The 72,089-nt window shown below is 37.2% G+C and overlaps 1 protein-coding gene across 2 annotated transcripts; it reads right to left on the reverse strand.

The window, feature by feature from the left end:
* Positions 1–330: 330 nt before the first annotated feature.
* On the reverse strand, positions 331–41,540 carry dag1 (dystroglycan 1). Of its 2 annotated transcripts, none has more exons than XM_088636644.1 (3): positions 40,700–41,540; positions 19,610–20,085; positions 331–6,534 (listed from the first exon to the last, which is right to left on the reverse strand). In XM_088636644.1, exons 2-3 carry the CDS (start codon positions 19,919–19,921, stop codon positions 4,222–4,224), a joined length of 2,625 nt encoding a protein of 874 aa, XP_088492770.1. In that variant the 5' UTR covers positions 19,922–20,085; positions 40,700–41,540; the 3' UTR covers positions 331–4,221. The 2 variants fall into 2 exon arrangements, with proteins under 2 accessions (XP_088492770.1, XP_088492769.1); XM_088636643.1 differs by having other exon boundaries at positions 40,427–41,540.
* Positions 41,541–72,089: the final 30,549 nt, after the last annotated feature.

Here is a 72,089-nt window from a genome sequence, read left to right on the forward strand (position 1 = left end):
AAAAAAACATAAAAACAAGATCCTGCAGGTCTTTTGTTTTATTCTGCTAAAGGTGGAAAAAAAACTAAACATACAGTAAGAGGTGGAAACACTGGCAAAATAACACTGGTATTAAGTTCAAACACATAAGTCCGACTTTTTTATTCAGGTCACTTAAGAGTGATGAATTGTTTCAAGGTTTTCATTGATTTTTCAGAAGAAGTGCTCCAGTGTTACACCACCCTCCCCTCCACCCAAACCCACACAAAAGAGGTGGTTGGGAATCAAGAAGAATCCATAACAAAACAGAGAGCTGCATACATAAAACAATAAAGAAGCTTGTAGTCAGAGTTGGTGAAAACACTTTTTAATACAAGAGTTCAACATACAGTGTCTAGTGGCATAAATAAAACAATGCTATTAAAAACAGTAAAAAGAAAAAAATGCTGTTTGCATTTTGTAAAGATTCATTTTTGTATTCTTTACCAAAGCAGTCATTTTACCCCGTTTTAGTTAAGTTGCCATGGTGATGGACAGTAGTCAGGCTTTCTAGACTCACGCAAACGTTTCTTGTGCTACCTGTTTATCATCAGGCTTGGCTATCGTGTCCGCTGACCACATTGTGGAACCAACATGAAGATGGACCACATCAATGCAGCTCAGCCAAGTCTCTCATTGTAGAACAGTGAACCCATCTTTGTGACTGGCCTAGCTTCAATAACATGCACTTACAAAAAGGTGTGTCCGGGGGGGGATAATCATGAAACTACAAACTTAAAGGAGAAAAAAAGTGTGGTCTAATATAACTTTCTGAAGACATACAAAACATTTACATTTAAAAAATACTTTTCTTTCTTCATACATATATAATATCCTCCTATTCCAGTTATAAGGATTTTTTTGTCATTATTAATAACACCATTACTGTAAAAAGTAAATATCTCATAAGCTTTCTATTGCCAACAAAATGTCTGCCCCTTCGAACACTTCAACACTTCAAAGCACAGCGGGAGCTATGTATGTAAGGCCGATGTGATGATTTCATGAATCCACACATTTATATTGGCAAATAAAAACCCAAAACAACAAAAGAATGTCAGAAGGACAAGGATATAGCTGCTGTCTTAAGGTAATAAGCACCATGACGAATTTCCCTCAGATATACACCAGGTGCCAGGTTTCAACTTAACATTTTAGCGGTACAATCTTAGCAGTGCTGCTCGGTGCACAATTATTGCAGATAAGGGGGGATACTGTTCCTGACTCTAACCTGCTACAGATACTCCTGAACTTCAAAACAGCAATTCAGTCTGAACCTTTCAACCCACACAAAACTATTTTCACCACCTGGTGTTTTGAATTGTCCTGTGTTCTCTGCGTTGCTTTCTGTATCAAAATATATGATTGACAAGTCAAGATTGTTTTTTGATAAAGATAAATACACTGTTGAGTTCCTGTTCCCATTTCTTAACTCAAAAATGCAAGTACATGCCATTATCTTGTTAGATGTAATGCACTCTGGTTCTACAGAGGGTGGATAGGACAAATGAGAGTTCTAAGAAACCAGGAGGAATCTGTTGGAATTTGTGGTTATCCTTTAGGATTAAGCACTGAATTTAGTTAGGCACACAGCTGTTGCACACTGTTCAGAGGCATAAAAGGTCACTTCCAAAAATAAAAACTTCCATTGCTTAGAAATTAACCCCGTTCCTCATGTGAATAACTGACACGCAAGGAAAACAGTGTATAGGAGAAACATAAAAAAAGAACACTGGATACAGTATAGGAACACTAACAAATAATCCTAGTTTTAATTTTTTGTTGTTTGTGTATAAAAAAAAAATCAGTATTTTGTGAAGAAACGCAATTAAAACCCTGGCTTTTGCAGTGAATGTCATTTGATGGGTAAGTCTGAGTAGTCCACCTGTGCAAGGGTAACTGCAAAGTTGATATGCAACAAATATTTTTGGTGGGGTATTTAATAAAACTTTTTCTTGTTCTGCTGCACATATTTCACATTCCTGTGCACACAAAAACAATTTATATTGCAGATTGATCTTCAGGATCCACTACAAGCACCAGGACTAAAACACTAACATGCAACCCTCTCCATTATCATCCATAAATGTTTCTGAAAGCCAGAACTCACCATGAGCTTTCAAGTAGCTTTTCTACTAAATTCTTTTTTACAGAAGGTGAGAAAAACAACCAAAAAACAAAGGAACATGACAGTTCAGAGCTTATTCATCAGTAGACAATCTCAGAGTTGGGACTTCATGCAGAAACCCACTATGAAGTGACTGGTTTTGATCAGCCACTGGAAAATAAAGTCAGCATTGCAGCGAACCTTAAATATTACATAGGTTTGGGGACACTGCAAAATATCACAGCCCTGGTGAATATTAACACAAATATCAATGTCAATGGAAGCATTTCACTATAATTTAAAAAATAAAAATAGACACTCTATAATGAGATTTAAACTATTATTGTATAAAATTAGTACACACCTTTTCTATTAGATAAAGAGCTATGATAAGTAATTTTTGGACCTTTAACAGGCATTATGAAGGGTTGCCACATCCAGCCATTCACTTCTTAAATTTATGCACAACAGTGCACATTACCAGACACTTAGCACCACTCAGTATGGCTTTGTACATTGCCAACCTGACTTTCGCCAACTCAAGACTGCGCCAAACATTATTGCAAAGGGTAACTTTCAAAAGAAAGAAAAAAATGGAATCTGCTGACAATATCAGACATTCCAGAAGACATTCAAATTAAAATGTGGGAGAAAGCCACTGTTCAAAAGGTGAGAACATAAACACTATATAACCCAAGGATAACAAATTGTAAAGGCCATTAAGAACTAAAATTCACCTTAGGAAAAAAAAAAAGTGACCAATGAGACGAAAGAAGAGATATACAGTGAATCAATTTTACCTATGAAGCTAAGCTTTTACAAATTGCTGTATGCTATTTTTCCTCTTATAATAAAACAATTTGAGGCTGTATCAAAAATTTAGTAAAAAAATTAGATTGAGAATTTTTAATCATTTTCTTTTTTTTGATGATTTCACTTATGAAACACCCATTTCATTCCCCCCCTTCTCGCCTTCAGTGATTCATGTGCCTGGAACCGTGATTTCAAAGCTATGGATCAATCGCATAGGCTTATTATAGTACTACTGCACTGTTTTTTTTTTTTTTAATGTGAGAACAAGAGCATCACTCTACATAAAAAAAAATAATAACCCACTTTCCAAAATAACCTGCAGGAAGCTTTTTTATTGGACAACTGCTCAGCTTATTTTTCAATATTGATGCAGGTATTTACACAGGCATACAACTGGGTACAAAGACACTTTTTGTGTAACACTTTATATCAGGAATAAAAATGGCACCAATATACAATATGAAACCAATGGCCATGTGCATTCTAACAGATGATTTCAAAATTAGCTTTTTTTCCAGGGTTGGCAGGTGGGCAGACACTATGAGCGTGCCATTTAAAAAAAAAATATTTAAATGACAAACCCTGTTCATAGTTTTTTTTATAAAAGGTTTCCTGCAGGTTATTTCAATCTGGTACTTACCAACAAAATAAAATCTAGCAGAACATTTTTTTCAGATATACAGTGGATTAAATGAAAAAAAAAAATCTTTAAGTCTCATTTTTAGGCTACCTCTTGTTATGCTTCTTTTTGCTAGACACATGTGAATAAGGATAAAAACAGTACAATTAGTGTTAAAGGCAAACCTTATTGAATTGAACGCCAACCCCAGTGCTGCCTGCTGGTCAGTACATGTCCCCCAAGGTTATGTTTTTTTTGTAACAAAACATTTAAGTCTGCAGTCTGTTTGGTTTTTATTGTCTTGTATTATTTAAAAATAAAGAGTTCATACAATAAAAAGAGTGCTGTTAGGCAAGAAGGGTTTTGATTTGAAGTCCATAAAACAAACAAAAAGAAACTGGGGGGAAAAAAACGCTGGGGTGGGTGTACCTCTTGGTATGCCGTTTCAGTTGTAGCCATCATTGGAAGGGACTAAGTTCTTGACGAAAGCACTTGCAGGCTACCATCTAGAGTTTTTCCTTCCTTAACCCCTTTGCAGCCATACCTAGCCCTCCCTCCCTTGTTATACCTCCCCCACCCTTCCCTCCCAACTTTCCAAACAGACAACACTGGTGTGGAACTGCAAAGTTCCCTTCTCCTCCTCTCCTGGAGGTTCCCCCAGATGTTATGGTGGCACGTAGGGAGGTGGCGATCTGTAGGGTGTCATGTTCTTTGGACGAGAGCCTTTCCCTTCCATAGGGGCAGTGAAGGGCGGGGGAGGCTGATAAGGGGGTGCGTTAGGATCCTCGTCCCGCAGAGCAGTGTACTCTCCCAGAAGGTCCTGGTTAAGAGGGGTGGTTTCTGGGCTGACCATATTGGGGTACTCTGGGGGTGGTAGAGGAGGCTTCTCCTCCTGTAGGATGAGGGGCATACTGGATGAAGGTGGGGGTTTTGAATCATCCAGCTCGTCGGCAAAAATGATTGGCACACCCTTCTTAATAAAGGTGGCCTGGTCTTCAATTGTGAGTTTTCCCTTCCGCTTCTTTCGATAGCAAATCATGGCAATTATGCCAGCAATTAGAAGAATGGCAGCTACCACCACTGCTGGGATGACTGTGTGCAAGTACACATCATCGGTGCTCTGGCGTCCTGTACCTCCTGCAGGCGTAGCAGGAGGGGGAACAGGCATTTGTATTATTCCAGGTGGTACAAACATGTAATTTCTGCAACTTCCTGTCCCCTTGATAGTGATGTTAATGGGCTTAAAGTCTGGCTCCATGACATTGTTGAAGGAGAGGGTGGGTTTGCCTTGGGTGTCTGAAATCTTCTTGCTCATGGCCTGAATCTGTTCTTTTGGACAAGGGTCCTGCTGCAAACTATTGTTGGTCCACTCGACCACAATGGAACCCTTTGAAATGTTCTTCAGAGTTACAGTGCTGCTGTTACGATCCCCAAATGCGTAGGCAAGTTTCTTAATGAGGAGAATCTTCTTGTGCACATCATTAGTCACCATATGGGGCTCCCCACGGAACCGAGCTGCAAAAAGGACAGGTGGCTTGTCATTGTGAGGCCAACGGTGCACATGAACCTCAAAAGCATCCACCGAAGTCAGGCCACCCTTGTCAGTTGCATGCATGAAATATTCATGTTTTCCCACATGGGGTGTATCTGGCAAGCCATACATGAGCTGACTGGTGCTATTGAACTGTATCCAAGAACTATCCTCAACTGTTTCCTTCTGGTTCTTCCTTAGGGTCAAACGCAACTTATCTGTTGTGCCATCCTGGTGATCATAAAATGTATCTGAAGGAATCTTCACTTCAAAGTAAGTGCCAACCCAGGCATCCACCTTATCAATGTGATTTCGTAGCTGTGGTGGTGTGTTACTAGTATCTGGTAGGCTAACAGATGGGGGACCTTTGGGAGTCTTGGGTGTGGTGGTGCTTCTTTCTCTGGGGACTGGAGTGGATGTCTTTTGCTTTCTGGGTTTCTTTGTGGAAGAAGGTGTTTTTGGCCTCCTGGTAGTAATGGTTGATGATGTTGGAGTGGCAGTGGCCTCCACAAAAACAGGTCTCGTCATAGTGGGTTGTATAGGTATTGTACTTGTGGTTTCCAAGACTCTTGTAGGCTGAATAGGCCCTAAGGTAGGAGTATGAGCAATAGGATCTCTTGTTCTGATCGTAGGCTTTACAGGTAGAGGGACAGGGCCTCTCACTGGAGGGGCAGTAGTGTCAGTGGTAGGAGCAATGGATGGAGAGGTAGGGGTTGGCACTATGTGAATGGGTGGTTGAGGAGGAGGTGTTGTTGGAGGCAGTGCTGAGGGGATAGGTGTGGGGGTGGCATAAAGCTGTCGTCTGATCCTTTTGGGAACATGGGGTTTTTTGTTGGCAATATGCCAACCTACAACTGGGTAACCCAGCTGTGCTGACATAGTTCCTTCTTTTGCTGGCACTTGCACGCTGCTGATGTCAGGAACGCTACTCTGATCAAGGGCACAGCCCAGTTTCCAGGACAGCAATGCTCCATTTTCCACCACCTTTTTTGCATTCCCAGGCCCAGCCATGAACGCAGACATGTCAAAGAGTCTGTTATTGACAACAGGCAGGAGCTTCATATGTTGAAGACTAACTTCGGAGAATTTCTTCATCTTACTCAAGAGCTCCACTCTTTGCAATGATGTCATTTTTGTTAAATCCGCATCCAGTATAACTGTCAGAACAGTCACGGGATCCTCATTACCGCAGATGAAAGGTTGAACCTCATTGGCAGATTGGATTGCCAGTTGGATAGGATCATCAGCATGTTCTTCTGGATGGACCTCAATGGAGAAAACATCAGGAGTTTGAGTAACATGGCTCCCATTAGCCATCAACTCCACAACCGAGACAGAGATGTAATGGACACCCTTATCTGCCTCCACAGGAAGTCCTTGTAACATATGGCTTTTGGGATCCCAGTGTAGCCAAGAAGGCAAGCTGTCCTTGCCAGCCTCGGTTACCTAGAAAACAAAGAGAGATATTTGTCAAAAAGAGTTAAGCAACTACAAATGAAACAAAAAAACATCAATGATAAAGCATTTAGATTCAGAAACATAAAAAAGTGTTTGGACTTGTGGTTAAAATACATGACTTAGAATCAACCTAAAATCATCTGCATGTGATATCTGTGCAGTGAACAATAGGAACACCCTTATAAACACTGTTTGCAAGCAAAACATTCATTCTGTTTTTTGCTCCTTCTGTAACCACTTAAAGCTTAAGAACCCCTGAGATCCAAGATGCCTTTAAAAAAAGGTAGCACCTAGGATTTTTTTTTAATCAAATCACCATTTTTCCCTAATTTTGTACCCACCCAGTCTGGAATAACCAATAATATAGGATTTAGATCTGTGGCTGTCTCTGAGTGGTACAGGAGTTACAGACCTGTCCCTCCCACATGTCCACCTTTAAAGAAATTCACCATTTGATATTTTGTAAACACAGCAGCGTATTAAGAGTTAGCACTGATTAAAGGAGTGATGTGCCTTTCACTAATGTCGCTAGAAGCCTGTAGTCAGCAAGTTCACAGGAGTCACTGTTTGCTAGGAAGCAGAGTGGACTGGCTAATCCAAACCCTATTATAGCTCAATGCATTTTTATAATTTCTTAAACTGGTACGCTTACCTCTCCCAAAAATTAGGTATGGTAATCTACATCAGAAATGTCAAAACCAATGATTAAAGAAACCTAGAAATATACCTTGACTGTGCTTTTTTCTCACAATGTTTACACAACAGTACCAGAACTTGCTTGGTTATTTCTAGAAGTTCTTGCCAGGTTGTAATCAGGTTTTAGGCAACCCAAAACCTGAATAAAATGTAAAGAAAAATGTAAATGTAAAGAAAATATGGTAGCTATGTTTTAGTTTTGGGGTTGTGAAGTCCATTGTAAATCCTTTATGTGTAATAGATTAATAGAACATTAATTGTGTGTTAATCTGGTACTAGGAACTGACCTCTATACATGATTTACTACATGGTCATTAATAAAATTCAAAAAGTTCTCATACATGCTTTATGAATGGATACTTTAATATTTATAACTTTGGTATGCATTATAAAGTGTCATTTTCATGTGCTACCAAATATTCTGTAAAGGATAGCTATACCGAATGTGAGAAAGCTAATGAAAACTGTCAATGTTACAGCCTTTCTTGAGGGAATTAAGAATGAAATGGGTATCTAGCTAGGTAGAACAAATCCATTCTATGTCAGGGTTTCACAGCCAAATTACAGGAGTATAATACTTCCACTTCTGTGAGGTGAGACCTGTGAAATTAGGCACTTCTGGAATGGCTCACATTGGAGCACAACCCTCAGCCACTTTATCCCTTCAGACTGTGAGCCTTTCAAAATCTCACCACAGGGAAGCTGTCTGAATTAATACAATCTCTCACTGCTAAATCTCACATGAGTGATTGGAAAAGACAAAGACCATTATAGAGCAAAAAGGATAACCCAGTGCTAAATCCACACCATTTAACTCTAAGAAAGGATTTTGCATCACCAATAGTAACTTTCCTCCTTCTACTTTTTTGACCTGTCACTAAGGTGAGAAGAACAGAAAGCCAGATAACAAAACAACTGTCATTGTAATTGTAAGAATGATTCACATCATATCAGGCCTACTTAGAACCTCTTCAGCTGAACATGGCCAATGTGATTTCCCTGCCTTTCACTGAAAGTCAAGCTGCGCCTTGTCAGGGTGGCAAAACGGATCTGAGAGCAACATTATTCCTCAGGACGAAAATGGCTCTGGCACGAACAGGAGATATGAAAAGTTCTCCACCTCTGTTTAGAGGACATTGCAAGGCCATAAATATCATTGTCACTTGCTTCCCTAACAGTCGTCCATACTAAACTTAGCAGCTTTAAAGGGGAACTGCAGTCCCGAATTATCAGACCGGTTATTAAATCTCAGATATGCGAAGATAAATTCCTAGACTGTACAAAACAAAAATCACAAATTCCAAATTTGGCACAAAATGATTAACTTTGTGGAAGTACCGTAAGTCACCATATTATCCTTAACCCCTGGTCTCGCTGTGAACGAGAGCAAGAGGACAATAGTGTGATGCAGCCCCTTCCCACTCACCAGTCACTCTAATAATGAATGTAATGCAATGTACGAGCAAATAAGTACAGGTTATGCAGCATTCATTTGCTGAAATTTTCCAACATTATCTGCATGCAGAGATAAGTAAGTCATTTTCTTTAAATCTAGAGCAGTATTTCTGTTGGATTAAAAGATGTATTCGCAAACCTGCTTCTTTATAATGTAATAAGGTTGCTTTATGTCACCAGAAGTTTTGTTGTTTTTTTCTGAATTGCAGAATAGGGTGTTTGCGCATGCCTTGAAATTTCAGATATTCTGTGATATAAATTGGAGGTTTTAAAAGTTAGTGTACATTTTACATTTATTGTGGTTTGAAATACACTCATCAATGCTGATTCTTTTTAACCCTGAAACATTAAATAGTGTTGCAGTTCTCTTGCAATGTTAATCACTCAATACTACATTAGTGCAAAATGCGGTAGAGAAAAAGACATTTAAGGAGTTAATAATTTACCACAGATGGGGAAGTACTGTGTGGAAAATTAAAATGTTAGCAGTTTCGTTATCTACTTCTAGGTTACTTAATAGTCTGTCTATAAAAAATGCTTAGATTTCACATAGCTGACTAAATAGTGTAACAGCAGAAAACACCGCAATGTGAAGAGATCCTGATTACAGACAAGAGGGTCATGGGATCTAAACCCAGGTGAGACACTGTTTGAGAAAGGTACTTCACTCAAATTGTCCCATTAAACACATTTTATGGAACTATAATCTAATTGTGATGCATTTGGCAGGTTTATACTAGTAAGGGATATGCCAGTTATGAATATCCCGCAATGGAAATAAAAGGAATGTAAGGCTTTAAGACATACATCTTTGGTAATTTCACATCTTTGATTTTGAATGCTCTTTAAAAGTGTCTAAGGCCCTTTATACATTGAGTCTAAGATCACAACATTATATAAAAGCGTGCAGAGAACAACAATGCATCCCACACACACACAAAGGCTAAAAGTTCAACAGCTAAATTCAGAATAAGTATAGCGTTCCTGGTTTCACATTGTACCATAGGCAGAAAGGAAAGATTATCACAAAGCTGGTGAGGCTTGGTGACAACAGATGTATAAATAAATTTAGTACACTTAAAAAAACTTTAAAAACCAGACTCAGATCTTAAAATGAAACAATGCTCGTTTTGAAAATAACTGATAATAGGTAATGGCCGGATGGAAAACGCGAATAAGGAAATGGACTTTCAAAACCCCCAAAATATTTAGTCTATAATAAATATATACTGCTCAGCCATATTAAAACAAGCACTTAAAAAAAACACTTTTGCTTCAGTGTTACAGTCTGACAGTTAGTAGCTGTTGCAGTACCCTGTAAAAAGGGGTATTGGCTACAACAACATGGCTATGGGAAAAAAAAAGGTAAAAGTGCCTCCTATTCAAGGTTTTAAAAGCACTGCCACGTTTCTTCCACTTATTTCCATTTCACTGTTCATGCTGACGTTCGTTGGGTTAACTATGTCATTTCCTTTTAGGATTTTGTATCCTTGGATGATGATTGTCTATAATAATCGACTACAGACAGAAATGTTTCAATAGTCTTTCAAGTGAATCACACAATTAACTTTGTACTGTTTACAAAACAGTTAATTGTAACCTTGATTTAAGTTCTATGCTCTTAACTGTATAGAAGCGGAGCATTTTCTATTTTGCGTCTGCAAGCAACACCCTGTATTTGTCTACTTTAAAACTTACCACTACCAGTGTAATGCTAAAAATAAGACCAAGCAGCCCACTCAGTGAAGTACACACTCTTAGCCATAGAAACAAAAAATCCTCCGCACCCAACCTATACAAGTTAATTTTACAGTTAATAATTCCTAGTTGATAAATTATTTAAGGCTGCTGCACCCACGATAGATCATTAATGCGCTAACCAGTACACAGCCATCACAAGGGGAGCTGTGCTAAAGCCTTGATTTTATTCTGCTCCCATCACAGTCTTTTTCAACCTTCCAGTCTTTTCCCCTATTGGTATTTTTCTAATCAGAAAAGCCATTCCAAAATAAAATTGACAACTGAGATGCTTCTAAAGACTGTTGTTATCCAGTCAGCTATCACTTTTGAACCTTTCACTCCAGAGGAGGGAAAATGAGGCAAAATAATAAGAGCATATGCTGCCCACAATATTCAATACAAGACGATGTTGTAGTTGAATCCAATGCTACTGTAGTTCATCTCAGAATGTTAGCAATCCAAGTAATGTGTGGTAACCACTAGTATAGAAAGCTCTACAGACTGCAAAACATTTTCTACCACCATTCGTTCACCATCCTTCTGAACACAGTCCTGGTTTCAAACATCACCTTAACACCAAATTTTACAATACAGAGCAAGGCCCAAAGTTTCAGTGTTGGTCTGGGTTACAGCATGGTACCAAAATGACGCAGACATAACTGCCCATTTTAAAATTGCTGTAGCTTGCTTTTTAAATCTCAAAGCACAAACCTATGCTGTTTACTAGCATGTAAACAGCATAGATATGCTGTAAGGGTTGGAGATTTAAGCAGCCAGGGCTTGGAGTGCAGATCTCTTACTAAAAAACCTCTTTTGTCGATAACCAAACTGCTTTACCAGGGAGCAAAGCATTTAGGATGCCAGACACAAGATATCCAGCTGTCAAGATAATAAACAGATTCTTATTATAGCCCAGAATACCCCTATAGCCCTGACCTTCAAACACAAGCTTAGAACAGCCTTTAAAATGTTTCCCCAAGATTGAAAATCACTTACACATAAAAATAAATTCTTTCACATTTCCATTTAATTAACACCACTGGCCTTTTATCTTTGGCAGTCTCAATAGTCAAAACCTTTTTTAAAAAAAAGGAAACTAAACTTATAAGGGGATTTATAAGTGAACTATAGCTTTCAGCAAGTCTACACTGACATAAAAGGATCTTGCTAATACTTCATTTTTGCTTTAGAAACAGTTGCTAAAAAGTGTTTGCTAAAAAAAAAGATATAAAAATGGTATAAAAGATCCAGTTTCATTCAATTCTAAAATACTTTTAACAGACAGCAGTTTTATTTCTACTGTCAGAACTAGCCTTGCATTTTTCATGAATTAAGACGGGCTACAGATCATTCATATTAGGATTTGCACTGAATTGCCACAAAAAGAAAATATATTTACGCCACAATAATGTAATTGTTTACTTATTGATATAAATCTTTCCCTGATTATTTATAGCAACAATAACCAAAGCTGAAGCAGAACTGCTGAAACCTGCATTACAAGGCTCCCATTACTCATGTTTAACCTCGCTGATCCATTAAGCACTGCAACGCAATGCTGCAGTTTACAGCATCATTCTATTAAAAGTATTGGGCTATTTCAAATTAATCCCCATTTCCAATATGAACAGTTCCTGTCTAATTTCAAACACTATGACCTCATTGCTATTACCCTGAACAGATTTGCTACTTTGGTTAGAACAAAATACAGTTTTGGAATCTGATCAAAAATAAATACTTCATACTGAGTTGAAAATGTATATGTAACAAAGCTGGTTTGCAATGGTCTTGCAGAAAACATACAAAGTAGTATATTAATGGAAACCTAAAATAAGTATATTGCATGAAATGCTACACTAAAATAAGTATATTGCATGAAAGGATCCGACTGGGGTGCTACATCAGAGTGCACAACACAAAAGAACAAAGCAGAGGTTAATCCCACACTGAGAAATAGAAAAAAGCATTAGAGCCTTCCTCAGGTGGCAAATGTGTTTTTTCATTTCTATTTTTCAGCAAGAAATTAACTCATATTTTTTCCTTTACTGTATGAACTGTTCAGAATCAAATTTTCCAAAGCTGCTAGTTTGTCACTTATCTTAAAGTCATAAGAGTTCCATTTTTCAGGATCTCACATGTCAAAATACAAAGGCTTTCCTTATGGGCAAAGGGTTAAAAGTTCCTATACTTCATAATGTACAGCCATAGTTCCAAAAGCCTGTGGGTGAAAACCAGTGCATGTCAAATAATGTAACAAAAGGAGCAATTCCTTAGGGAAATTGAATTTTCTTTCTTAGGCAGATCGGGGGAGAAGAGAAAAGCATGTCTGATAAAAAAGCAGGAGAAAGAGTTGTATTGTTCAACAAAAGAAGGTGGCAAGAGTAAAAAGGAGACTATTGTATCAGTCTGAGGACAGCTGTAATGATAAGATTTCATATTTCGTTAGAGTAGGCACAGGCATGCCTTTGTAATGTTATGCGGGTGAAATGGAGGCTGAGCAGATGAAACGTTGTCTGAGCTCTTGATTTTCCTGTGGAAAATGAGAAGGCTAGGCAGTCCAGGCTTGTCTGTGAATGTTTAAGAGGCTCAGAACTCTTATTCCGAAGAGATGACCTGCTATTAGGATTATAAAAAACTGCTATAAAAAAAACTGTCATTCAGCTAATAAAAATATAACTCTTCTACGCTTTTCTACTGGAATTTGCAACACAAAAGGATAAAGTCTTAAATATTTACTGGGAATATCACCTTCTGAAGCAGCTCTATTTAAACCACAGTGTCAAAGCATTTATTAAAATACTTCTTTCTTCAGGAGAAAAGCTTGTGAATGTGTTCTGTTGTCACAGTGGAATTACCTCTGTGACAAAACCTTTCTTTCAAGTCATGACAATGCTCAGCATTTATTTAAAAAAGTAAAATTTAAGGATAATAAAAAATGTCATGAAAATTCAATTTCCACAAGATGAGATAGTTAAAAATGGCACTGACCTTTTAATCAGTGCCTAGGCACTTCAATAGTTAAATCTAATTTCTCACATTATGCGTTTCCAATCAAGTATTATACAGTTTCAAAGTGTTCCAACTGTGAAACATGAATGGATTTCATGTGTAAGCAAGCAAAATGAGTGCCCTACTCTGTAAAACAAGTCTGAACTACATTGAAAATTCAACTGCTGTGTGAAAATCAGAAGACCTATTACAGTATTTTGTTTAAAAAAAAACAGTTGGGAGCTGTAAAACTACATTTATTCAGGTAGGAACAAGGATTCAGAAATTCCTCCTCTCACTTCTCTCGCAATGCAGATACCAAGAACAGCATGTCTTCTCCAAAGCAAAATTGGTAGTTTGCAGTAAAACCACAAACGAGGCCTTCAGAAGCCAAATGAAGCATACCACCGTTCTCTATGAAAGGCACACATTCAACTCCGAAGTGAGCCAGGGCCGTGCAAGAAGGGAAATTGAATACAAATGGAGCCCGCTGCTTGTAAGGGATGAGAACAGACTTCAAGTTATTTACTTATTTTGGTACTTATTTTATCATCTGGAGGCATTGCAGCACATCACATTTTACTGGAAAGAAACATTTACTGGAGATTCACGACATATATGGCTACATATTCGATCCCAACAGCGTCAATCTACAAGCCTGTTAAGACTCCATTTAATTATTTGTGAGTTTGTGTCCATACTCTATAAAGGAAGTGGGAGACTACCTTTCTACAAACAAGAAGCCAAAGTAAACCTGAAGTAAAAACCTCTCCTGTGAACTACAAGACTACCATATTATATTAATAGAAATCTAACTTATGAAATAACTTCAAATACAAAATTACTCCATTTCCATTTCTGTTGTGTGTTTCCCTACGTTTTTGTTGCATTTTTGGGGATTTCAAAATAAAAAAAGAATGTTCATGTGACATACAAAATCATATGATTAAACATGCATAAGATATGAAGCATGGAGGTTTTCCAATCAAAATATTCCTTAATAACAATATAAAAAATGTCTCATGTCAGCTCATAAATGTATGCATAGACCAAACTCTTATTGATAAACACTTAACTTACTGTATAATCTTCACATTAGTGAGGAAACAGCAATTTTAGTAAGACAAAACATGCAAGGAAAATAAGCTGTTTTTCCAATGCCTTTAATAATTTAAGGGCAGAGTGTGAAGACTAGAGAATTAAATTAACTGAAAAAAAATTGGCTTAACCTGAAGTGCTTTTAGGAACAGGTACAGTAAAAGTTTTCACCTACGGTTTCTCAGGTGCCATTTGCCAGTCCCCCAAACATGTGATCTTGTTTATCACTAGGCAAGCTGTCTGAACTTTTTTTAAATATAAATTAAGAAGCAATCCAGAAGCTAATGATGCAGTACAAGTGGAATTTCTCACCAGTCATCTTGCACAGTTAGCCAAATGAGAGGTGCTGTCATTTCTATATTGAGAAAATGCATGTGGATCACTGAACCAGAGGATGCTAGTCACGCAGTCAGGCTCCGCATGGATCTGTGATGGCAACAGCACCACTCTCCAATCTATCTGCTAGTTTCTTTTCAAGCAGGCCTCAGAGTCCATTATACTACAGTTTAACAAAAGCCTGTCACACCAAGATTGACTATACAGGACCTTTCTAAAAATAAGGGTATAAGTTTTAAGGGAGCTTGAGGGAAGGGAAGTTTTTTTTATTAAGTAATTCATTAATACACAGACCTGTAGAATGAAAATCTCAGTCATACCACATGGACATCTATGTGACCACTGAATGTGCAAGGTTTGGCTTATAGGCACCAACGGGTCATCTTATTGTACAGAACACAAACCTACTGCCCTCTAGTGGCACGGTCCTTCTATTTGCTAAAAAAAAAGAAGAAACTAAAATTCTCTCCTAGTTATTGATAACATTTGAAAACAACACCAATAGGTTCTTAACCATGGTTTTTAAAATGTATTTCTAAATGCTGATCTTCACTTCACTTTGATTCTGCTATATTACATACTCGGCATGATCCATGATCTGGAAATCTGCAGCATAGAGATAAAGGCAGAAATGAACGCAAAATGTAAATTCTTTATAAAATATGGAGACTTCAACAAAAGCCTGTTGCCATGTTAAGAGAATCAAAATAAATAAATGAAATCTAAGACGAGACAGACTTCAGCAGGCTAATCTGGAACAATTTACGTTTGACCAAAATATGAGTCACTGCCGTCTCTACATGTTTTACTGATACAAGTTTTCCGTTGCCACTGGTGCCGGCGCTAATTAGATTTCAGGACCAGTCCTTCTGTAAATACTAGAGAGAAAAAAAAAGCTTGTCATGGCTGGATCAGTGCAAACTCACAGCAGCAGGATAAAAAAAGAGAAATGCACAGACTCCGAATGGCTAAAGAGATTCCCATTTTTGCTCTGCCTTTCATCACGAACATCAATTGACTTCACAAAATCCAAAACGTATCTGACAAGAATTACAAATAAAAAGACAAAGGTATAACAAACACATAAATGCTGCTTCTGTATCTCACACTATGCCCAGCAGGGTCCTTGAACGGTGTTTTTCATAGTAGTCATACAGTCCTGTGATATAACCTCTCTATAAGAGACCACCACACTAATCACTTCAGGTATTAAGGTATTTAGATCTTCAGGGTAATTTAAAGTGAAGGCAGCTGTTTTTATGGCTACCTACCACTCTGCAGCTGGGTGTAGTGCCAAAAAATGAGCAATAGAGTAAAGGCTGCGCTTGTTTTTTCACTTAGCTGTGAAACGCTTAAGATTTTACCCCTGTTGAGATATACACAAAAGGATGTATCTGTCAACACTGAATAATTTTGCTTATTAGAATATTATTATTATAATTAGTCTATTATGACAAAGAAGCATAAAAATTAATTACTGAACAAGCAAATTCGTATTTAAAGGTGTAAAATGCTTTGCTTCTTGTTTACTCTTTTTTTTTTAATACTTGGTGCATTTCTGTAAAGATCATGCATAGAAATGGGTCTTACTGAGCAGCTTTACTCAAGCTTTCTGAGGAGAAGCAGAAAAACGTAGATCCAAACTCTTTTCATACATATCTTCTGACCTTGCATAAAGTATATCATAGAACCTTTTTGAAGTTCCAATGTCTTAAAAGATGAAAAGCTTCTACCAACGTCAAAGATTCTTTTGGAACACACTGCTTAACGTATAACTATTTCATAACTTTTTTTAACACAAAGAAAACTAGGTCGGAGAGTTTTTGCTCCAACATGCAGCTCAACCATCCAGCAGTACACGAGGTGACAATCAGGCCATAAAAGAAATGTGTGAAAAACTAAAACAGGTCAAGAGAATACTTATATAAAAAAAATCTGCATAGACAAATTCCTTTAGTGTGAGTGGAGTGTGGCAAAAATAATTAGTTTTAAAATATTTTAGAGGAACAGCTGTACCTACTTTTCCCTTGCAGAAAAAGAAAATGTATTTGGGCATAGCTGTCAAGAGAGATTTACCAAACATGTCAAAAAGGTTCATGGTTTCGACTAAAAGAAACATTTGACAAGGCAGAAATAAATGTACAGCTATAAATTTACATGGGGAGTGTTTGAGACATCTTGCCATTCGAGAGGAAGACTGCACATCTGTCTGTGGGGGTCGTGGCAGACAAAAAGCAGGAATGTGCTGGAGTCATGCATTTTCATCAGCTGGCACATACTTTCAAACCTCCATCTGCTGAGAAACACCTCAAGCCTGTGGAATGGGAGCCCACACAAGCATTCACACAAAATTATTCGGGGCATTCAGGTCACAGTCTTCCATTCATTCTAGAGAACTATGCACACCGAAAAGAGAAAACAATGCATCACTAGCTGAACCCAATTCAGCTCTATCCATCGATGCCTAATCTTGTAAACTTCCGGTTGCAAAGAATCAATTGTGTGGCAAGCTCTAAATCAACTTGTCCTTTGAGCAAAATAGCCAGGCATTAATGACTACTCGTTTTGGCAAACTGGTCCATTGTGACCACCACATTTGTGGAAATACCTTTTTTTCTAGTCAGCATTGAAATCTGGAAAAATAATGAAATGGTTATTTTTTCACAGGCTCTGATCCTATATGATACAGTAACTACCTCATAAAGCAAGCTGATAAGATAAAAAAACGGAGTCATCAAGTTTCTGTTATTTTTATAGAAATGAACTGTACATGACCACAAAAGGAAATACGTAGTCTCTTGAAACCAGAAACAAGAAATACTTGCTTCAGACAGCCACAAATAACTGCAAATAAGATGAGCTACACAGCTGAATCTGCAATCACACAGTTTAAGCACTGATGGCCTCAGGAGGCATTTGTTACATATGTTCTGGTTTGTCCACAGACAACTTTTGAATTCAGTCTCCTTCACTCTAACCTGTTAACCGAGAAGCCTTAACATTTTTCTAAATGACAGATAATGTTAGGATATTTTTACAAATCAGAATTATTTGGAGCACGTCTCTCTCACATGTGCTCCAGGATGACAGCTAGCATTTCTAGCAGAGGCCAGGCTAGCTGTCATCTTGGAGCACATGTAAGGGAGACAGATACAAACTGCTGTAATGCAATAGATTTATTGTCTGGTCAAAATTTACTCAACTGTTCCTTTCTCTGCATAGCTCTTTCTAGAATGCTTGATGAGAATATATTGGCAACACTGATATAACAAAGAACTGAGAACTATATGATCTTTTTGTACCATTAAGATTTACAGAACAGACAGAGACACTTAAGTAGCCTTAAGCAAGGTGAATAATTAATCTTAAACATACTACACACAATTTTTCCCCCTTACTGATCGGCATAAGATGCCTGGTGAATAGAAACCTTGTACAGTACAGAAATTAATTTGCAATTTAGCTATAAACGTGATACTTAATTTCATTGCTATTGCCCTCTAAAAGTGAAATAACCATCACCTCCCTCCAATAATGACTAAACTTCCTTATGTTACTCTATATTACACAGTCTTTGTAATGGTCAGGGTCAAAACCCACAGCTCTAAGGGACAGGAGACATGGGCAACATCCTCTGAATTCTCTTTTACTGCAAAACAGCATAGCAGGACAAATTCAAAGCATTTCCCTCCAGTGAAAATTTCACCTGCTTTCCAAAAATATTTATGCTGTCTCTTGCTAGATTTGTACCTTTGAACACTGACAGGTCCCCATCAGAAAAAGCTTTGAGAATTACCTTGTCAAGCAGCACACTTTGATATCAAGATACAGTTCAGAGTATAGGAAGTGGCAGTTTGTTACTAAATACTCTGACATACTGGGTTTTAATCTCAACCAGTATTCACCAGGAATTTGAAAAATACTTCACCTATGAAATGAAGAAAGTTCTATACTATGAGTAGAGTACCATACTTCCAATGTTTATTTCTTATAATGCAACATCCCTTTGAACTTACTGTTGACTGGTTGGGTTTTCAGTTAAAAAAACTGCAGTCTAATCTCTAAATGTTAAAAATACTTTTTGTTTAAACATCTTAGCTTCGCAAGCCACATAAGCCACTCAAGCAGTTTACAGGTGACACTGGCCACTAATCCCAATTAGATTAACTCGCATTACAGTCCAGTGTATCTGCACAAAGTTTAGACCTGTCCAAAACCAGTTGGCATTCACCAAACCTCTTAGCTCACATCTAAATGAGTCTTTTACTGTGTAACCTAAAAAAATATGCATCTAGCTATACACTGAAGAAATGTATAAGATCAATTAGTTGACAACTATGTTGACAACTATGTGGAATATATAAAGCATTCAATTAATACCATAGCATTTCTAGTTGCCTGATAACAATGCTACTGAAGTCAGTATAATAATAAATCACCATCTGCAGTGAGTTGGTATTATGGAACAAATGCTTCCCACAAAGAAAGGAACACATTTTCAATCTAATCTTCAAATTGGGTACTTTGGAATTTGCCAATCCATCCAATTGTCATCATCGCAACATCACATTATTTTTCGGTATTTAATTTGTACATTGTAGCTTAAGATCCTCTTCAAATATATACATGAGCGTATACATTGTCTGCTATTGCAAAAATTTCAAAACGAGGCTCTTTATTTTAATAGACTGCGAGTGTGGTGGAGGTTGAGGGGAATCCCCAGTCATTTAAGAAAAGAAAATGTCCTCACCTTTACCATATTGGCATCCGTGGTTTCTATGGGAACCTTCATCTGAAATACCCTGCCCACGACTGCAGATGAGTCTGGGATACCAGCAGGTTGCACTACCCCTGCAGTGGCCATCTCTTCTATGTCTGTGAGCACTGATGACTGCATGGAAGCTTCCAACTGGTTCCTCAAGTCCTGGACCACCTCCATTTGTCCATCGGGCCAGCTGCCGTGGACAGCAACTGCCAACAGTGCCAGCATTAGAAAGGAAGTCCTGCCATCAGCCAAGAGAAAGACCCCAGGCTTCGTGCACGCTCTTAGTTTATTGCGCATTTTGTCTCTCTCTCGCAACAGAACAGACCAAACTGAGGGACAGCATGCACCGTCACTGCTGGGCTGATCCTTTTCTCTGTTTCTGTTCTCTGTTCCTCTCTTTCACTCTGCTTCCGAGCTTTGCAGCCTCACAGTCCCATTGTAGTTCACCATCAATTAAGTTCCTGTAAAAAACAGAAGAAGAAAAAAACAGGTTTTACAAATACAAATACCGGAAAACGAGTGGTTGGGAGATTTACCTATAACAACATACCAGGCACCAGGTTTTAATCAGAATTCTAAACAATTTTATTTCTCTCATACTGCTGTTCAAATCATAGATAGATATTAACTGCAGTGTCTGACACAATCAGGTTAGGCATAAAACAGAAAAAGCAATATGCCTCTGGTTTAGTGTTGTGCCTGTACTTTTTAAAAACAATGTTAAAATCTAAGATACACACAGGCATGCTAACATTCCTACTTAAGTAAATAAATGCATATGCCACTTGATTTAAAGAAAACAAAAACCAAGCCTAATGTAAAATAATTCAATTCATCTGCATCTTAAGGCTTCCTACACCCGCGGCTTCACAGCTTTCAGAAGCAATACAGCAAAATGCCCTGCATTGTCATTTTATTTGTGCTTCACATGCAACAGGTGCGATGGTCTAATCCACTGGGTATTCTCATGCAAGCAATTTAAACAACAAAACTCCTGACTTCCTTCAGTTCTCTGATCCATCACCACAAACCCCTAAACAACTCTCCCCCCGAGACTCAAAAGAACCACTGATGCTCTCCATTAAGACAGGGTCAATAAACTGCTGTTAAAACCCATCAGCAAAGCCTTCAAGATGAGGGTTTCAGGATGAATACAAGTTTTTCATTGTGTTTTGTGTTGGAAAGCTAATCATGGGCATTATTTATTCAAACCTTTCATGGAAACTTTTTTTAAATGTGCTTTGTGCAAAAGGAGAGTGGGGAAAGGGGAATTAGGAATGGAGGGGGATAAACAAGATATAATTACCCAGAGGCCTTGTGTCTGGCTAGAGTTCAGGATGGGGGTTGAGCAGAATGGGAAAAGGTTGAGTCTCACGCTCTTGCCGATGTCCTTCACCACAGGGGTGAAGACTTCTTAACTCTTGTGGCAGAATTTAAGAACTGTAGCAGATTATGATCCTAAAAATCCGAACCGCCTAGTGATCTAGTCTCCCTTCTAAAAGTCTGCTGTTTAACAAACAGTACAATCAAATAATTATTCTGTTCACTGCACGAGACGAGTCGAGCCTGGTGCTGCAAAGACAGCCAGAGTGGCGTTTTAAAATGAATCCATCCGAGTCCTCCCAATCCAGAAAGATTTGATATGAAAAGCAATGAACTGAGATGCACATCAAGACGTTTTTTAGCAGTGCAAGAGGCAGCTGCCCCAGAAACATGAAATAATGCTGAGTAAAGATGAACGCAATCATGTAACACTAACAGACGTTTGTATAAGGTAGTTGTCCAGCTACAAAACTAGAAAACAAAAGAAATACTATGGTTACCAAGACACACAAAGCAAAAGCAGTTAAAACTATGAATATTTATGAACATAATGAGTATTTGGGCCAGCTCTCTAGGCATCCTTATAGATTTTGCTCAGATGCCTTCATAAGAAAAGGTCACAAATCTGACTGGAGACAAGCCACAGGTCACTTGGCTTGGTCACAGGTTTTAATTAAATGCTCCTGGGAGGGGGATTCTACTATATTGACCTACTCAGACCCGCAACACTGTTCCCAAAGCTGTGTTGGTGTACAGAAATTTGGCATAGGTGAATGCGACTAAGTATGTGAACTCTGAGGGGTAAAAAAAAAAGTCTAGATAAAGTATTTTTTCTATGTTACAGTCAAGCCCACTGGACATTGCCGAAACTAGATAAAATCCGTTAAAAAAAAACTGCTCATCTACCTGCCATAATATTCAATTGAATGTTCTAATCTATTGAACTAGACCAACCCGATAAGTGATACAGAGAGTTACTATGGATATGATTATTGCAGACAAGAAACAGATCCCTTACTGTTACAGACTCCAAGAAAATGGAGAATAAGTCTGAAAATGACAAGTACATGTTACAGGTAGCCTGTCTTTAAATAACTGAACAATCAGCCTCTACAAGTGCTTCAATTTAATTGATGCACAGACCCGCAAAAAACAAAAATCTCCCAACAGAGTGCCTTTCACCATACAAAGCAAGAACTATTCACAGAGGAGCAGTAGTCACCAAGCTCTGATCGATCACAGGAACATCCAGTCTAATCAGTACAAGACCAATTATTGTACTAATTATCATACAGAAAAGGTGAATATTTATGCATTATGCTTAAAAATCTACTCTGTACTGTGGGCCTTTTCAGAGAAACAGAACTTCTGAAGCGAGCTAATGGTGTTTATTGAAGTACCTCAGGTGGGTAGCTGCGTCAGCATGCGTAGGCTGCAAAGGAACAGCCAACAAGTACAACAAGTTAATTACAACAAGTAATAGGTTTATTCCGTGCTGAAAAGAGAAGAAAGAAAACACGTTTCGGCCGTGGAGCCTTCTTCGGGTGCACACGTGTTTATGTAAACAATAGCAAAGGATGTGTTAATGTCAGTACTGAAGAAGTTATTTTTGCATAATGAGATTAAGATGTCACCAGACGTTGGGCAGTGTTGTTACTGATTTAGTTGGGGGGAGGAGGTACCTAATTTCCTGCAATGGATGGAGTAAATGAGTCTTTGGCCTAAAAGTCTGAAATAGAAACTTGTTTGTAACAGTTCACTGGTGAGAAGAATGCAGTTTCCCATGGTACCATGGAAACAGCCTTTATACTGCATACACTGGGGATTTGGCCATAGGACTTGACTGTCACAACGCAGGTACAGACCGTCTGTGACTGCACCAGAGCTGCGAACTTCAATATTCAGGTAACTACTGCACTGAGTTCCTGCAGCCTCAGAAATAATTATGTTAATGCTTACCCATCTTTGTGAAGACCATCTGACTCAACATATCCGTTTGCCAAAACAAAAAGAGACCAATTCATTAATAGCACACTAGCATTTTAATCCCTGAATGAAAATGATTTCAAAATATGTGTATTACTCACATGGCACAATGGTATCTTTCCTGTTCCAGTGCAAAGAAAAATAACTTGATTTTACAGCTTACATTTCTGCCTACATTTCACTTTACATCTATCTTGCTTAGGGCAATCTTCATATTCCTCAGTGCATCAAAATGCGCAACAAGATTTAAGGCACATTTAAAGCACTGTAGCAGCTTGTCAGGCTTCAAAAAATTACTTTTTTCCTATTTACTACATTTGCATTTCAAAAAGGGAAATAGTATCAATCTTGTCAGTTAACATTGGTTACTCAACATTAAAAAGGCGACCTCAGCAAAAACGATAAATTAATCAGATTATATGTAAACCACCATAGATATAAAATGTGCAACATTTCTTTAATACAGAAAAAGTATATTTTAATTCCCTTCACTTGAAGGAATAATATCCAAGTAATAAATCCATCACCAAAAAAGCCGAATTTATCAATAAAACATGTCAGGAGTAAAGGTTTCCTAGAATTGTTTTTAAAAGCTTTCAGTTCCAAGAATTTAAGGATATGAATTCACACATTTAAGGTATGTAGCCTCTGCTGTAGAAGGGACTTCAAATATTGGTGACTTTCAAATGCCAAAAAAACCATAAATAAATACAATTAATTTCAAGCCCCACCATTTATTCTTTTGACAAGGTTTTTGACCCTGAAAAACAAATAGGCCTTTGCTATGCATATGCACTGTAGCCCAATTTGAGTAATGATACTGAAAGAAATGTTCTGTAAACGGATGGTACATATGGCCACTGCCTACTCCCATGTATTTAGAGCAAACAAGGCAAGGCAACAGCTGAGCAAATTCCAAATTTCCTGCTGCATTCCTGAACCCTCCTACACAGTTTCATTTTCTGAAATAAATTCAGCCATACAGTAACTCCCACAATCTGAATTATAGTTATGAAGCACGCTTTTAATAGTCTAAATTCAACATCAATTCATGACTTACAGGTCACACAAAGCACGCAAGAGCTAATGCTTCTCTTTTTGTTTCCTAAATGGGGAAGCTAAATATGTAATTGCAGTACTTGGGGAATTTTATGAGTAATAAAACATTGGAATTCGGCACCAGAACAATTCTTCAGATTAAAATACAGCAAACAGTTGGAAGTGTGGTCACATTAAACCACCTCAAGTCCATCTCTGTTTTGTATCTGTTCAACCCTATGCCTAATTTACTGGTAAACAAATAATCTTAATTGGAATACTTCAAAACAGATTTATAACTGCAAATGAACTTCATCGGTAATGGCTTTATTATGAAAAGGTATCATATGTACTGTGAGAGGTCTGTGCAATAAACACTAATTCTGTTTCATTTCTACCTAGAAAGAGACTGCATTTAAAACAGAAAAGGAACCAACAGGCAAAAAGGTCATAGTCTTTATTAAGCATAAACGCCTATCAATGGATCACTTTGGCAAGAAGGTTAAGGCTCAGTGATATGGAGCAGCAACAGAAACATTATTTACAGCTGCAACAAACTCACAAAGGTATCAGGAAAATGTTTCCTTTTAGAGCAAGTGCACTGACAATTCATTGAAGAGACATGGCATACATTCATTACGCTGAATAACTCTCTTTAGTTAACAAGGTTTATCTGCATGGTCACTACTGGAAGCAACACAAACAGTACATGTGCAATACATTATTTGCATCAGATAGCAAGCGTGGTCATGTGGGAATCTGTCCCTTTCCTCCCATACTGCTTGGACAAATATGAGATCAAGCCCTCGATGCTATACATTACCCCAACTGATCCCACAGATGTTGAACAGGGTCCAAAATGCAGAAACTAGGCGATCCACTGTATAATCACTGTGTTATCTGGCAAGTAAATGTTTCTTACACAAGCATTGCAAGGATGTGTTGCCCTGCTGGAACATTGTCAGGATGAGCCAGCAGGAAATGCAGCAAAGTGAGGTCCAAGGACTTGATCAATGTAGAACAGTAAGTCAGGTATTCATCAATCACTACAAGGAGTTCTGTAGTGACTAGACACTCCTTCTCACTTGAACCTCTCCATTGATTGTTCTGCTGCACACAATTAGCATATCGTTCCACAACATCTGTGGCACACTCACTGACGTCCATCAGGATAGTCTATACAAAAACCTTGATTCAGAACAAAACAAGATGTGGCTCCACTGCTGTTGAGTACGCCTGAGGTTAGACAATCCTTAAAATTGCCAATAGCTTGAGGGCACTGCTCTCTCAAAAAGCAGGGCTTATTGGCTCTAATGTTTTTCTTGACTTTCACCAGGTTAAACTGCATCAACACTTGTGCCAAATCACATTGTGCACTGATGAGGTGATGGAAATCTAAAATCCGTTTCATTTTTCCCCAAAACAAATGCATAAAGTGTGTTTATCCTGAGCGTATATCAGTTAATCCTCTGTAATAATCACCAGTCTAATAAACGATTTGCATGTCAATCCTCTTTTTCATAAACAGTTTTTATATTGGTCTAGAAAATGAACTCAAATATATATTTTTTACAGCAAGAATTATTTGTTCAGGAACCTTAGAAGAAATATCTCAATTGTTCAATCAAGTAACAGTTTGGATAATTTATCATTTAAGGTACAGGGTGTAATACAGGGAACAAACGTAATACAATAGAAAGGTTATTCCTTGGTAAGTAAAAATGATCACTTAGAGAAGCTAAGGTGTGCGGTTTTTAACTGTTTTAGCTGGTTTCAGCACAGGCTTTTAATCTGGCAGGTGAAGGATGTTAAACATGTAATTTACAGCAGTTTTGGTATTATTTAACAGAAAGCAGGCTCTATGACCAAGCTCCAGATATTGACAGCTATGCAAGAATCCCTGGGTTGACAAATGAGTCTTCCATCTCCCAACGCCTTGGTCACTGGGAACAGGGATACTGTGTAGCACCTTTCCCAACAGCTGTTTACTATAAATGGAAACTAGATTACCCTTCTGTGAATGCAAAACAACTCACAGAGACAGGTCAAATGAGTACCTCACACATGGAGATTACACAAATAACCTCCAGTGAACAGCTCTAGTGAGTGGTGACAAATTTTGTCAGCCCTTCCCACAAAGTATTACAAACCTTAGTTATAAATGTGCCTCCCAAAAACATTTTTGCTGTTGTTTAGCAGCACAGATTGCCATTTAGGCTTTCCTTGCCAATTCTATTTTTCGTCTTGTGTTTATAATGAAATTTTAATGACTTGACGATTTGAGGACATCAATAGTAGCTCAGTACAGTACTGTATGTGGCTAAAATTGGCAGAACTGTTATCTTTCACTAGAAATCCAGTGCCTGCAGTAAGTCAATGTGATTTTATGTGCTTTGAGTGAGTGGGTCAATCTTGAGAGGAGGAGAGTTTTAAACAGTGCAGTATAAATTCAGTGCCAGTTTTGCTCTTTAGAGGATCCATAAATAACTCCAGCCCAGTGATATACTAGCAAGAGGCAGTGGAAAATGCTAGTCAGCCTGTCGACTCGCAACCTTGAAATCTGAAACTAAACTTCCTGATGAGTATAGAAGCTGCCCGTTTCTACACGCCCTGGAAAAGTTTATTGGAACTCAGTGAAAAATACTACTTTGGTACTGGGGCGTGGTGTCTATTTTAATACCACATACAAAGAATGCCACAACACTGTACTATAGAACCTTTTACTGCTCAGTCGGCTTTATCAAAAGAAACCTACATCCTTAATTACAGAGATTACCTGATGTAATCTTTTAAGACTGTATAAGGAAAGTTGAATTAGTTGTGGAAATTAAACTGCAGGAAACAATTGTGAAATTGCATGACTGCTTTCTTTAATAACATGAGAAGTGTGGCAATTTGGATTGCATTCACTGAGCAGCCACTTATTTCCGAAATTTACAGCTGCAAAAAGTTGTTGCAGCACATAGACCTGCCTTCGTAATTATGCTGTGACAGGGCTGATTAAAAATTGTAAAAGGAAAAACATTCTCGGTTACCTACATTTTTCCACATTTTAAAACAGATGTTTCTAAAATTAGAAACATACCAGCCATGCTTTGCTTCACTGTCTACTGGACACTTAAAGGGAGATGTGTATAGTGATAAGGTTCACAGAGATTAGGACCTGGTTTTAGACAAAGTGCAAAGAAATGTCATGATTTGACAGCAAGCTAAAAATTCCTACTCTCAATATAGGCTTCAAAATCATTTTTAGCAAAACCACACCCCTTTCTAAAACCAAAGAAATTAAACACATTCCTGCTTTGCAAAGCGAGCATTCAAATGAAAAAGTAAAAAAAAAAAACTGTAGTTCCTGCCATTTCATTGTTTTTTTCTTTCTAAACTGTGGAAAGCAAGTGACCTGAAATGTTCACAGCTTTGTGATGTGTTCTCTTTAATTATATCAACCGAGTTCTCACACAATAGCAGCAGACATGTAAAACTCTGAAGGATACAGTAGGCAGATGAAAAAACATGACCAATACTGAAATGATCAAAACAGTGAGGGTGTTTTGTTCTATCAACGATGCGTGGTTCACTTCCATTACTAAAGCTAATAAAAAACACAATACAAAATGGTTTGAAACATTAAAGAGTATGAAGACCAAGACCAAAGCATGTAAAAAAATAAAATACAAGCAAGGACATAATTGCTTGGGTTTCATTGTCTTTTGATTTTTAGGGGACATAGCATTTCAATGTTATCAGACAGTAAATGGGCAAGCTGTTACAGGGTAACCAAAGGTAGGGCCACTGATAAACTTAACGTTTTTATGGCAGTTTCTGAACACCTTGTAAACTAAACTTGATCACAGTACAAACCGACCTATAGCACACGAGCAAGCTTTGCAGGGACAGGCAAGATTCAAAATATACTGCGTAGCCATTTAAGTCATGTGTCCTGGATATTTTATGACAGGTACCTTAATTTAAGTAAATTGTGCATAGGGAGGAGGTAAAATTATAATGTTTTTGATTTTCTGTTTCATCATAATCCAGAGGCTGGAACTTGTAAAACCTGATAATGCTTAAAATGCTAAGCAAGGCAAGTCAGTTTTTTTTTTCTTCTTCTGCTTATTAGAAGTATTAATGTCCCCTATCTTAAAGGCCATTGTTGCTGCAGACCCCACCCCCACCCCCAAAAAAAATATACTATGCTACTGGGAGGCTGACAAGACAGCTGACTGCAGTTGGCAGGCGTGATGCTGACAGCTGCCAGGCCAGGACCGTCTCAGCAGGAACACTGTCCCTTCAGCACCACCCCCCTCTCCCGCACACCAACCCCAGCAATCAACAATGACACCTCCATTGTGCTAACCAATCCACTCCTTCACCCTATGCATCTCTGCTAACTTCATCCTGTAGCAGTTAATGCACACAAACTGAAAGGCCCAGTTAGCACAAAAATGGAGAAGTGTTTGTGGGTTAAAAATGTGATTTAGAATCAAACAGTCCTCCCGAACATTTTTAAAATAAGTAATCCAAATGTTAGATCCGTTTAATTGCAGTGCGATATAGCAACAATTGCAGTAAACGTGTACACAACTTAGGTTTTCCCAATCAAACTCACTCAGACACTGATTTAGAAGTCATACAATATCTTAAAAGGGCAGTTTTGTACTCCTATTCTCGTCAACACCTTTTTCATAACCACCAAGCGAAGATACTTTCCTGATTAAAACACATTGTACACACAGTACACCGCACACAGATGAATGTATGATGATGTACTGTATAACCCTTGGCCTCCAGGCTTCAGCCTCCAACTCTCACTGTGTTTTTATCAGAAGCCAGGCTATAAATATACCCTTCTCTCCCCTTCCCAGGCCCTTGATCCAAACAGAATATGTGGACCAAAATAGTACGACTAAGAACAAACAAAATAGGCAAGCTACTGAAGACGTCCGTCTCAGACTTATCGTAATCACAATAAAGTAAAATAACCACAGTGCAGTGATCTCTACAAGCACTGGTAAATCTATAAAGACATCCAAAATATTTCACACAAAGCAAAGCATTTTTCTAATATCCCGCTCTTACATAACATCACGTCTTGAAGAGATAAAAAGCCAATAACTAACTGGAAATGTAGAAGAAAAAATGCCCTTTGTCATCAGTTAAAACAGACATCTCCTGGTATTTTTCAGAATTATTGATCTAAATTATCTTTATATTTCTACAGTGCTTTTTAAACTATGAACAAAAAATGCAAAATAAATATATGAAATACTCTAAAGCTTTAAAACGTCTTCTACCTCTGAAACTTCTGAAAGCATACACTTTGTGAAGCTTGGGACGTGGAAAATATTGATCCATTTTTGAAGTTTTAAAGGGCAGTCAATATGATCTATTGCTCTAACAAAAAAAACGCTGCAGTGGTAATGATGAGAACAAAATTATAGATCATTAAAAGCATCTCCAGAACTATTGATGAGATGCAAAACATTCAAAAAAGTGCTTTGCAAACTGATCCATAAAAAGATTAGACGACCCACACGACTATGCTTTTGGGTTTATATTAACCAAAATTTGCACTCATGGTGATGTACTCCCTTAATGTGGTTGACGGTTTAAAGTAAGTGGTAAATGACTATAATGACCAAGATGCTGAAGAATAAATTGAAGCAGTTGAAACTGCTGACTAGAAAAGGGTCTGTGTGTCTTGAGTTGAAGACATCAAGCTGAAGAGCAGGAGGGCAGGGGGCAGACTTTGTCTTCAGCCAAAAGTGATGGGAGGAGAGTGCTAATCTGCAGGCAAGAGAGAAAGTACCAGGTGGCCTTTGGTTACAAGGAAACAAGATGCAACATGTTGAACAAGGGAGTCATCTTACATGTTTTACAGGCTCGCAACAAGTAACGCCTCAATAAAATAAACCAGTTGTTGGGATCTAAAAGAGAAATGCAAATGTTTGTCTAAGTGTGTAAAACAAATACAAAAAGTAGAGCTATGGTGAAGTGTGAGATAAAAAAACAAACAATTTACTTCAAAGGATAAGGACGTTTGTTTGAAACTAAAAAAAGTATACAGTCTCTTAAAAACTGAAAGACCAACTAGTCTTTAGTTGTTGAAAAAGCACCTAATTTCACAGACGACGAATGAAACTCAATAAGTGTACACTTGCTTAAAAAATACCTGCTGGGTTCATCTAATATTGTCGAGAACAAAGAGTTAAGATTTTTTCCTGTGCATAGAGGAGCAGCACATTTGAGTTCATAGCATTTCATGCATAACCACTTACTTTTCCTTGTGATTTATGACAATACATAACTAAGGCTATGATTTTGACACAGGAGTTCATGATGAGATATCCATGAATTCTCAAAAACTTCAATTAATGATACGAGTTGAGAAAAGGATCTTATTTCCTTCCAAATATATTGTACAATTGTCAGAAAACATTTTTGCTTAGCCAATAAGATTCTTTACAACTTAACAATTAAGTGTGTAAAGACCGCTTCAATGTGTGAGACAGTGCCAAGAACAGCGAGGAGCAAAGTGATGAATACTACTGACAAGGAAAGAAGTAAGAGATACCCAAATTAATTTCCATTTCATGAAAGTGGCGGATTGATGGTCTCTACCGCATATAATGTTCCCATAGATTACAAGAGAAAAGTACGCCGCTACAAACGGAGTGCTTTGCGCAAACACAAGGTCTTGTATTGGCTGAGGACAAGAACACCAAAGAACAAATGATCGCAAGCAAGCAGATTACTGGAGAGGCAGAGCTACAGATGCATCACAAGACAACCGTTTCCTGGCTCACCGAAACTAACATTCCACTATTTGTCCAAAGGTCTCAGCTTATGAAAGCTATCTGGAAAGCACACTGAAAAAATGGATCATTCCTACAATAGGCTATTTCCAGAAATCTCCTATTCCAAGTCATTTGATCATGTACAATTAAAATCCTCAGAAGTCAGAATTATATTGTTTAAGGAGGTATTTTAAAGCTTCTATATCAAAACCGATCAAAGCACCTAGTTCTTGACAATTCTGGTTCTTTTGGTTGTGTACTTAAAGCATTACCCCCTGACAAAAATTCTAAAGACTTCCATGATTGACATCAGCCTAGAACTCAAAGGACTTTATATGAGTAATTTGGTTCTACCCAGTTGCATGATATCCTATTCTTGTAACACTACTTTGCTTTAAAGGACTAGAGAGTTTTAATAAAGACAATACAAGCAGAAGATTCTTCATGAAAGACTTGAATCTTATTTCAGTATGGTCAACCACCCACACTTTTACATGAGAACTTTTCTCGACCCATCATAAGCTGCATGTTCATTTGTATTATAACAAAGGAGATTAAATTACCTCCTTCCGCACTTTCAAAGAGATGGCAGGTAATCGAAATTTGTGCGTCAGGCATTTAAATTATATGCTTTCCCATGTCAGGGAAAAAACCAAAGTCTTGAAACTATTCAGGCAGTGTATGAACTTCCAGTAGAAAGTTCAGATAACTCAAACACAGCTTATGGCATCAAAATCAATGTAGGGGAGCTCTCATAATAAAAGAATATCTAAAGTGGCGCAACCACAAACTTGCTCTGTGGCTCTGACATTGTGAGTTACAGTCTGGTACGCGTCAGCCAATGACTAGACAGTTGTTACCAGGACTGCCCAGGCAACATGGGAAAGACATGAATACGAGATGCAAGCACTTTAAATGTTTTAATGGCTGCAGTTCAGAACCACACAAAGACACCTTAAACAGTATACTCTAATTCCTGGTATTGAAGAAACCTGCCCTTGCACATTATCATCCATATTAAATGCTGAGGAAGAGGCTTATTAAGCTACGCTAAAAATCAGAAATAGGCAGAAACCAAGCTGGACATTTAAATAAAAGGACTACTGTACAAATAAAAAAAAATAATAACACACCAACTGACTGCAAAAGGCAAACCTAGTTCTCACTGGCTTATTTTAACTAAAACGTTTTAAGTATAATTTTCCCTTTTATCCAAAAGAATCCTGTAATAAAACAACATGTTTGTAACTTGTAACTGGCAGGTGGGTAAAAGTCTGCAATATGTCCCTGCTCTAAGGTCACATCTGGAGGCAACGAAAAGCCTTGATGTGGAAGTTTATACCGACAACATGATATTCAGGACATTTTACTAAATAGCACTTCAAACAGCTTTCCAAAACTTGTTTACAAAGTAGATTGTTCATCTGGCTAAAATACATACGTGCTCAGATATTCTGCACCCTAATTATTAACTGAAATATGCACTCCCGCACCTCCTAAAGCAAGTCAGAGTGATGACAGCCTCTTACAGGGACAAGGCATGCACAGTCCAGCAGGAACAATCGGTTTGCAAGAAAAGAGCAAATGCTATTGTTCTGTGCAGGGCTGGAAAGGGGGGTGGCCTTTTGAACAAGGCTGTCAGTGCCATTTCAAAGACAACCGCTCAGAATGCAGCCAGCTCTGGGGAAAGCCCGCCTACCCATCTGCCTCAATGAAAATTAAAACCTTGTCCTTCTCGCACATCCAATTCAACAAGACGCTGCATTTCCTGGCCCTGTTATAAAAAATAAGTATGCTCTTACTTCAGTATCAGACTAGCATTTTATAAAGAAAGTGGAGTTACCATTTTTCAAAATTCTAGAACAATTTCAACGGGCCTTTCATTTCTTTTTTAACAAAAGGAGCCTTTTTGTGGTTCAGCATCTTCTTAACGTACTTGATCATCTGAATAGCTTAGGTGACTCTGAAGGTGCTGCAGTTACAAATGAAAGGCATAGCTTATATTTTTCACACGACCTAAAGCTGTTGCTTAGGCAAAGTGCAGAAGGTGTTGTGTGAACGTCAGACGAGGTATTTGTTCATATGTAAGTGTTGAGGAGTTTACAAGCACTACTGCTCACATTCCAACGTAAAGGCATGGTATGGTGTGACAAACAGGCAGTGCTGTTTAACTGACGAAAATAACATTGCACCATTAAGACATCAGCCAATGCCTCTTGTTCTCACCCACCTTGCCCTTCTTTGTTTAGCAGGGCTTGCTGCCTTGAGTGCTGTGGGTTGGATAAAGGAATTCAGTTAGCTCATTCAAAAAGAAAGCCATTTTGTTTATGAACCCCTGCTTACTTCTTGTTAATACTAGCCAACGACTACTACGTCATGACCAGCTACTTGGACCACTTGTAAAAAGCTTTTGTTAGTCAGGCTACAATTGGGGAAAATATTCTCATGGTACTTAGCATGATTTTAACAAAGCTGTACTTTACGAACATCTGACAGCGCCCCAAAACACAAGGCATGAGATCACGGTAGTTAGGTAAATAAATGAGCTGTAATTAAGGAGAATTTCATATCTCATCAAACCTCTTCTGATAATTCAAGTAAGCAATTGTTTTGCAACAGAAGATAATCCTAAGAAGAACAAATCCATTTAGGAAACAACCTAGAGGGGAAAAAAAAAATCTCAAAAGGTCTGAAATTTACGCAGGATGTTGATGTGCATAAACAAGCCCCACTTCAAGAGGCAAAGCTGTGTCAAGGGCAAATTAAAATGCAGTACTGAATATGATAAAAAAACAAACATTAATTATAAGGAAATATCTAGTGTTAATATTTAAAATTTCATGATATAGTGCTCAGTAAGCCTTTTACTGATAATTAAACGTAAGCACAAGTATAATTACCAGAGTGGAAGCTAAACTTGTCACCTGACTCAGCTTAAGTGTTCCATTTCCAGACAACAGGAGTACATAAGAGGCTGGTATAACTTTTCAAAAAGGGATGTTTATTTTGTGCACATTTACAGTCATGTCATCTGCAAATGCCATTGCTGTGATGTCTGCCTACCTTACTATTAAAGGAAGTCAATTCACACAGCACTGCCAGCCAAGGTCACAGATGCAAAACCACAACCTTAACACTCGGTTTAACAGGCTGAATAACTAGCTTCATTAAGCAATGGCCTGAAAGCCTGCACATTTAGCCAGTCATTTAAAAGTTTGGTTAAACCTGTGGTAATAAGTAACAAAATATTGCAGGTCAATCTACCAGCTATTTAAGCACAACTCCGCAGACAAAACACAGGATAGACTGTTCCTTTACAGCTATGCAGCTTGTGGTTGTAATAAGTGATTCAGCTATTGATATCTAGCCATTGAAAGGTAATCCACCTAGCAGTACTTAATTATTCTTTGGTAAATAATTGAACAAGAAAAATTAAAAACCCTTGCTCAGCAAATAATTGCTTCCATGATAGGGAGCACATCTCACACTGCAGATGTCAGGTTGGCTACAACACTATGATATTCTAGGAAATTGGCATATTGCAGATTCTCCAATGGTGAAACCCGAACCGAACATGATCTGAAAATTGAACCAATTCTCTGGTAAGATGTTCTATATCTAGAAGGCCCTCTTTAAACGATACAGAAGAGCAAAATAGCAAAGAGCTGTACATTTAGTTAATAAACCTGCTTTATAGGCAATATAAGCACCCTTTACCGTCTCACTTGGATGGATATGAAACTTCACATCTTCAGACTGAATATCAATGTGATTAAAACAGCTCAATATTACATATGATAGGTTATGAGAAATTAGGTACAAACACTTCAGAGACTAATAAAGACATTTTTTACATTAAAATATAAAGATAGTAATAACGTTTCATTCATGTGCTCGTGGTCATAAAATTCAATAATTCCCTTTTTTGTCAGCTGAGATGGTCATGACCCTGTTGAATAGTCTCAACTATCAAAGGAATCTTCTCATTTCCATCATGCACACAAAAACGGAAAGAACTAAACAACTTCCCCAAAACAATTTTTCCTTTCTACCTCACCATACACAAAGGTACATGCTGGTTTTTCACACAGGCATAACTAGTTTTGCAAACGCTGCATTAAAGACAGCTTACCGGTTGTTGGAAATGCATTGCAGAGACAACTGCCTCGACAACCACGGACTGAATCAAAGGCCATTTCACTGTATTTCCTTGTATAAGTACCAAAAAGAGCTAAGCCTTTGTTATGAGACAAATTAGAACATAGTCACCACTAAATGAAGATGTCAATATTTCTCAGTATCCCAAGAGATCTTTTCTTGCCCTGTCCATAGCCAAAGTTGTTTTTAATTCTTCCTTCTGTCTAGAGATGGAAAAACAGCTAAAGTCTTTCAGTGTGTTGACAAGGTCACTGCTTTAACCTTTGCTCATGACCTCATTGAAATCTTATCTGAAACAACATATATACTCTTCAACCTACATTAAACCACTTAGTGCCACTGGCACTTTAAATGTACACAAAGAACTACTTTTAGATTGGACTTTTAGAGATCTACTCCATACCTCTCCCACCCCACGTCAAACTTGCCCATTTATCATTCCAAGACTAGCCATAGTAGTTAAGGAGCAAGATAGCGCACTAAAACAGAGAGGGATTCAAGAACTTTGGTATTGTCAGTACCATGCTCAAATCAACTAAGCTACCCAACAACAAATAATTTAAAAAAAATCAAATTAAGTCTCCATTAAATTCAGTTTGTTTTAACTTAGTGATTTCCCATTACAGTTTGCAATTCCCCATTTTCCACTTACTGAGTGGCCTGTAGGCTCTTTAAAAGACAGCCTAGTAGCATGATGTTGTAGTATTCTTGTCAATAGGGACACTTTGATCTGAAAACTTCAATACAAGTTCCCAGTCTAAAAGAATTAGAGCTATGTTTTGTCAAGCATGACTACAGTTATGTGCCCATAATTAATCTGTTATCATGGCTTATTTTTGAAAAATACACTGCTGTATTACAAAAATAATGACAAAACATTATAAACCCCTAAACTTTGGAAAGAAAAAACACCTAACATCTATATTTGTAAACAAATATCTATCCAGAAAATTCAAGATTTGATTGCACATTGAAATACCTTTACAGCAGCATAAAGTGAGATTAATATTTTTAATAATCTATTTTATGATAGGGTTATGATTTGAGTTTTTCTCCTATATATTGTATGTAGAAAACCAAAATGAACAGCACAATATTCTCCTCATTTCATTGCAGGCACTTCTTTTAGATGACATTCATAATGGTGCACTGAGCATCATTTCATTAATTACAACAGGGCCAAGAGTGTTTATTGTGGGATGTTACACTCTTTAAATCACACTTTTTATTACTTTAATCAACACAAAAGAACCTGAAAATTTAAAAAGACAAAATGGAACTTATAAAATTAGTTACAAGCCAATCTGTAGACTATATAAATTTCAGATAAGGAGATTCTTTGAACTGGTGTCAAGACCTCACAATGCTGTATAACCTATATCCTGTAAAACCCTCCTTATTTCCCCAGTGTTTTTAAAAAATGATTTACTTCAGCAATTTTACAGTGTTGAAATCTCTTCAAATTAGAATATAACATTTTTAAGCTATAGTGCTTCCCCACTAAAACAATGCAAAACTTAACTGCTACCGGAACAATTAAAAAGTAGAGCCGTGTCATGAATAAGATAACGATTTCTCCGCGATACCTGATTTCGAATTTGGTCAAGCAAAAATGTTTATATTGAGATGAAAGATAAAATGAAACCATTTTCTCAGATATAAAAAAAACCTGAGGGGGAACTGCTTTTTTTGTACTACACTATTTACATTAGTAGAAAAGAGTATTTTAAAACTGATGAAATTAGTCACACTATGTTTTTAAACTATAGCTGTATTGGAAGTGTAAAGTTATAAATGCTTATCATCAGTTATGTGAGAAATAACAATGTGGTGTGTGAGAGGGTCTTTAAATCCAGGAGCAAGCCCAGGTTACTTATAATTAACCAGCGAAAAACTATGTTAACCTGCCTGTGTAGTTAGATGATTAAATGCAGACAGTAATTTACCACAGCAAAGCGAGCTTCGAAATGTGGGAAAAAAAATCGAAAGACATGTAAACAATGCGATATAAGGTGCTACTGTATTCATGCCGATTCGAAACCATGAACCCAAACCTGCTCTGCAGTCTTTTTTGTTTCACTTGAAAAGCTACAGTTCAGTTCTAACATGGAGGAATGCTCAGAAACGGGAAGGAGACTAAGGGGGGGTTACAGACACATTCAGTAGCTCTAGTATGTGGGCCTTTGGGGAATATCATGGGCTTCACACTTGCTGACAAACGCCTAATCAGAACAAGTCATTACCCACATATTGTGCAGAGATTTAGTTTATTACAATAACACTTCAAAGCAAACAGCACACACAAGTGGAATATGTAAAACCTAAAAACCAAAGACTAAATTGCTTAAAACCAGGCTGTGTTTACCGTTTTATAGCATACACTGCAGAGAAAATGTTCCCCCATTTTTATCTACTGTTGAAAAATTTTCATACAATCTACAATGTGGTCATTCATAAAGCTGCTTTCTACTTGCTTATAATATTTGTATATGGGCTTTACAAAATAACATAAAACAATGGGCAATTTTACTTTGTTTAGGTCGACAAAAAAACTTGTAACAACCTGTTTAATAGTCCACAAACCCATTAACATGTACCCTGTATTTTAATACCTGCAGCTCAATGTAAACTTAAGGTCTATTGATCCGAGGTAAAAGGTTTACCTCCCAACTACACAGAAAAGTTGAAAATTACCTATTTTAACTATTTACTTGTGACCTGCATACCAATGGGAATTTGGCACAATTATGTGGTTGAGAGCCTTCTTCACAAATGAGACTTACCATTTTAAAACTTTATTAAGGAGCTCATTGTACTTGATGGAAAAAAAAATACTCAACAGACATTAACATGAGCAAAAGCTCTAAGACAACCATTTAGAACCACAAACAGGCTACTAGCAAGAACAGAAAAAAACTAATTACTGTTACAAGGTATCAGTTAAGGTTGAAAAATCTCCACATATGGATGGGAGAAGAAAATACGAAAAATGCTTAAAAAGGGGGCTAATTGTCTGCCTACAAAAGAAGCCAGTAAACAAGATTTCTGTTTGAATCAGACATCAAAGAAAAACCCAACCCTTTTTCCTAAGAGGAAAGCTGCTTCTTTGAACTGCTTTCCACCCACCCCCCCTCCGCCACCCCATCCTCTGTGTGGTATGAAACGACAAGAACTGCTCTTTTAAAATATCAGTCTAAAGGGCACAGGTTTTCAATTCAGCTTGCCCAGACTTCCACACCGGGTTAACTGTAGGTCTCTGTATTATAAGACCTACAATAAGAGACGGCTACAGAGACAAAACAAATCAAACAGAAAGTGCGGCTTCACAAAGCTTCGCACTCTGTTGCTCTGAATAAGGGCTTTATCTTCGAGATACGATAAAGGATGCAGAAATCCAAAGGTCTATCATATAATCTTCTACTAACTACCGATGTGGAATGCACATATTCATTATAACAAGAAAGTACCTTTTCCACCTTCCTTCACAAAAGCAAGAAACTCGAGTGTCTGGGCAAAAAGTGAACCACAAGTACATAAACCAGCTGAATTAAACTTTGGAGAACAACAAACCTCAACGAGTCATTCAATTATTTGACATTTAACTACTACCGTGGGAGAAAATTGAAATGGGGGAGGGAGACGTTCACTTGACTTCCTCCCATTCCTAAATCACTCAACTGCAATTAACGGACGGGGAATCTAATTCTCACATTTATGCCTTTTCGCTCTGTATTCGTCTGGCTGACCACCAGCTATGGGAAAACCTCAGCCAGCCGGTCTACGAAATGCTTTCTGCACCCGGGATGAAGAAAAATGGCCTGGAATCCGTCGAGAGAACAGTCTCCGGGTGACGGCCGCCTCTGAAGCGTGGTGCAGAGAAGTTTAAGAACGATTATTGGTCAATTAATAGGCCGACCCTCTTCTGAAGGTTTTTCCAAGAGAAAGTATTTTATAATACAGCCCCGCTGCCAGAACTGGGGAAATCATGTCCAAACACGTCCCCCCACTAAAGCCGAACAAGCCATCCGATGCACCTCAACATAAATCGCTCGGAATGACGTTCAGCATTAAGCTTAAATATGCCGGAGCCCGAACATGGTATACTTGTGCAAGACGAAAATACAACATGACAGACATTTAAACAGGGGCTGGGATATAGAGTGAAGGGTATAACAGTACTCTTTAAACTGCAGTGCTCGACAGTTCATTTCTTCTCCATTGATCGCCTCTCTCCGCGGCTTGTCCCTTTCTCTGACCCATTTTGATATTCCCAGGGCTCTGAAATGGTTTTTATTAATCGGGAATTACAAGGGTCTCCGTCCTTCCCTTGAAAAAAAAAATGTATGCTCGACTCGCATTTAACGAAAGTATCACCAGTGAATTAAGCGGCGTGTCCGATACGGGTCTATAAAAATGAGCAGATCAACGCGATCGCTGGCTATCGAGACAGACTCGGTGGCCAGCCATATACGGCGGCATCGATAGACGCATTAAACACAATCGGCCAAATGGCTCTCCGAGGGTGCTCGTACAAGAAGCTAAACCGATTCAGAAAACTTCAAGAACGAGGACAATGCATCTAGATTTTTAGAGCTTTTTATTCATCTTGTTTTCACTTTGGGTTTCTTCGGCACCTGCATACATGCACGCACAATGTTCCTACAGAATCTATTTCTGTACCACCTACATGTACGGTTGCGAGACCCGGGAACACGAAATGTATACTTTTGCTACTTCTCAACCCCGTACATTACAATTAAACGGTCCAAAAGGCGCCCAGATTCACAAATATAAACCTTCTTCCTACGGCGCCTTTTGTTTTCGCCACTGTAGTTACAGCAGGTAGCAAGTTTCAAAGTAATCAAAGTACCTCAATTGCCAAACAAGAGGTCACCCTGAAAAAGACAACTTCAGATTTACAAAAGGCTTGTTGGAAGAAACGGTGCGGTTCCTAATCATGCTTATATACTGTTCTTTGAATGTAATTACATTGTAGACGCACCGCTACGTTGAAAGGCCAAATACTTGGTGGGATTATTTTAAAACAGGGACATAGCATCAATATTTAGAAACGCTGGCGTTAATAACTATGACCATACGTGGTAGCAGGATACTTATACAGGAGTCAAGTAGCGTCCTTACCCCCATCAAGGCCTCGCCTAAACCGGTGTGAGCGCACGAATTGAGGAGTTTCAATTTATTTCACCTTGTCGTCCCAAACCCAGCCCCAGAGTTGAATATAACTGCATATTACAGCCGTCGGGTCGGGGCCCTTCAATAACAAAGGCCGTCTGTAAATCACTTTGTTCCGTTAGAAGGCAGAAGTGCGAATAAACTCCCCAAACGTAGGAAGGAAACCGAGGACTGCTCGTTTTTTTTTTTTGCCACGCTAAATAAAACGACAGAAGAAAAAAAATATCAAACGTAAAATGAATTCGTTCACACCATCGCCCAAATGCACCTGTTTCAAGGAAAGGAGGGAAAAAAATCATTTCCTTACCTAGCTCCGCGCACCACCCAGATATAATGCATATGTCTTATTTTGTTCGTTTGTTTCGTTATTTTCCCCCCTTTTATTTTTTTTTATATCCAACGAGGCTGGGAGGCGGAAAAAAAAATCTCCTTCAATTCTCTCCCTATCTACAAATAGACTTCAACACAGTCGGAGGAGGCAGCAGGCTCGACCAGTCGATTCAGGATTCAGCCCTGCCACATAGACAAGGGGGGTAATATATATATATAAAAGACAGAGGTTTAAAAACGAACCACTAACCGTTGCAAGGCTTGTTTTGTTTTTGTGTTTGTTTGTTTTATTTCCTCCAGTGTAGCTGTGGCGTCATTGCTGTTAAAAAAAAACCGGGGGCCCGGGCGATGGGGGGGTTCCCCTGCTGTCTTCCTGACCCTCGCCAGCAGCCCCGCGGAGCAGGTCCCCAGCCGGTGAGACAGACAGCCTCTGCCCGGATCAGCTCTGCTTGCCGAGGAGAAAATCCGCCGATTGAAACACGGGGGGCCGGGAGAAGAACCGGCGGTTGATTACTAAACCTGCTTTTGGGTGCTTGAAAAAAAAAGGCGAAGGAAAGAAAAGCCAAGGGCAATCACATGACGGCGTTAGCCAAACAGCAAAGAGTGAAGCCTTCTTGAGCTGTCTCTAATTAGCTTAAATAGCGATACCACTGCAGACACAAGATGAAGGTTTTTTTTCCCCCCCTCCTCTACTTCTGCATGGGTTGTAACAGGGAGCCCGTTTTGTCCGTCCACGGCTCCTCCTTCGAAATAACTACTGCTTTTGCTTTCCAAGCCCCCTTTGCTCGAATCTGTTTTCCACTCCACCCCCTTTTTTTTTTACTTTTTCCTCCACCTCCCGCTGACTTTTTAGTTACAGGTTATCCGACACCAAGGTATGGATGGAACAAGAAAATATATATATATAACCCGATTTGCATTCAAGGAGTGGAACAGAGAAGTACCCGAAGAGCCACCCCCTCCTCTCAGCTACCTCCACGGGGGAGAAAGAAGAAAAGCCTCCACTTTTCTCTCTCTCCTTTCTCTCCTCAATAGTTTTTCGCTAACAAAAGTGTCGCACTTTGCCCCCTCCCCTACATGGATGAGAGTCAATTCCGTAACCATATTGGTTGCTATAGCGACCAAACAAAAAACGTTTTTTTCCGTACTGGTGGAATTTCGAGGAACACAAGGAGCTTTGCTTCACAGACCCTGACAACTGGGCAGTGGGGGAGGATATGCTACGTCTTGTCTATCTTCGAATGTGTTCACTACAATAATTAGTGTGGTGCATAGTAATAAACAAGAAAATGGTACATAAACGCTTGAAGTGGCACCTGCTTTTATTTCAGTTTAAATCATAAAAACGGAACAGCTTTTGGCTACTTCTCTGTGACTACAAAACAAGTCAAATAAGTGTTCTATGTTCTTTGATTAAATGTTTCAATAAACTAATTTCGTGGACTTTGCTATGGAAAAAGTTTCAGAGAATTTAAGTGTGTAACGTTTTCCGTGAACTAAGAACAATGCTCCCTTGTCTGCACGGTTAATAACAAATCAATCGGTGTGTACGTGATTGCAGAAACGTAGCTAACCCCTTTATGCATCTCTACGTTTCTGATTCCCTATTTCTTGGTTACATACTCCTACATAGTTTATTCAATTGAATATTTACTTTTAAGGGTAGCAGTAACCCCCAGTGTTTATCGAAAATCTAATGTCGTGCTTATTTCTTTTTACATACTTCGTGGATCAAAACCAGTGATAGCAGCACAAGAACAAGGATTTTAACCCTGAACAGTTTGCCGTTCAAAAACAACACCGATTGTTTTGAGCAGATGGCAGATGTTCTTTTCGAGGCATTCTGTGTAGTTGTCAACAGGAGAAATTCAGGTTCACTGTGTACACAATAAATGCAGACCGGGCCCAAAGGTTTGATAATTGAACTGGCACTGAGTAGCCAGTTCAGACAGTGATTTATTGACAGTCTCTTGGGAAAACCGATGGTGTCACCAACCGGGACCGCATTTTCATGATGTCACAGACCTTATTAATGAAAAAGATCATACAGATTTGTGTCAGAACTGAAAATGAAATATTGCAGATTTTCTTTGAGATAGGTGGCTGCAGGCAATGGCAATAGAACATCTGTGCAGTGGGAGAAAGGAAGTGAGTTTCACAAAATAGTGTGAGCACTAATAATGTGTGCAAGGGGGAGCTATTATTTGTTTTTATGCTTTCTCAGGGGTCCCTCTTGGGTCTTTTTTCGATTTAGTAGGGGAGTTCTCCTGTGAAAGAAAATTATGGGGAAGCAAACCCATTTCAAAGGAGACAGCCGCTGCATGGTTTGTTGAATGTTTCAACTGGATGAAATAGCACTACAAGGCCGGCACACCACCAACAGTATTTGAACATTTGAACTGTTATGGTGATCAATCTCAAACCAATACAAACAAATAAAAAAAATGTTTATTATGAATACTAATCACTTTCGTTTAACAGTGCAATTTCTTCAACCTTACAATGCAGTTCCACATTGTACTGTAAACATAAGACATTTTCATTTTTTTTTCTAGAGTAGTGAGTGACAGACAATAAATCGCAGCTCACTGATTCTTATTTTTTGTCGTGTTTCTTTAAAAAAATGATTATAGCACTAAGACAATGAAGAAAGGTCTTCCCCCTCACCAGAGATGATGGTATTTAACCAACTCTATTCAAGGAAAGAAGAAATGTTACTCAGAAGCCATTCTGAATAACCAGCAATCATTCCAAGCACAGGTAGTACTCACAGACTGGAAAACTGTTAATGTGGTGCCTTATCCATAAGGTAAGAAAGGTGCAGAGCAAACCAAGCAATTAAAGGTCAGTAAGTCTTTCTTCTATTACATGTAAGACTATGGGGACATTTAGAACCTAACTAAAAGATCATCTGGGTGAAAAAATATCCTATGGAACAGCAAACAGGAATTTAGAATAGCAGGCTTATCCGACCAACTTGCTGCAATTCTTTGAACAACAATCAACAGTAATAGGTGACTGAGTATTTGACATGATGTATTGAGACTTTCAGAAGAAACTTTTGAGAAAGTTCCTCGTAAGAGGTAAAGTCTCAGTTTTCAAGCAGTTGGCACTCCAGGAAACGTGTGTGTTGTATTGAAAGTTGAAAAACTCTACAAAAAACAGAGTATGGAACAAATTACCCAGCCGTGGTGTTGAAGTCAACAAGGGCTTCCTTCAAGGAAGATGTTGGGTTATTGGATCAATAATCAAATGGCTACCAAATAGGCTAGCTGTCAGGAACAGTTCTTTCCGGGCCCTATGCGGACGACACGATCCAGAAGGTGAAGAAACAATAGGGAAAAATATCATGCAGGAGTGGGTCAGGAGACAGGGGGGCGTGTCCAAAGTGAGCAGGTGTCCAGGGGAAGTGAGTCCGGGGCAAACAATCCAAGCATAAATCCAAAAGGGAAATCCAAAATAGGAGGCAGAGTCCAAGACCAGGGGATCCATCCAAAGTAATTAAAAACCAGAACCGGGTCGGGACCTGTGGGACAGGGAATCAGGAACAGGAAACTAAAACCATAACGGAGCCAGACGCAGCAGGACACCGGGCTCTCACGAAACGGGATTCAATGAGAAGCCCCGGGCAAACGCCTGCGTCTGGCTTTAAAGGTGGAACTAAAGAGGGGCTGGAATAAGGAACAGGTGTGGGGAATAGGACAGAACGAGGAAGGGCTGGAGCGCCCTTAAGAGGAGGAGTAACGATCGTGACACTAGCTGGGCCAACTGGGTTACTCTCGTATGTAACTATTCTTATATTCTTACAACGTAAACGTTAAAGAGACAGAACTTCACAAATCTGAGGCTATATCTGGGGAAACCATTCCTATGTTTTGCCCTTGAAATTCAGGGAGAAGCTGAAGGATTAAATCTAACTCTGCAGCCTATTTTCCATCACCAGTTATCATAGTGGATTATCCTTATCTTGGCATTTTCTGTTTCTTGGACATACCCTTTGGCTATGGTTTGGATGACACCAAGTTCATTTGCTGTGAATATTCGAGAGCAGACTGTATCTGTCACTTCATTGTGGCATGAAAATGCCTTCACATCCTTCCATCAATCTTCTAACAATCAACCTTTATCCAATACAGGGTTGCAGGAGAGCCAGAGCCTATCCCAACGGCAATGGGTGCAAGGCAAGATACACCTTGGATGGGATAATAATAATAATAATAATAATAATAATTGCTTACACTTATATAGCGCTTTTTCTGGACACTCCACTCAAAGCGCTTTACAGGTAATGGGGACTCCCCTCCACCACCACCAATGTGCAGCATCCACCTGGATGATGCGACGGCAGCCATAGTGCGCCAGAACGCTCACCACACATCAGCTATCAGTGGGGAGGAGAGCAGAGTAATGTAGCCAATTCATAGAGGGGGATTATTAGGAGGCCATGATTAGTAAGGGCCAATTGGAAATTTGGCCAGGACACCGGGGTTACACCCCTACTCTTTTCGAGAAGCGCCCTGGGATTTTTAATGACCACAGAGAGTCAGGACCTCGGTTTTACGTCTCATCCGAAGGACGGCGCCTGTTTACAGTATAGTGTCCCGTCACTATACTGGGGCATTAGGACCCACATGGACCGCAGGGTGAGCGCCCCCCGCTGGCCCCACTAACACTTCTTCCAGCAGCAACCTTAGTTTTTCCCAGGAGGTCTCCCATCCAGGTACTGACCAGGCTCACACCTGCTTAGCTTCAGTGGGGATGTTAGTCATCGCAGTGTAGTGAGATGTGTTTATTATAAACAAGAGTAGTGTTTTTGTATTGTATCAGTGCATCTACAGACATATTCAGTTCTGTCATAGTAGTGTATTGTTTAACAATTTTGAAGGTTTAGAAATAAAACAAATCTAACAGGTCACCACTGAAAAATATGCCACACATTCAGCATTTTCTGCCAATGTCTAGCCAATAAGGTCCAAATTCATTCGCACTTTATTTTTAGGTTTCCAGAAATAGCATAAACACCAGTACTAGAGACAAGGAGAAATGCCACACATTTTCGAAACAACACACTAAATGCTTTATGTCATATTTTAAATGCATTACTCACACTAACTGCTCAATTGGGTTTCAAACAGTAACTCTTCATTTTAAGTGAAGAAATGCAGAAACAGATCACTGCCCTTTCAGGTGACACATTTCTACTGGTGCAGAAGCGGAAACTTTCAAAAATAAGGCTCATGTACAGTTGCAGTTTTTAAATTTCTCTGTCCTGTATTGTCATAGAGATGTCATAGAGAATGGGCCTCAACTACACCATACAGTATATAACTATCATAGCAGGAGCAGTCTCACATTTCTAATAAAGGTAATATACAGTGTTCTTGGCATGTTTGTTTTCTTGTTTTCTTGCAAGTGTTGATACTGCTGGTTAGAAATGTACTTATTAGAGGGCATTCTGACAGTGACAGTAAGAGACTATCTCTTTGACACAAGAGACTAAAACTATAGCCAGGACAGTGGCCATGAGGTGAGTCTCCCCTGTGATTGTCTACCTTCCAGTAATCAATATCTTACAATTTCTTTTTATAAACTAGGACATTTCTAAGAGAGCCTAGGGTGACAATCCCAGATCAATAAAGACTGCCTTTAATCAGGTCACTGTTCCCAGCTGTACTTGACCTGATATTTTATAGGAAATAATCCCAAATCTGAGGGACAGACATATTTTTTTTCCAACTCAAGTACTTCATCCTAGCATTATAGCTGAGGGTACAAAAAAATAGAGCAGCCTATCAGCCTCTGTACAGGAAACATTAATGGTCAGTAATGGAGTCTGAAAATTGTCAAGATTATCTCTTTTTACTGTATTTCCCAAAGGACACTAAAACCACTCTGGCTACATTTATCCAGGACTTTGCAGAGGAGTATAATTTATGCCCATGGTTTTGCAAACAGAATATAAAGTCTACACTTGAAATGGATTGCAAGCAATTCATTGTTTGCGATTCCTTAAAGTGTTTCTACCTTTTGTTAATAGGAGACTTTAATATACTATGCATCAAAAGGATATATTATCATTGAGAAAAAGCTAAAATCAGCAGGTGCAATGACATTTCATCGAACATAAGTAAATTGTGCATTAATAATTCAAATTAATTAATATTTAATTAACATTATTAATAAAAAAATCATCAATGTAGTTAATGAACAGTTGCTGTACTACAGACTAGTAGTTTGTTGTACTGTTGGAAGCAACAAAAAGTACTTCAAGACTTTAAGAAAAAAACAGTCAGCAAGAAATAAGTATCATGGTTTAAACCAACACATTAGTATAGAGTTCTCCAAACCCAGTTATGGATTACTCAGATGAAGTAATTATTGGCTCCATTAGCATTTCATCCACTGGTTGTATGTACATGCATTCATGAAAAAGTTTAACACTTTGGCATATTACCATACAGATAAAACTGAAAAGGCCAGGATAATTAAATATTAAAGATTTCTGGGTTATTCTACATTAAAATCATTCTAAATACAAGCACCAAAAACCTTTTGTTTCCAATGTTCTTTAAAAGTTGCCTAGTTTGTAAATAAATATCCTTAACTAGTGACTTTTTACATGCTTGTGGTAGTAAAGCCATTGTAGTGTTTGCAAAACAATGAAACATTGCAGGATCCCCATGAGTATTCTGTGGTGTTTCATGTTATTACAAACACTGTTGTTTATTCAGTATTCAGTCAACTGCTTGTTTTCTAGGGTATTTAATGGAAAAGTCACCCACTTTAACTTATAAAAGTTTTTTTTTTTAATTGAGTTTTTCTTAGGCGAGGACCTTTCTCATAGGCCCTCTATTTATTTGTTTGTTTTGTTATTTCTCAGCCCAGAATTATGTAAAGATGGTGAACTGGACTGGGATATGAAATTGGATATACTGTATATTAAAACAGAGTTTTTACCAAAAAATAGAAGGCTTTGTCACAATGAAGCCAGTAGTCTTTCTCAGTGGCTAAACTAATGAAGAGATAAGATAGTCTCAACACAGTTTTTTTTCAAATAAGCCAAATTAATTTGCAAATATGTTACAAGTGCTAATACATGCTGTATAGAATGTGTAACTTTAAAGGCTACTTGTTAAATGCCCAGCTAATGTGACTTTTTCAAGGCATTGTGGAATAATTTAATAATGGCATGTAATGAGCATCTAAATTTGAAAACCCAAATCAAAGATCAAGCTGTCTTCATTAAATATACTGTATTTGTGTCATTATGTTATGAAAAGGGGCCACTGAACACACAAATTGAACAAAAAAGTGTTCAGTCCCCAGAGTACTCAGTTGGAATACGCTGAGCCCTTTTAGAACAAATTATTCAGGAATGATGTTCTATGGTTGCATTTTTTCAGTGCTGAGATGAAGATGGAGACTGAGATAGTACGTTCTTTTGTATCAGATTGTTTTTGTTTTATAATTATGATGCACTGCAAAAGCCTCGAGAGATAAAACTATTCATTCTGCACACTTTCAGTACCTTTATACATTTAGGATACACACAGCGTGCAAGATGTAGAGTTTTAACCTATTTAAAATCTATCCGGTATAAGGCAGATTACATTAAGGGGAAAAAAAATCTTCTTGTGATTTGAATGTTTCCTGTAACTACAGTGATATTGCAGTCTAGATTGTCTGGATCAAAATGAGAGACCTTTCATAGACTGGAATACCTCAGTTCTAGATTGCCTGATTTGCACTGTACAAAACAAAATAAACCTTCATCAAACAATCACTTTTACCTAAAGTCAAACCAATTGCTAAAGCGTCATGAAGTTTCATTACTTGCTGTCTAAAAAGGAATAATTCACTGCACGCATGATATATAACTCCGTATTTCATTGTTTTGGCCGGGCAGTGTTGTAATGAAATATCAAATCTAAAAATCCAAAACACTCATTCTGGAGGCTATCCATACATCCAGGTTTTAGTCTTTATTTCTCAAATTGAAGAAATGTTACTATAACCATTAAGATAAAACATCCCTGTCAAATTATTTCTTTAGTAAACAGACGTAGAAAGATGTGCCCTGAAGGCTTTTAAATTAAGTTGATTCCCCAAGACATTTTTATGCGTAATTACTCTTGGCAAGCAGATCCTTATTGGGATAAGGTGTTTTAGCCCCACAGTTACAGCATTCCTGCAGGCATCCTGTAACATTCCTGGTCAGGTATATAGGGATATACTGTAGGGATGATAACAAAATGACTGAAAGTATTCTAGTGTAGTCAGGAAAAGAAAACACTTTGACAAATGGAAGTGTCCAAACAATAGTCTGATTTTATAAACAAAATGATCTAAGAACACTCCAAACAATGCAGTGATTGCATAATTTCAAGAGGAGAGAAATGGGCTTTTAACGCATCCTTAAGCAGACTAGAATGTGAACAGAAGTTGTCAGGAGGGAATTTGCAATTCATGCTGAGTGAAATGCTGAAAAAAGAGCAAGGTGATCTTGAATTTCAATTATATGACAATATAGGAATTCTTTGTATTACGTGGATGTCTATCAAAATTAACTCAAGTGGTGGTCAATCCTTTAGACATGGCTCTACATCATCCTGAATAATTATGGATTCTTCAAATACAGGCCTTGTCAATATATTTGAAAGTAAAATGCATAACCATAATAAATGAACATTCCTTATATCAAATCAACAACGCTGTTTATTTCTACATTATACAGCTGTGTCGGTATTGGAAGAATGTGTGCATGTGTATGCTGGAGGAAACAGCACAGGTAAAGAATCCCATTCAATCCCTCCAGAGATGATTAGCCTGTCATTTAAATTGCCCCCCTCAGGACCTCACTGTAAATGTTATCCCAGTGATTAATATTTTATTTTCACCTTAAATCACAAACCTGAGCAAAGAATCACTGGAGGGGAGCACTTCAAGATAAGTGGTAAGCTGCTACAAAAACAGAAGTAATTTAAAATCCGTGGACACACACAGACACATGCATGCCCACGGTATGAATAAGCAGCTTGGTCACAGTTGCCACAGATTGCAGAAAATGTCAATGAAAGTGACAGATTGTGGTAGAAGATAATGGGGACATTTGCAAGGCTACCAGAAAAAAAAAATCCTTCAAGCAAACAACAAACTCCAGCTTCCAGATTCAGAAGAACACCATTTTATATTGTATACTATAGGTAATCTGTAACCTGAAGGTGCCAAAATTAAATGCTAAAAATGACTCACAGGCATTCAAGAAAGTCCTGCACATATTGTGATAAAAATAGTGACATCTGCACCAGAGCACTTAGCACCTCTTATCAGATGCCATCATTGACTACTTTGAGGATATTCAGCTTTCTTCCTTTACTGCCAAGCTTTTGAGGCAAGATTACTGTCTAAAAAATAGTTTTTGTCCTGATGCCTCCCTTGTATTCTTTCATTTGCTCAGTACATGAATACAGTTTCAAGATGTTCAGAACTAATATCTGTTTGCTTTAAACACTATCAAGATGAAATGTGAATGTTTTGAATTCTCATGGGTATTTCTTCATCAGAAAGAAAAAATAGACAATTAACAGCAATTCCATTGCCAGAAGCAAGATTTAAATTGTTTGTGTTCTTTATAGTAATTTAGACAAGATGCATTATGCTACAGTAAAGCAATTTTGTAGACAAAAAAGACAAACAAAATCTGATGTTATCCTAGAATCCTTACAGACAGCAAATTAAATGTGAATAAAATGAAAAAAGAGAAACGACTGGACAGATTTCTCAGTTAATGCATTTTGTTGTTTTTTTTAAAGTAGAAAATCAGATTGAATTAAGTTTAGAAAAAAATATTTTAAAGGATGAAGGAAAAATAATGTGGGTATGTAACATAATTTCTATACATACTTGTACCATCAGAGAGAAGCAACATTACTGTTGTGATACCACTGCTAAAATCTATGAATACAAAATGTCAAATCCTTTAATACCTGGTTTTCAAACTCAAACATAACCTTAGCATCTAGGATCCCATTTATGGTCATACAGCAATACACAGAACATATGAGAGAGGCAGGCTTAAGTTTATTATTGAAGCCTGAAGTCCAAAAGGCAATAATCTGAAACCTCCATTCAATCCACAAAAACACTGTCATTATTCTCAAGTGGTACAGAAAGCTGTTGCTCTAGAACTCTGAATTTTCAGGTCAGAAATATTATTTTCTTTCCTAAACATCTGTATAGTTTATTTGAACGTTTTCCTTGTTCAATAACGTTGATTTTAAAATAAAAAGGCTTTAAGAGTAGTAGTCAGTAGCAGCTGCATTATATAATGTTTTAAATAGATTAAAATATTTGTTAGCATATAATCTTTGAGAAACTACTCCAGGATTTATCAGTTGATAATGTGGCAGACATTTTCTGGAGTTTCAGGCATCATTTTAATTACATCAAACAGGAGAACATATTAATGATTGCAAACAACAGGCAACCATTCGGTTCATCTATCTCTTTTAGTTTATCAATATGCGGTTGAAGGAAACTGATTGTAAGAGGTATTACATTTCATCATAATTATATACTGCATAGATACAATGCAACTGATAAAATTTTAAAATCATTGTCCCCCAACTTCTTCTAAGTTTCAAATGGTAATCCCTTACACAATTAACTTGGAACTGTAACTGATTCCTTTTTAAAAGTAACTTTTCCAAACACTGACAACAATGAAAATGAAATTACCAATAATTATCTACAATTGCTATTGAGATCTATGGTTTCCATGGAGATTGAGGTGACTACTGCAAATCAGAATACTGCAAAAAGTCTTTAAGTTACTCTGCACTGTATATGGGGACTTTAAGCCTTAACTTTATGACATTGAGCATAATGGCATCAGCAGAGAAAAAGCTTCCTTAGGAGAGCCAGATGTGACAATAAGTTTGATAAATAGGCTAGAGCACAAAGTTTAAAAGCTCTGAAAATCAAGTAAAGCACAGCTTTTTTTTTATTAATGTGAGATTCAACAGAGAACCAATAAAGATGGATGCCCAAACGCTCTAGAGTAGACAATAGAAAAGTATATTCAAGGTCACTGGTCACTTGTTGAGCACTTTCCCAAACCACAACGCCTTGCCTTTTATTCTTGTTCCACCACGTTTATATATCATGCTGTCAATGAGATTATTTTAGGACGATAACAGTTCAAGCAATGCAGAAGAAGTGTCTCAGGTCTTGTGAAAAACTAATTGCATACTCTGTATGAATTTGCTGTGTTTCCTTGGGTGATACAATCTACCTCTGAAAAGTGGAATGTTTCCTTTATGGGCAGATTAATAAAGTGTGAGTAACATAAGGAAAAAGGGAAAAAAAGTTACAGTTCCCTTCTCCCATTGTACTGTACGTAAAACATACTGTCCGCTTAAGAAACAACCGTTTATTATTATATTTCAAGGCAGGGTTTACTACTTATTACTAATCTCGTTACTGATTAGTCTTGAGAAAATCCTATTTGGCACCTTTTGTTTTCTCTAGGTTGTCCATATTTGAAATGAAATCTCTTAAAGAAAAACTCTTCTGGTGAATAATTACTGATGAACAGCAATTATAATGACTATGTTACTGAAAAAAAACATTCAAATGTCTAATGAGTAAAATCTGATTAATTTGATCTGATTTTGGTTCCACTGATGGAATAAAAATATTGTAAAAAATTCTGATTTTTTACAGAAGGATATCCTTCAAAACTCTGAATCCAAAACATTAATTAAACAAAAACATTACAGCTCAAAACATTTACAACTCTGCATATTTCCTAAAATAGTATGTATTATAGAATGTTGTTAATTAGATTGTTTTAGAATGAAAAAAAAGCATTGCAGAAATACAGGTTAAGCATTTTAGGCCTTTTAAGAGTTTGTGAAATCCTAATTAAAAGTAAATTTCTTACAAGTTTAGACTTTATCAAGGACTGTATGTGTAGCAAGTTGTATCTGGAGCTATGAGGATGGCCTAAACAATAGGTTTAAAAAATAAGACGTTCTGAATAATCCAGGAAATGCAAAAAGAAAATACCAAATTGTAAAACTTATTCTATGACATACATTCCAATGTAAGAAATTGATCCATTTTGGCCCATTTCTTATGAAACTGGTATTATATTAAACTGGTACTGTCTTAGATGTTAATGAACGTATAACTTGGAAAGACTGCGGATTAGATTCTTGAATAGCAGTTATTAAAATATGATAATAAAATGTTACAATTAGGAAAGGGATAATAGTGGTTTTCTAATAAAAACCCTTATCAACTTCTTTGTGTAAGGGTCTTGAAGGACATATTTCCTAAACATTGGTTACCCACTGCTCTTTATTTGCAGTAACATTCCTCTTTTTAGTCCTGAATCCAATTGCAGGGTCATTATTCCTGCATAGGAGTTTGAATACCTCTGTCACAACTCCCCTGTGTTATCCTTTGTTCTTACAGCAGACTGTGGTGGGGGAAAAAGACTGCAGGACATTTTATAGATGTGACAGTGGGGTAAAAATGGCGACACTGTAGATCCTATTAGGTGAAATGCTATGAGGGACTACCTTGTTAGCAAACTCTGCAATGCACGATAGGCTTGTGCTTAAGAGACCTATCTATTATTAAACACCAATAACCAGTGCTGTGGGCAATCATCTGCTCGATAATTGACCAAATTTGAGTGTCCCAGGACGGAGATGAGGTAACTCTTGCTCCAAAGGTTATTAATTTTGTTTATTGCTATAATAAACCGAGAAATAGTTGTGTGAGTTTGAGTGCTTTTAACACTCATTTTTATGGATTCCCACTTTCCTCTGCATTGCTTTCAGCTACTAAAAATTAAATAGCCATTGCAGCAAGGCCTGTCAGGAGCCAGAAGCAGAGGCTTCTGGAAATAGAAGAAATTGAAATGGAAACAGGTTTAAACATCTACTGTACTATTCAGATGCTTAAATGGGTATACTGTATTTCTACATAGCGACAAGCTCATAGCAAACACTACAATGCTCATGGCCTCATTGGATCCAAAAGGGTTATATGTAGGTGCTACTGTGGCTTGGCAGTTAGTGCATCTTTCTCATAGCTCTTTATTTGATTCCAGCCTGAGGTACCTTTTGTGTGGAGCTCACATGTGTTTTTTTATGTAGTGCTCTGATTTCCGACTGCCTCTCAAAGACATGGGTATTAAATTAAATGTTGTGAAAGGATTGTCTCACTGTGCTTGTGTGTGCCCTGCAATGGACTGGTATTTTAGATAAGGGCCCTCCTTGTGCCCTGTGTGTCCAGCATCGGCTCTGGGCTGTCTCAGTCCTTACCATTATTAATAAAAGCTTTCTGAAAAAGGATAGAGTACAGTTTTTGTCTTTCTTAGGGGAAGAGTTACTGACATGCCACATACACACAATGTGAAGAGAAAACAAATGGACTTAAAGCCTGCCATAAGTGCAATAATTAATCAATGCAAATGTTGTGTTGTTTTCAATGTAATGATAACGTAGACTTTAATGAGCAGAACAATGAGTATTTTCTGGTGTTTTTTTAACTTTACACAAAAGATCTTCATGTGAATGTGCAGAAGAGCTCATGCAGAATCCCTTTGCACTTCTGTCTGACCTAATGATGCCATTATTTCTACTATTTTCAAGTATAAGTTTCCTCGCTTTACCCTTTAAAAAGTTATTCAAGGACGTACTGTATTTGTTTTAACAGCTTGATTGACTGACTGCATTTTTCTTTTCTGATAATCATGTAGGCCATCAGTCAAATGCCTACCAGCAACTCTATTCATCAAATCATTCTAGCACATTAAAAGTAACTGAATTCTACAGTAAGTTGCAGAATTAGGTTTTGTGCTACTGTATTTGAATGGGAGTGCAAGGAACACCCACAACATAAACACTCTACCAACCCCGACAATTAAGAATGGAGTCCTTGCTCTTCACAGTAAAAGACTATGAAATTGGAAGACTATTAGTACAGTAGTTTTCCTGTCAAAGAGATTAAATTGGTATGTCAACATTGCAGTTTTCTGTCCAGTAGCTTGACTTTAATTTATACAATGATAATACATTTTCAAAATGGACCCCCTTGGAAAACTGTTCACTAATATTAGTGATCTCTTTAGTCATCAGATGACTGTAAAATGGCAAAATGTAGAGAGCTTTTTCAGTGCATATCAGGCTTTTGTTCTGATTTCAAATGCTAATGAATTTGTTTTCCAGAACACATTTAAGGTTTGACAGTACCTTTTTAAACAAATGGAAACAGTCAGACCTGTCCGACAAACACACAGCATTTCATTAAAATAGCTGGTTAATGAATATAGAACATAAGAAAGGTTACAAATGAGAGAAGACCATTTGGTCCATCTAACTCATTCGGTTGCCAGGAGCTAAATGATTTGTGAATCTCATCAAGCCTTTTCTTGAAATAAACCAGGGTGTCTGCTTTAATAACTGGGATATTGGCTGGGAACATTATTCTAGACTCCAACAACCCTTTGTCGAAATACCTTCTATTTTCAGTTGTAAAGGTACTTTTCCCCTGGCTTAATATGTCCTGAGGTTCATCGGGTTGACTTTGAAGATTTAAACATCTTGAAACAGGTACCCACATAGTCTTCTCTGTTCATGAAAGAAAATTCAGATCTTTTAGCCTGTCAATGTAAGACACAACTTTGAGCCTAAAAATGTATATTGTACTCTGCATTCCTTTGAGCCTGGGAATGTATCTGGTCACTCTTCTCTGGTTCCAGAACCTCAATATCTTCTTAGAATGTGCCACAGTTAATTCTACACTTACGCACCATTTCACCATTCTGGTTCCTTTTTCTATCACTTCTAAGTAACTTCATAGTTTATGTTTTTGTGACCTGCATGTATCACTTTGTACCTGTGTAAACTGAATGTTGTATGGAAGTTGTGGTCAGTACAAAATGGTCAAAATCATTTTACATTTCTTTTTTCAGCTTCTGTAGCTTCGGTTTGGTTTTGATAGCTGTGTGCTTGACTAATTTAGTCTCCGCAGTCAAAATCATTGCTACTATTTCTCATTGAAAATAAATTTTATGTAGAAATCTTAGGCTTCCTCTAGGAGCAATTTAAGCTTTTTGGAACAGCAATGGTCCTAATACAAATCCCTGTAGCTCTCCACTAGTTACATTCACCCACATTTGAGCGATCACCCCTTATCTTTGCTGTTTTCCATCCTACAACAAGGTCTCAATCCTAATACATACATTTCCTTGACTACCTACTGCCTGCAATTTAATAATTAATCTTTTATGAGGATCTTGTAATGTGCACTGTTCAATGTATCCATTATTGCCATTGCTATTAAAATAACTAGTTAAGCAAGATATAACTTTTCAAAATCCATGTTGACTATTGCTTAGCATCATATTGCTATATAGATTACCCTCTAGTTGAATTCTGTTTATCATTTACTGTACATAACTTTGCAAGCAATCATACGATTAGCTGTCTATAATTAATTGGTTCACTTTATCACCCATTTTATGGATGGGCACTGCAATAGACATTTCACAGCAAATTAACTATTTTTTCTTCCTCTAATAATTTTCAGATGAATACTGTATGTGTCCGACTATTTCAGGGTACAGGTTACTGAAACATTTCATTGTTCCAGTTCAGTACAGGCATGTATTTGTTTTATCTGTATTTTGCATTTGCAAAGCTTTTCTTTGTTGGCAGTAGCCTGTGTTTTGCTCTAAATATCTGTGTTGTCCTATGTGTATTCATTCTTCATAATTCAGTTTCTGTAATTTCCTACACCTTGCAATGTCATCTTTTATGTGGCAGGATTAATATGTGTAAGGATTTACCCCTGTCATCATTTTAGCTGCAGCAACCAAGGATTAGGCCAAGCCCATGAAAAGCAGAAGAAACTCAAAGTTTTCTGTCATTTTGTAGTGGGCAGCCTCACACATAGCACCTCAGAAAACCTCACATGAGAAACAAACATAGACAAGGTTTTATATTATTTCACTTGACAGCTTAGTCAAGCATGCATCATGTTTAATATATTCATTGCACTTTGATGTTCCTTATTTTCAATTGCCTTGAAATATGCTTGCTTTTGACCCTCTTTTTCAATGTCATGTTTCCACAATCTTGTATTTGATTCTGTGTCATTCTTAAATTAAAACAAAAAAAAAAACGATCTACAACATTTTCACCGTGAATAGCATCTTGATGTCATATGCCTGTCAAAGAAAAAACTGTCATTATGATGAAGAAATTTAATATGGGCCAAGTGCTAAAAGAAGATGAAAGCAGCACTATATAATACATGAATCAGTGAGGGACTAGCCAGTGCATTTGCATATCACACGTGTAACTAGATTATTTTTTTATGAATTTAACTGGTTTACTAAAATTTATTCTATTGCTAAAACTGCTATCGGATGCACTATTGTGTTAAGTACTTTAAGACAGCACTACTTTTCTGTAAGCATAAGAGTGCACATTTTGAGACTTAAAACAAGTCTTCAAACATTTGAATTAAACTGGCCAACACACAGGGGACTTAAACAGCATTGCAATTTTGGACCACTAATGAAATTTGACAAAGACACCATGATTAATGCACCTGGTGCACTTCTATGCACTTACTGAACTCGCTCTGCTTACCTTCAGAAATCTGATCACATTAGCATCCCAATGGTATGGCTTCATGCCAATCTATGCGTTACTACAAGAGCCATACACATAGTAAGTAGGCATATCTGTATCCCCTGAAAGGATGCACAACAAATGAGGCCTAAATATGTTTCAGTGTGTTGGGTTTAAGCTTTTCTCTGTGTCGTATAAAGTTGAAAAATATAAATGAGAGCTCTTCTAAAAAGGTTTAGAACTCTAAAGAACTCTGCTGCACAGTACTGTATATCATCAAGGGACATCACAAACTGTCAAAATGTGATTTTTATAGATTTTTGTATTTTTATTTTTACTATGTGCTGCTGTGGAATTCTATTTTTAAACCGATCATAATATATGGGCTAAGGACAAAAATAGAATTCAGTGCTACTGAATCAACATAGAGAGACCCAAAAAAGTTTTGTTTTCAACCTGTAATTTGAAGAAAACTTTCAATGTTTAAAGGAGTAACACCTGGTCCCAGCATACCAAAAATTCCTTAGGTCTACTCCTAGGTGTGGAGGGGAACACTGAATGCTTTAAAATGTGAAATTCCATCAAAGGCTCTGTTTCTCATTTTAGGAACGAAAGCCTCAACAGTAAGTAATAAAAGTCTGCAATATGGTGTCACCATTGTGATAATATAAATTGTTTTATTTTAATAATCCAAAACAATCAAAATGAAAATTATTGAAAGAAAATATCACAGGTACCGCAGCTGCCTTAAGCTCGATCGGCCAAATGGCTTCCACTTGTTTGTAACATTTCTAATCCCACAAAGTAATCTTACTTGTATTGCCCTGCTGTATCAGACAATATCATTTTCAAAGAAATCTTTTCCATTTTTCAAAACTCTAGTTTAAATTGAGCTTCTCTCATATTTATAATAAATCCATATATTGCTGCCTCGTTTTTGCAAGCAGTCAAAACCCATTCAAGGGAATATCCTGGTAAAATTGTTACAAAATGTTCTCCTCTTGAATGATAGTCTTGAAGTATACGTACCTGTCATAACGCACACTGAATTTTATACAGTATGCTTATTTTCGCAACACCATTGTGTTGAGTGCGAACTTTTCTGTCACACAGGCTCCTAAGGTTTTCATTATGTCTTCATTCTTTTTCTCAGTTTTAAACAGTAGTATCTCCAGAGAGCAGTGTACTAGTTCAAAGCAATGATTCGTCTAGAGAACGAGCTGTGTTGCTAGAGTGACTGCTGGATGCACAAAGGATCGAAGAAGATCCTGAGTGTCACAGCTCTGGGGGCCCTGGGCTTCTTCAGCACTAGCAGAAGGCCTCTGAGAGGGCAAGAGTAATTAGATAAAGTTAGTGAAACATTGATTATTTCCCTCTAGTTTCAGCTTTCCCCCAGTCGTGTTCATTTATTTTCATGATGCGGTGTGCTAATTATGAGGTCTAAGATAACTCTTATTGATTCATGTTTGACAAAATGAAAACAATTTTGGTGGGAGGAGGAGCTGCAAGAGAGGACATCAAGAGAGGGAGGGAACAGAGGGGGTGCAGAATGAAACATGATAGACCCACAGTGCCTAACATGGATATAATGCAGCAAAAACACCTACCTGGTTCAGTTTCTATAATTTTAGATTCAATTCAGATCATAATAATAATAATAATAATAATAATAATAATAATAATAATAATAATAATAATTGCTTACACTTATATAGCGCTTTTCTGGACAATCCACTCAAAGCGCTTTAAAGGTAATGGGGACTCCCCTCCACCACCACCAATGTGCAGCATCCACCTATGATCAGATATGATTAGATATGAATCCCTATTCCAAGTAAGACCAAAGGTATTTGACAAAATGACAAGTTTTCTGCTTGCCACATCCATTTAAATCTTTATCTGAAATTTTAATTGATTTAAATCATTTGAATCAGTTATAAATTTAACATTCTTTACAATCTGCTATTTTAACTACAAAAATAGAAACATAGAAGGGAATTTGGCCTGTAGTGGAAAGGAATAAAGTGTTCCTCAGGACTGATGGTTTCACACAGGAATGTCATGGCTGAGGGTCTACAACAGTAAATTCAATATATCAATCAGAGTAAACTGCAGTCCATACTTGACTGAATGAGATTCAGAATGAGATTTCCAGTAGAATTGTAAACCATGTTATCCCTTTAAGATATGGAATGTTGCACTGTGTGTCTAACTGAAAGTGACATTAGAGCATGATTGATAGATTGCTGATCATCTAGCAATCAGGCAACATGACAAGAATGTGCTCCAAAATGTTCCACAGTGGCTGAAAGACTAAACAAATAAATGGACTTGTCTTAGTAACTGTTGAAGCCATTTAAGTTGAAAGTGTTTTAAGCTCTGCAGTGCTCCTAGTTGTTCTAAAGTGATTGAATTAATGGGAGTGGCTTTTCTGTTCTATACAATCTGTATCATTAGTATCATTAGGATTTTTTCTGATGTCTTTGCTAACAGCTCTTTGCAACCCTCCAGCATGACCTCAGCTGTTTCTGTCAACTGGTCTCCATTCACTGTTTAATGTCACAAAGACATTATACTGTATACACAGTGAGTGACAAAATAGCCAGTTCAACAGGAAACAGCTGAACAAACAAAAGACCAGACAATACATTTACTGGAGTGTTGTCACATAATGCAACACCTATAAGACACTCACCTATCCTCACAGAAGGCTGTGGCTTTTTCCTTTACTCAGCCACTGTGGAGAGCACTAAGCAATTGCAATGTTAATTGCTTCTTTGATAAAACCATAATCAATGACCAGGGTCAGTTGACTGCCCGATTTGATGATAAAGTAAATTTGACTAAAGCATTTTTAATAGATCTACATTTTTTCCATAACACAGTAATATTGTATTGGGACCTGAAATGGAAAGTTATTTTCTTAGTAGTTTTCTTTTCCTACCAAACATTTTATTCTAAAAAATAATGAAAATAGTCACATACTGTAGATACACATTTTCAACTTTCAATTTGGTCATTTTATTTTTGGTAATGTTCTGTATACATGTATACATATATATTCCCTTGTATTAATAGCATTTTTAAAAGCACTTTGTATTATTATTGTAGGGATCAGTTCACTATCTTATAAATTATTTAAGATGTAGATTTTATTTTTAGTTTGTTACTTCATGTTCTACCCCACCACCACCACCACCAATATTTAGAATCATGTCTGTGAATATGATGACTTAAAAGGTTAAGAGGAACATACATTATATTTGTATTGTATACAGACAAAAATAACACATATTTTAAACAACTACTCTGAAGAAACTAAACAGTTACATCCATGAAGAATGTTAACCCCCTGCAAAGATACACCATATGTATTCAAAATTGAACACATAATTTGACTATGCTTAAATCCAATTTTTAATCTACATAAAATGGTCTCTTTAATGCTATTGGTATGGTATAATTTTGGTAGTGTGGCATTCAAAAGAATATTAACACAAGAAAGAAGCGCTAAAGGTGTTTTCAATGAATGAATTAGCAATTAAAACAATTAAACTAATTTGAAAAATCCTTTGAGTGTATCCTTAAAAAATACAAATTAATTAGGAAGTCGCTGTAATTCTCTATCTCTGTGAGCTGTAATTCTAGTGAGTTTTGTTATACCCCAGGATCAAATGCCATTCTACCAATGGAAAATAGGTCATTCTATCAGTCACTTAAGAGAGGGGCAATACTCATTGACTGGAAAATTGCTAATGCAACAGCAATCCATAAAAAGGATGACAAAACCAAACCAAGTAATTATAAACCAATAAGTCTGGCTTCTATTATATGAAAGGTTATAAAACAATAATTAGAACTACACTTGTGGCTTTTCTGTATGGCAATACTATTCTAGGGAAGAGTCAGCATGGGTTTAGGAAAGATACGTCTATCTTACCTCAAAGTATAGAAGCAAAGAAAAAGACTTCTTTAAGTAATTTACAACAGTAATGGATACAAAGCAAGCATATGATATTGTATGTATAGATTTTCAGAAGGCTTTCATTAAAGTCCTTCATAAATGATAAATTCTCAGATTGTAGGTATTAGGCATTCTGGAAAATGCATATCACCGAGTTTGTAGCCTATATATTCCCTCTTATAAGGACACACAGTTAGGATAAGTAATAGAAACAAATAGGAATCTTAACACTCCAGCTGGCACCTAGCAAACATTCTTTCTGTTTGCAAGCAAGGACAAGTTGAGTGAAATCTCCACCTCAATGGCTATCTAAAGTCCAGGCATCTAAAACACAACCCCTGTCTTGTCTTTTGAAATGCTAAATGTGTTACAGCACTTGCCACCCATTTACAAAACTTTTTAGATCTTTCCAAAAACAAGGTTCCCACCTTTCACAAACATTGTCTTTGTCTTCCTTAAGGGCAGAAAAAGTGCTCTGATCACCATCTGTCCATCTCTCTCTATCCTAGAGCACACAAAAAGAATACCAACACCCAGGCAGTCTCAACCCTGGAGATAGAAATGCAGATAAATATGGGGTCGTTAAAGGGAGGTTATATATACCATCATGATTTCGTCACAATTTTTTAAAACTTTTTATTCCCCTCCTACCATGGTTTAAAGACCATTCTCTTGGTATTTAAGCCAGGCATTTTAAATAAAAGTAATTTGGATTATGAAGACCTTAGCCGAAGGCTTTAGAACAGGGCCTAGAGTGAAAGGCAAAAGGGACAAAACTGAAAGCACTTAACTAATCTCTTCTTTTGAGATTTGTTTGTCCTTAAACAAACCACAACAAAAAAATCCCAAGGAACAGAGGTTCTATGAATGGGGTGTGAAGCTGAAGAAAAATAGGGAGGGAACAACTTGGTGGCAGTTATAGAGACACCTTAATGACCCTGTTGTAAAAACAGCTCACAACCACACATTTCAGGAACCTTTATTTTCAAATACCAGGGTAATTGCAGGTTGTGGCTGTCACAAGAGATTGCAATCCCTTTCCCTTAGCCTGGAATGTCATGGAGGAGGCCTGGAGCCCTTCCATATACACCATTATCACCTCTGCACCTCAGGTACCACTTTAAACCCTTGAGGGAGAAAGACACTGGATGGTAATGGGTTAAAACAGGCCATTCCTTCCTGCTTTGTTTTACTGCTGGACTCTTCTGCATCACAGTCTCAGTAAAATCCGATGGAGGATGTTTTACCACATGTTAAATGGACCATGCAGAAAACCCTAAGTAAATTGGCTCTAGCTAATCCTTTATTGGATTTCCTAGCAATAAAAATAATATACTGTGCATAAGATATAGCCCGGGACAAAATGTTTCTCACAGTTCTATCTGTTCAAAGCAAAGCACTTTAATTCATGTTGTTGAGGTATATTTTTTAATATATTGTCTGATATTTTTTACTTATCTTTGTGTTAAATGTTATTACTTTCTTTTTAGCTATAATCTTCTTTTGTTCACTGACAAAATGTAATATAAAACCAAAGGCTTCTTTGCCTAAAGTTGATCAGTTCATTTACTCAAACACCCACAAACTTTGGGTTTAGGGAGAAAAGTGGAGAATATTGTCAAATATGTTTTGCACTGCTTTGTGTGGCTTTAAAGAGACCGGTAGCTGTGTTGATTAATACTTGTCAAACATGGTCCCTAGATCACCACAAAAGGCCTTGAACCATGCCAGATACATTAAATCTGCACATGCCGTATTAATACTAAATGATGACAAGAAAATAAAGCCAGATTTGCTTCTATAAAGTTTGTGCTGCCTAATATTTTAAGCAAGTAGTGCAGAATTTGTCTGATGTCCCAGTCCTTCACTGGGCAGTGGGGAATCATGAGATTTTAGGAGTAAAGACCAAACTTAATGCGAATAAAAGCCGTTCTGACTGTCCTGTGATCACCATCGAAGCCAAGCTGGATTGGGAACTCACTGAAGCGGTTATATAATTGGCATGAAAACAGCCATAATAGTGTGGGTTGAAGCAAAGTACTTTGGGTTTCCTCCTCAGCTTTCAGTGCTGACTCACAGATTAAAGTACCTACTTGCTTCTTTCCCAATACAAACACTCTTCATGTTGCCTGTCAAATGTAATAATGATAGTTGTTTTAATTTTGTCTTTGTCTGCTTCAAACTTTCTAAATTGTTAACCTTAAAAAAATCCAGCAGAGCCCTCTTGTCAATTTGTTAGAGAGGAACATCAAGGGACAAAGGAAACTTTTTCCAAATTTTATTTTGCAATTTACAATATTCCAGTAACACAACGAATCATCTGACAAAGAGCAGAACTGAGCATGAAGTTCTGTGGAACCCTGTTGTCACATGACAATAGGACCCTGTACCTGGAATTTACCTTAGTAGGACTCTCAGCTTCAAGCAAACACTCGAAACCATTGCTAAGAGGACAATCTTGAGAGTAAATATCATTCAGACGTTGGTTGAAACATCATGGCGAGCTTTGCTCAAACCCTTCAAACTTTGGCACAGGCTCTTGTTCTTTTGATTGTGCTCCTGTCTGGCTCAACACTGCACAGACCTGCTATGGTATGTTGACACGCAGGTCAACACTGCTATGAGAGGTCCAATATACTGTAGGTTGTGAACCTGAGATCTATCCTCATTTCCAAATTTACCACTGTTGTCCATCATAGCACCCTGCATTATCAAGCAAGACACAGCCTTATCCTGTACCTCAGAACTACCCTTGAAGTTTAGAAACCATTTTTTAAATATGCATTGTCAGATCCCATCAACTGAAGGACATAAGCAGTAATCAGTGATAACGCTGTGATGTCAGGATACACTGGTGGACTCAAAGATAACCAACTCAGCCAATTGAACACTTCCTCTTGGGACAGTCAAAATGGGTTAAACAAATGGTTCACATGATGCCTGAACTACTGGACACAAACTATATTCTGAAAAACAATTCCTACTGATTCAGCCACTCAGGAGCCCTGCTTTCAGAATTTTGACTCTAGTCCAATGTTTGTTTTTGTGCAGGGAGGTTATGGTAAAGATACTTTGTGAACTAGAAGACAACAAATTATTTATCAGCAATTATATTTCATAGAGTTTGAAAAAAAACTGCTAGCACAGAAACCTTGAACTGTTTGTCTCTAGAGGGTATGGAACTTCATCTTCTCCTGAAGTATTTTGCTTATTATAGCCTGCTAGTGTTTGAATTGAATACAAGATTATGACCTCTGGTTCTCTGGGGGGTTGAAGACAAGAAAACATTCCAAAAAGAGTTTATTATGTTGTTTTCTAGTTACAATTCCTTGCTTTAGATTTCATCCTCATTCCTTAAAAAGCACAAACACTCAACAGACTGAATGGATCAGCAGTCATCCCCTCAATCTGGCATGATTTTCATATAGTCTACAAAACAATACCTTTGTCTTTTCAAGATAATGCATTTCTATATAAATTCTACTTCCACAATTCACCACGAACTACATTTTTTAGCTTGAAAAAAGCATGCTAATATAATCTTAGCGATGCACCACCAAAGTCAAAACTACGTGACATTCTTCTACAGTACATACAGTATATGATATACTGTAGCTTCACTACTCATGATATAGCTAATGCTTTACTTTAGTTTTTGTTTACTTATTCAGACATCTTTTGAAGTGGTATGTTTGCCTCATGGATTCATTATCTTTCAGTGATCAGGTGAACATAATATTAAAATTGTACTGTTTGTGCAATATCTGAAAATACAATACATACTGTCAAAAAGTAAGACAAAACAAAAAGCAACATATTACAGCTATAAGAATAACCTTCTTTTATTGCTGTTTATTAAGCTAATAATGTTTACTTATTCTTAATATGACTTGATTTCATAGTTTCAAGTAGGTTTCCAACCCAGGTGATTCTCTATTGTTGTTCCTCCTTAGAAAACTAGCTATCACATTGCTCACCTGTAGAAATACACTGAAAAGCTGAGTAGGGGAAAACTAGTTTGTGTTGCACAAATCTGAAAATCCCCTTTGGTAAAAATAAAGATCCTGAAGTAAAAGATAATGAATATACTTATCCTCAATCTGAGAGGTCTTCCGTTAAAATATTTGTATTATTTCCAGCTGTGTTCAGTTCGTGTTCTCTCTGTAGTGTTGCTTGTGATGAGTCCTTTACTGTAGTTAAACGTTACAAACCTTATTTAAACATCTGCATCAGACTGTGTATGATAAAACATAAAGGCCAGGTTAGAACATATTTGTGTTTTGTTAACCTTTCCTTTTGTATATTGGCGTCAGTACAGAAAAGATCATTACTTACAAAATAAATGCTGTTCTAGGAAATAAGAATTTAAAGACTATAAAAGAGAACTAGGCTCTGGCTCTCCTGCAGCTCTGAATTGGAAGAAGTGATTGGAAAATGGATGGGTGGATGGAAAAGAGAACTCTTCATTGCAAAAGATGTACCCTGCTGCTTTAAACAGAGGTGTTTCCTATGTGGCTGTAGTGTGAAAACAAAAACCTGCAAGAAAGATGTCAGGTTTTATGCAATTTCTGTACACAGCACTGGCTTTTTTAATGGGGAGGACGTTTCTGAGGCCTGAAGTCATGAATGGAATCTTTACAACTGCAATCAATGTCACCAGCTAAACAGTAAATGTGAACAGAAAGCAACCAAAATCTTGGCACTACAGTAAAACAACAGCAACAGCCAGCATACCGTCCTTCCAACTAAGAGAAAGTTCCCAGGAAAACACAATACAAATGAATGGGTCAGTGCATACAGTATCTATTGACCTACAAGCAAACCCAGCAGTTCATAGTCAACTGAAACTAATATTACAATAAGGTCTTTCCAAGTTTTGTTTTTCACTCCTTATTTATCAAAGAAAAGGTCTACTTTAAATTATTATTCCAAGAGCTTCTGTTTAAATTTCTTTAGAATTTTTGGACTGTACAAATACTTTTCAGTTCTAATCTTATTCATTTTGTAATACTGATGTATGCACTTATTTCTTCATAATATATTAATACAATTAATATACACTTAAATTTATTGAAGGAATAAACACATCTATGTTTTCTGATGTAGGAAGCTCATTGAAGTTATAACTTTTGCACATATGCACATACGTCTTATAACAGATCAGGACTGCTGGTCGACACAACTGGTCTTTTCAAGCTTTTTCCTCTAGTGTATGAAATAAGGCAGTCTCAAGACAAGCTTCAATGCTGGTATTATGGTGGTTTTATTTACAAGAGTGAAAGAGCATATAATTTAAAGTTCACAAAATGGATGGAAGAAAAAACAAAAACACTCTTCGTTCTCTCAAGAGCTATCTTCACTTTAAAGAGACAAGTCTTTCTGAAGAGATGGATGCCCAATCCCTTTGCCCTTGTGTATTCATGTATATCAGAAATAAAAGTGCTCAACATCCCTTTTTCAAAAGAACTCTTCCAACAGAATGGAAGGCAGATGGCATAAAAGGAAAGTGTACTAACGAGAGGATTCAGCCCATATAACTGAAATCTCAAAAAGAACACCCACTGTTTTTGCCACAGCCTCACCAACTCTAAAGATAGGCTTTTATTGAAAACACCACTGTTTAATGGACACAGGGAAGTATTCGATTCATCATCATTTTCTTCCATGCCCAGCTGGAAAATGTAATTCTTTGCCACACCTGATTGGCTACAGATTCTTGCTAAGAAGAGGGTACAGAGGATAGAAACTTTATCTCACTCTTTCTCACAATAAAAGATGTATGTTTTAATTTTCACCCTTACTGAAGGTAACTTAATAAGATAACTTAAAAATGTCCACCAGAGTAAATATATTTTAAATTCCTGTGAAAATTATATTCCTAATAAGCTGAAAAGCTAATAAAGCTTATAAAATGCCTAATGTAGTAATAATAATAGCAGCCAATACAGTGACTATTACAAGTGTTTTCCAAAATACATAGTTGGATCCTCTTTCTTTTTTATGTACAGTCATCCCACTCTCCATGGATATTTTATAAAATGTGAATAACACCATATGTCAGACAGCAGGATGTAGCAGCTGTGGAGTCAGGCTTGTTACAGGCAGGAATAACTACCTTCATTCTGATATGTTTTTCAGACTATATGATTAAACACTGTGAGTATTACACAAAGCCCCTCCCATTTTTAATGAGTCCATCTACAAAATTGTTTTTCTGCAGTAAATGTTGGCCTATGGATGTAACAGTTATATTATTTGAAAATTAGAACTGTTTGTTTTTAATAGAATGATGCCCTGTACACTCATTGTATCCAGGGTTCTTTCTGTTTTGAACTTTAATTTAAATTCATCTTACTTTACTTTCAATGCTCTAAGAGAGGAATTCTAAGGCACTGGGTATTCAAAAATTCTTTATCCTTATTCATCCTTGCATAGATTAGGCATAGATTATTTTCACAGTTACTGTCAGTTAAAAACATTTTAATTAATTTTCTTAATTCATTAGAGGCATTGGTTTGATTTAATGACACAGGTGTTATACAGTATCTTTGATATTTAGCAAGCAACTAGGTTCAGATTAAATCTTTACTTAGTTTAGAAGTTGGAACTTGTTATGAAATCACAGATCCCAAAGTGATAGGCAAATCAACTGACAGATGTAGACATAAAATTACTCCAAATAATATAAACATGGTTTTTAAAGTGGTTTATCTTTAAATTAAGGATTTTTTTTAATTTAAACAATTAACTTTTCTGTAACTTCATTAGATAAGTTTGAAATGTATTATTTTTCTGTATAGGCGAACTCCTAATGTTTGTGATGACTAATGTAATAGTTAAGTTAGCACAATGAATTATTGTTTGAGTACAAAAGAAGCAATTTTCTTTTGTGTTTTATTTTCTTAAAGTTCTGACAAATACAGACAAAACAAGCATTTTTAAAACATTTTTAGGATTTTTTTGTAAAAAGTGACAATCTACATGATAATTAACAGCAACCACATAATCAAAGCACCACTATTGACACATTTCCCTTGTGAATACACAATTTGGAGAATTGTGGGTCGCTGGTTAGTAAGTGTAAACTTCATGGAGCTAATGAAAATGTCATAAACGGTTCTATAGATGATTTGGTGCTGGAATTAGTTTAACAGTTTAACAAAGTTAAATTACACTTCTCTTCCCTTAAATGTGAGAAAACAAGATTAAGAGACACACATTTCTGTCTATGCTATTCATATGGAGTTTGAAGTTGTTGATGTACTGGTATATTAATTCTGCAGCTTATGAAATACACTGTAGGTCTTGTGCTGCAGATTTAAAATATGTTTCAAAGTTAAATTACATCTCACTAAGACACCTTATGATAACTTTTGGACTGCAGTGAATGCTTCACATTTAGATTGTGAAACTTTTTGGTGAACAAAAATGCAAGTGATCTCCATAGAACTAGTAAATGACACTTGGAAGTACTGTGTGATTATTCTTTTAGCCTTACGGATAAGATGTGGCGTCTTCAACAGCACAGGTCCTTTCTTGCCTGTTTTTGCCCTGATTCACTTGTTATTCGTTGTTCAGTACCTTCATTGAATTTAATCATGTAACCCTTTCAATATTTGCTCTATAGAGCTGTTTTCTCCATAGACAGCTCGCCAAACAGCTCAACAATCAGTTACTAAATTCAATAACAGTAGCACTGAATTTTCCTTGTCTGTGCCTTTTAGGTAGAGTCAGCAGTACCTGTGAGGGGATTTCCCAAGAGTTAATACTGTACCTTTCAAGATCCTTAGATTGTAATTTTTTTTGCTTTTAAAGAACAGTTGGATAAAACAAATCACACAAACCTATTATTATAGCAAGATTCTGGAAACTCATGTGCTTAGACAAGACAAGCACACATCTGGAAAGTGAATTTATTGCTAAGTTAAAAATACACCTGGTTTACAACGTTACCAATCAAATTAAATTAAATGTTTTATTGATTTAAAGAATGTAAATGGTTGCCAGATTAAATTACCTTTTGACTAATTAATTCAGCACAGCTCGGTATTTCAAACAGGTAAGTCAACAACTGTGGGCCAGATGGAGGTAAAATTTCACTCCACAAAAAGTTATATCACCAGAGCAGACAAGAGGCAGACCCACAAAAAAGACTGTATGGAAGGTTGTACATTTTCTCAATCAGATTACTTTAAAGCTCTCTGTGGATATTCATGGCTACTGGAGCACCCACAAATTTCTAGAACTAATACCTAACTCTAAGCTAAATCCTGGCTCAAGCCCTAAAACAGAGCTGGTTTTTGCAGACAGCAGGAACCATTTCTATTGGGATTCAACTGGTGAGTTGACAGAGCTGCAACCAGCAAATATCTCATTAAAGGCTGTACATTGGCCCTTAGGCTAGATACTGGACATCAGTTTTCAACGGACTCTGTCCTTTGACTTTGATAAGCAATGCAGCAGAAGTGCGCTAGTTTTTTTAAAGCTATATTGTTTCAGAGAAAATCTTTACTTACTCCTCCCTGCATGGTCAATACTGAGGTGCAACAGTGTACAAACAGAGGTATGGCCACTGGAAAAACAAACTGTCCTCTCTTTCAGATCAATTGCAATGGCTCTGTGACTAGATCAATGGTAATTACCCAATGCTCTGTGCTCTCTGTAATTACAAAGTGAGGAGAGATCAGCCCTCTGCCACAGGCTGCCCCATCAAGCCTGCAATTCTAAAGTTATCATTGTTCAGATCTGCTGACAGTTTGACTTTTTTTTCATGATGTGAATAACACATTTTCCTGGTTGTTTGCTCAAGACAATGGTACTTCTTCTGACTAAATCTCAGGTCACAACCTCTAGACCGATACGACGATAGTTTCCAAACAAATGCTGAATCCAGATATTCACCATGTGACTCAGGTCTGCTTTGATAGAAAGAATAATCCATTCATTCCAAAAGACTGCTACCATCCAGCACAAGAGTACAAAGTTCTTTGATTTCACCAATTTCAACAGCGTAGGCTTGACAGGTCTCTGAGTTGGAATGAGTCAGTTGCTTGATGAGCTCACTGCAATTTATCTAATATTTCCTTTAGTTTCAATTACAGTATGCCACTGACATACAAAAGACACAACATTTCTGAAATCTTTATGAATATAAAATCTATGCCTATAAAATCCACGAATGAAATATGTATTTTACTGTGCTGAAGTTCTAGTGGTATTTACAGTATACATTTTTCTATGGTTCTAGTTACTATGTATACTATAGTACACCATGGTTTACTCAGAGTCCAGTATAGTAAAACAGTCATGTTATAAACATAACCATAAACCATAGCAAAAGTAAGGCAAATCCCCTGTTAAAGTATAAGTATACCATAATAAATTCACTGTGCTTAACTTTCATAAGGGCAGATCCTTCTAAAAGCTTTGTACAGACTGACTGCTGGATGGTTCTGCTTTGCCGCTGCCCTATTTTAGCATTCATGTACTGTACTATATTTAACTTTATTGTATTTCATCTCCTTAATGTTCTGTACTCTGTACATTCCTGTACTTTGCTGTATAAACAATTTCAATTGTTATTGTAGAAAGTAAGTTATTATTTAGTGAGCCTTTTCTTTCCTTCTAATTCATAACACACTTTTCAACAGTAATCTGCAGAAAGAATACATGTTTAAACTGTGTAGTTTATACTGAACATTTGGTGCTAAAATATAAAATAGAATCAATATTATATCTCAAATGTAATGATTTATACTGGATTGAACAGTAACCTTACTGAATAACAGGAGTTAATTGGGAACAGAAGGTCTGCTTTGATCTCCTTACTTATACTGTAACTGCTTTCACATTACGGACATGTCAATCATATCAATAACACTCCGTCTGAATAAGCTGGTAGCATCACAGAACAGGGGTTTTTCCCTGTTACCTGTGTTTCCCTGCCATTTTGATTAGCTTTGATTTGTTGTTCCTAAGCAACATCTCATGCACCCCAGGACTTTGTGTTTGTGAAAATGTGCCATGATTTCAAAGCTGGCCACAGAAACATTACAGAGGGAAAGAAGTGATACAGCATTTTTTAAAGCACATCTCAATAGTATTCAGATTATTTTTACATTATTTCTGAGAGCATGAGTGGCCTATATGATCCTCCTGGAGGTCTTCATATAGGCCAACCACATTGTTTGCCCTGACTGCATTAGCAAATTATATCTTGGATGTGAAGAAAGAAAGAACACATTGGTGGGACAAATGCTTGAGAATTTACAGCTGTTACTGAAAGTAAAATTGAATGATTTTGTCATTAAATAGTAACAGCCTCATGCACATACCAGCAGCACAGAAGCTTATGCTCTCATGGTTGTTTGGTCAAAAATGTATATTTTGTTTACTGCAGGTCTTGCATTGTACTTTACAAGATTTTTACTCATCACTTTCATCCCCTGAACTTTGTCCCTAATTCCTTAATCGAAATTTTCCATTTACAAAACGTTTCAAGCAATTTTAATGAACACTTTTTTTCATGCTTAAAGAATTTGTCTAAAAAATATTACATCAGGAAGGCTTTCTTGACGTGTAAAATGATTCCTGTCTGAGGTGCAGATGTGCAATAAATTGAAAATGATTGAGATAAATGACTTTACCAAGGTGTGTGATAGTAGCTCATAAGTACGTTATATCCATTCCAAGACTATTTTTAAACACAGTATTTATATTGAAAATAGAAGAGTTAATAGGTGCAAGGGACAAAGAAGATATAGTATTGGTATTTCAATAATTTCATATTCTAAGCCTAATTAAGTACAATAACTACTGTTAAGTAAAGTATTTTTTGTAGGAAATGATTTATACCTTCTTAGCTGGGCACAGAAAAATCAACATCACCATAAGGAAGGCCATCATCACAAAGCATTCAAGTTGTCCATTCAAAATGGGAACATTTCTCACAACTTCTTTCTTCAGTTTCAATTGCTTTTCTCATTAATAATTGAAAATTAAATAAAACCATGGAATTTAAT

Source organism: Lepisosteus platostomus, chromosome 6 (assembly GCF_059453375.1).
Source record: "Lepisosteus platostomus isolate fLepPlt1 chromosome 6, fLepPlt1.hap1, whole genome shotgun sequence".
Classification (NCBI taxonomy): domain Eukaryota; kingdom Metazoa; phylum Chordata; class Actinopteri; order Semionotiformes; family Lepisosteidae; genus Lepisosteus; species Lepisosteus platostomus.

Coding starts and splice junctions, on each gene's coding strand:
- dag1 (XM_088636644.1), bottom strand. CDS start 19,921: ATGCGCAATAAACTAAGAGCGTGCACGAAGCCTGGGGTCTTTCTCTTG. Junction 6,535..19,609: donor CGGATGCCAATATGGTAAAG/GTGAGGACATTT, acceptor TTTGTTTTCTAG/GTAACCGAGGCTGGCAAGGA.